General features: G+C 36.9%; 2 protein-coding genes across 2 annotated transcripts in view; one reads left to right on the forward strand and one right to left on the reverse strand.

Moving 5' to 3' along the window:
• Positions 1–1738: 1738 nt before the first annotated feature.
• Positions 1739–50059, forward strand: TMC1 (transmembrane channel like 1). The gene is made up of 20 exons (XM_057372112.1): positions 1739–1772; positions 10002–10067; positions 10203–10557; positions 15623–15763; positions 27315–27405; positions 28115–28196; positions 29136–29242; positions 30099–30197; positions 33840–33982; positions 36111–36255; positions 38304–38498; positions 39845–40024; positions 40243–40395; positions 41708–41836; positions 43690–43757; positions 45350–45589; positions 47674–47799; positions 48683–48761; positions 48857–48968; positions 49830–50059. The coding sequence occupies exons 1-20, from the start codon at positions 1739–1741 to the stop codon at positions 50057–50059; spliced, it is 2775 nt and encodes a 924-aa protein (XP_057228095.1).
• A 17612-nt stretch (positions 50060–67671) lies between these two features.
• ALDH1A1 (aldehyde dehydrogenase 1 family member A1) overlaps positions 67672–72089 on the reverse strand; it is a 32203-nt gene continuing 27785 nt past the window's right edge. The window contains exons 11-13 of the mRNA XM_057372620.1: positions 72018–72089; positions 70434–70508; positions 67672–68285 (exon numbers count right to left, since the gene is read on the reverse strand). The exon at positions 72018–72089 is cut by the window's right edge and continues 86 nt beyond it. Of these exons, the coding sequence (XP_057228603.1) occupies positions 68213–68285; positions 70434–70508; positions 72018–72089 (220 nt within the window). The 3' untranslated portion in view covers positions 67672–68212. The remainder of the gene's footprint in view (positions 68286–70433; positions 70509–72017) is intronic.

Consider the following 72089-nt stretch of genomic DNA (forward strand, 5'->3'; position numbering starts at 1 on the left):
TCACCCACAGGCTACACAGAGACCACGTATATGACTTTAATAATTTTATTTCAGTAYCTTTTAAAATACTTCCTTTGCATCTCTGATTTCATGTTTTGTCATTTTTCAGGGTAAGATTAGTAAGCCAGCACTCAATATATGTCCCTTTCCTTTTCATATATCCAGTAAGATATTTTCGAGTGTGGCTAGTAGATGTAAGTGAGGTATTACAAACTTTAAATTCTGAAGAAGGCTTATAGGACCAGTGCCATTTTGACTGCAACTAAAAATATTGTCAGAATTTTTTGATGGCTGCTTTTTGCAAATGTTTGTAGAACTATTAACTTCAATTCCATGCTCATCATTCTTCCCAGGATGTTCTCTCTATTATGAAAGAAGTACAGGAGTCTACCAAATGAATTTTAAGAAAATGATTATTGCCTTTCTGAATACTTGAAACTTAGTCTAACTATATTCAGAGATTATTTGAATGTTTTCCTAAATTTCTGGATTTGCATTAGAATTCTTTCCCAAGTATATAAAGATACAGGATCTAGGATGTTATGCAATGACTAAAATGAGAATGAAGCAAAAGGAAATAAGAGTTCAGAAAAAAAAAAAATCCAAAAAACAACTTATAGCGAAGGCACAGGAACCTTAATTGTGAAGGCAAGCTTAATCTCCTTGGTAATATTTCAAATATTAGTGCTAGTGTTCTAGAAATAACAGCAACCCAAGCCCAATGCTAAAGCAGGAAAATGAAAAGGTAATGTAGCCAGTATCACTGGATTAATTTCCAGATGAACTTCCTTCAGACACCTGAATGACAGCTCCAAAGAAAAAAAATKGCTTTCATAGCCGTGTGTGTGTAAGAGGATCCAGAAACCACTCAGGAATATCTGAGAAGGTAGGCTATTCTGCAGATGCTCACACTCTTTTTCAGCTGGGTCATGCTGAAAGAATTTCAGATGAGGATTTATGAGGAAATTTCTAGTTAAATGCAAATTCTTAATGCAAAAATTGCATTTCGTGTGTGTAACATATTCTTTCAAATCTTTTTGACTGACTTGACTTGTAAACTACATGTTTGCTTTCTTTACTGCTAATTTAGATAAAAGGCTCATCAGGGTACAACTGGTAAACTTAGGGTGTAGTATCTGGATAAAGGCAGAAACAAGAGTCTGAATAAAACTGCAAGGTGRTGCAAATGTAAACCAGCAGATATATCAGCAACTGGCTCATTTTTCTAAGATTTTTAAAATGAGTGTCAGGATGCTCTGTTAAAGCTATGCAATTTTAGCATGGATAAGGTACAAGCTGACTTTCCTGACAGAAAAATAATCTATGTAATTCCTCCACATGCAGAACTGTAGATCTGTATACTGCACCAGAGCATGCTCATGTGGTCATTGTGCAAGATCCTTCCTCAGTAAGCACTTAAACATTCATGGTGGCCATAAATAAGTACATTGCAGAAGAGTTTTTGTTATTTTCAGTGACAATAAAAAAGAAGGTGAATAACTTATTTGATATTTTTAATCCTAGAATGCCAAACCTAAATGGTAAACTAAACATTCATGAAAGATTTATCACTTACGAAATTAGTATCTTCTTATATTTCAGTGAGTGAAACTTCACCAGCGCCATCCGTTCAGTGACAGGCAGGATGATATTGTGGCATGCTTCATCTTGAACCTCTCAGCCTCCAGACACTCTCCTGTGCAGGCAGCACCTGCAGCAGCCCTGTGAAACAGTCACGATGCCTAAACAGGGTAAGTCAACAGAAGGAAATGGTAATTACAAACATAATTATGCAACTTAAGAGCACCTTCACTTCCTGCATGTAGCTCAACAGTGTGCAACTTTTGTTCTCTTCTACTCCTGTTTAATATAAAATCTTTTTTTTTTCATCATCTCTTGTTCAGAAATATGTTTTATTTTGGAGGTTGCCTGATTGGAGGATGGTAGTGTGGCTTTCCACTGATTAGTAGACTGACTGATTGCTCCCACAGCCCTGTGTACTTGTTGAACATTTGTATGTCCTCTGTAGGAAAGAATAAGAAAAAAGGGCCATTTTGTAAGGGGTACAAAAACCACACCTCCTTTTCTTACTATGAAATATGTATGAAATATTAAACATTCTTCACAGAAAGATAAATAACATTTCTATACTGACACTACTCTGTTCTGTATCTAAGAAAGATTTTTTTTAGGGTAATAATGCCTAGCGGCTTTTTCTGGAAATGGGCAAGACAAGTCTAATATGAGAAGTGTTCCTAGTTCTCATGAGCAGTGCTATTCTTTCTAAAACAAGGATCTCTGTTGTATGCAACAAGCATGATATTTCTTGTCTTCAGCATGGGACCTTATTTTTCAGGTCTTGCTAAGTACCAGGGCTGGTATTATCAAACAGGGCTTTCTARATTTTTAATCCATAATTGTAACACTAAGTAGTGATAAAATATGTCCTACTTCTATAAAAAATATCAGGAGGGACTGCTGAGCATTTTGACTGAATATAACATGAAGTTCATTTTACAAGTCCATCCTATTTTCTCTGCTTTTATTGTCTGAGCTCTTCTGTTACTTTTCTTCATCTCATTTTTTTTTTTTATTTTTTGCTACAAGGCCCTTTACTGACCAATTTAATTTTTCAAGCAATATATGCTGATGGAACTAATTTTAGCACAAGAGATTAACAGAATTTAATCAGCACAGGCAAAATACTCAATATTTTTTAGTCTCCATAAGAAACAGTGATCATGGCAATAGAATCTATACATGTTTATAAACATTGATAAATTCTAAGAATAACAAGGTTCTACATTTGCCATAAACAYCTGCCTTTTACTTGCAAATATGTGACCAAATTGACTTGTCTTCTGATTCAGAGGCTTTATTATTCATTTGAATTGTAGAGGATATCTGTATTCCCATGGTGAGTACATTTTTTACGTGGAGAAGGTAAAGATTCTTGCTGCATAATCATGATCATTCCATGACACATTTTTTTCCCTGAAAATCTATCCTGTATATATAGTTGACAATAAAATCTAACAATCTTAATGACAGTTATGTGTGCATTTGGAGATGAGACCTTGTGAATAAACTTAKGACAGCATTATGATTTCAGAACACTTGGAAAGCTGGAGCTCCATTACAAGTAACTATGAGACACTTTCAGAATGTAGTTCTTAATCCATTTCTAACTTAAAAAGACCCAAGGGCTGGGCTTATACAGCACAGAGCTCAGCAACCAATCTAGTTGCAGTTTCTTTACAGGGTGTTTCATTTAATCACTGCTGACAGTCCTGAGGAATATTCTTACAACAATTTCAAACGCATTTTTTGCTTTTTGATATCTTTATCTCTAGTAAGGACATCCTTGGTTTGGTGACTCTTCTTATTTCATAGCATCTGCTYCAAAGCCTGTAGTAGTAGATGTTATGTTCATTATGCTGAGTTCGTGAATGCAGATTCATTGTTCCTGGTGTTTCATACGGGAAAAGGCAGCCTCGGGAAAAATCTGCAGAGTGGGTTTTTAAAAGGGAGCAGTTGGAAAGTGCCTATTACACTCTAAACAGAGTAAAAAGAATATATGATGAGCTGGGCAGCTCTAGTTTTCAACCTTAAAAGAGCTTTCTTCTCATGATAKAGTAAAAAATACAATTGACTCCAGATCCACTAAGAAGACTACGTTCTTATGTGAGTTTATGTTCACATAAACTCTTCTCCATTTTATCACTTGTTTTTAGCATTTAAACAGCATTATTAGTGAATGACTATAAGTTGAGTAAATTCTATTTCAGAGCCTGAAACAGTCAGATTGGTATGATTTGCTGCAGTATCAGGCTTCTCAGAGTGCATTGAACATTTAATATTCTGATCCTAATTATTGTAGTGAACACTGCAACAAACATGAACAATTGCCCACCACCACAGCATCGTGGAATCAAGACAAAATGTAACTTGATGAGTCCTGCAAGCTTGTCTGCTCTCCAGCCTTAGATAAGGCAAAACAATCCATGGTTAGATGTCTCCATGGTGAAGCATGGGTAGRGAAACACAGGTGTATCCACAGAGTTGGGTACACAGAGACCTGGAACCTCTTATGCAAGTTTCTCTAAAGGRGCTGAAATGATGAGAGGCTTCTCGCTGGATTGTTTTCTTTCTCTGCCTTTTCTAAAAGTAAAATCAAATTTGGCCTAAAGTCCTTGCTCTGCAATCACGCAGTAAACAACTTATGTGTCCCTGAAGAGAAGGTTTGCCTACAAGATGTTCTGACCCCCAAGCTGAGAGATAGCTCTCAAGCCTTGCCATGTGTAAGTACAGCCCAGAAGGAGACAAGAAAGAGGAGAGAGTAATCAGATGATGCCTCCCACGCTAGTTACAGGTCAACATGGCCTATGTGAGCTCAGTCTCTTTCATTCTAGCAGAAAATCAGTAATTTTTTCTTACCAGTAGAGAAGAAATGAGCTATTTGTGGATGTGAATTGAATGAATTCCATTTGCTCCCTGTGGTGCTCAGCTGCAATTTTCAAATTTTAATTGAGTTACAATTAGTTGGGCAAATTTTGTTTACTGCAGAGAGGGAAGACTCAGTGTCCCTGAGAAACTTCTGGAAACTCTTCAGGCATATTGGTCTGCAGCATAGTTTGTGCACTAAGACTAGTAAGTCTTCCAAGACCCGGACATCCTAATGACATTGTAGCATACATATTCTGTCTACTTTTTATGATATTGACAATTAGATGGGGAAAATAAGCAATATGTTTACCAGTTTTTGTATAACTGAACAGGAATTATTATTTTCTTTATTTATTTGTAGCTATTGCTGGTCAGGATATGTTTTTTGAGTTGAGTGGCTTYTGTTTTTGTTCATTGGAAGTAGAAATTGTAACACTAACTGGAAAAAACAGAGGAAAAWTAAAGCATGGTCTCAAATACTGAGCTATATGGTAGCTCTATAAATGTAATTTTTATTTGAAATTTCTGTGTTTCAAGCTGTCTTCTCTTGTGCCGAAAGTGGGCCATGGTGTTCCTCCCAAAATATGGAAAGAGAACAAAAGGATAGGGTCTCTAGTGTTAAGGGTTCAAATCTGGGATGTTGAAGTCTTCTCTAATTCACTCTTGCAATAAACTTTCTGTGATATCTTGGTGTATTATTTCTGGTATATTTCACAGCTGTTACTTCTAGTGATATTCTTACAGAAGTGTTGTGAGACAGTCTCATATTTCYTTGATCAGAACGAATATTATGGAAATGTATGTAATATATAGAACTGAATAYTACGCAACTCTTCCCTCTTTTTGCCTAGTACCTGACAGATATTTATTTCTAATGCAATCTTTCATCGGTAACACTTCCTCATGTTGGTTATTCTGTTATCTGTCTAGGCTGATGTCTTTCCAGCACTGAAAAGACATGGTCCAGTTCAGAGGAAAATTGTAATTTTTTACTGCAATTGCTTACAAAGCTCTGTTGGTAGATAACTCGTTTCATTGTCTTGACAATTAACTAATGAAGTAGAAATAGACTTTATAACATATACTAAATGTCTGCCAGTATTTTTTGAAATACAGGTTACTTTGCATTCCACTGATTTTTTTTTTTTTTTAACACCAAGAAGCAGAATTGCTTAGCAGCAGTCAGTTTTACACAGTAGTAGTGGGAGCACAGATATTACATGAGTGGGCTATGTTGTATGAGCTAGTTTCAAGAATTATTATTCCTCTCACAGTGAAAGATCCAGAAAGCAGCATCAATATAAAATAAGTAAAAAAATAATCAAAACATGAGATCTGGGTAGTAGCTTCTGAMAGAAGGTTAGAAACAACTTGGGGAAGCAATGTAAGGATAAAACATCCWTAGGAGCTGCAAAATCTGCTAAGACATCTCTTTGAGCAAAGAGTAAGGTGTTGTGCCTTTTTTTCTTTCTGTCTCTAATTTCCTCAACAGTCCACAGGTCAATGTTTGGAGCTCTCTCCTGAGCTGTCTGATGTTCTGTCTTGTGGCTGTGACTTGCAGGTTAGTCTGAGCCCATATTCAGGACACCTTCTTTAAGTCTTGCAGTCTCATTTATGGCTATAGTCTAAATAAGACTTCAGGTAAAACGATAGCTTACTTAGATTACCCTATCACTGCCTTTAATCTAGAAAGAGGAGAAAGTTTCCCTGAAACTACTGCAGAAAAAAAAAAAAGAAAATTATTGCATTCCATAGAGTAAAAGAAGTTATGGACTATATCTTTAAACACATTTAATGACATATATGCAAATATATGGTCATTAGGACAAGATGATGCATCCTGGAAGATGTAGCGCTTGAGCTTTTGCTCTGGGTCATAGTAATTCAAGTTAGCTGAGTCAAAGGCTGCTGTTAGCCCGATGAATATTAACACTGTGAAGATAAGGGCTTCTATTAACCCTTTTCTGGAAAAATCAGTAATTCAAGACAGTGCTTTTGTGAGACTTAGTTRCTTTTACAGGAGGATTCACTGAATTTTGATAAGTAGGATCACATGAAAATCTGTTTAAAAATTCCCGTGGCCAGTATAGGGATTTCCCTTACATTAAAGATTCTTTTTTTTTTGCAACAAATACTACAATTTAACTGTAACAAACCAAAGCATAAAAGAATGCTCTTCAGSTTTCCATAGGAGGCTAATACAGTACCTGAGGAACACATTCCAGTGTTTCTCCATGCTGTGGTTTACAGCAGAACATTTAAATTAAGCACTAAACTGCATTTAGATATAATGTCACAGCAAWGTGTAACTTTGTGCATTGCTGAAATGTTTCTTTGGTAATTCATTAGGACAGGCTTTTACTCAAGCACCTGAGCTGCATTGTGAGCTACATAGACTCTTCTTTTCCTCTTTGAAAAGTATCACAGTGTTTACCACCTGAAATAGAATAATTATTATAGTAATAATAGTAATAATAATAATAGCAATAATAGTAATAATGATGTTAGATTCAATAATGTTTATCTCTTATTGTTCAAATACCCAGCTAATTGTCAACACTGGTCTTTTTTTGCACTARTAAGTGCAAAATCATCAGACACAAAAGAGAGCTGTTAATACAGCTTGTCTGAAATACAAGTCACCAGGGGTAGCTGCAGTGTGGGTGGAGTGAGGGGTGGTTGTGTAGCTTACAGGAACCCGTGCATGTATGTGGTTCAGGACAGTTCTCTGGGGTGCTAAAACTCTTCCATTCCCTCTCCTCAGTGATTTTTTTTCTCTTCTAAACAACATGAGCTGCTATCATAGCTGTCACAAGTCAATAACTTTGAGTTCTACCTTGAGCTTCAGCAAAATKCTCTCTGCATGCATCCACATCATACCCAAAGATCTGGCGAGGTCTCTGATTTTGTGGATACAGCAGAATGAGAAGGACACATCTCTAACACTCCTCATATTAATACATGTTATATGAAGTTCAGTTTGGAGATGAAAATTTAAACCTTGGCAGACATACATTTTAAAGCTGCACTTATGCTTGTTGGGCATGACTATGGTACCCACTTCTAGCTGCATGATTCCATGTCATCACTGGTCATGCTTTCTAGGTTTGTTTTGTGGCAATATGTATTTCTGTTGGATTTTAAGCTCTCCCTTAATTTCTTTTTTTTTTTTTTTTTAAAATTTTTTTTTTTTTTTTTTTTTTTTTTTTTTTTTTTTTTTTTTTTTTTTTTTTAAAATTTCTTTTCTTAATTTTCTTGATTTTTTTAGTAGTTGCTTATCACTCATGTGTCTTGTAAGTTACATGAAAAAAGCCTATTAACACACAGAACTTAATATTCAGATACATTCCCCCATAGTTTTCCCAATACTTTCTTCAAGCAGTCTGAAACCTGTAAACTAGCGAAGAATTTTATTTTATCTCAAATTTTCAGTGTAGTGAGTTTGTTATCCTTATGCTACCAGAATTAAACAGACTCCAACAACTGTCTTCTTCCTTCTTCAACTCTCTGTGTCRCACAGTCCCTTGTCACTGTCAGTCTTATGTCAATATGATGTCAACTCAGGCTTAGTACACTTCAGTGCTAATGCATGTTTCAGTGCTTATGATAAACTTCAATTTTTTTTTTCTTGTTTGGGCCCGTCAGACTGCACTGAGGCCAATCTCTAACAACTAAAGTGCTTTTCTGGGAATTTCTGTTTGGCCAGAAGAGACCAGCAAAAGCTTTTATTTYGATGAGGCAGTGCCCCACTGCTGCATGTGAAGCATCTTCAGAGGTGTCTGTCTCCATCTGAGCAAGCTTTCAGCAGCAGCACAATGGTCTTTATCATGAGAGATCCTGTTACTGTCAGCTGCAGAAGGCATGTGTCCAGGCAGAACAAAGCAGCACTTACTGTCCCATCACAGTGGTGATATCAAATGACAATATTTTTRCATAGCCTTAAAAAATTATGGTGCAGATGCTGTAGAGGTGGTAGAAAGTGTTAATTAGAATTAAATATTTTTGTGGAGACCCAGTTTTAATGTGCCAGTTAAATTCTTGCTAATAACTATTTTCCTGTTATCACATAGTGAAACAAGACCTTGGATGCCTTCTTGTTTGCARCATTACATATTTAACTTCTTTTCTTCGATGCTAGGTAAAACCAAGAACTTGTGCTTCATAGTTAGCTAGAGCAGTCTGTGAATAAATCAATTTGTATATAAATTTTCAGTGAGTAAATCATGACTAAAATTCATAAAAGAGGCTGGGCAACTCGGGAATGAGTGAAGAAAGAGCAAAAAGAAAATTTGAAACTGTTATAGATTAATGAAAAAAGGAAGATACCTGCACTTTCTTGCCTGAAAAAGGCAACTATAGAGATCATTACCTGTTACCTGTCATGTTTGTACAAAGGGGAAACTGGACAACATACACGTGGAACATGCAGATTGTATAGGAGTGGAATGACTGCTACCTACTTCTACAATTTCATGGTAATCTCTCTCAGTCTTCTCATTAATTTCCTACTACCATCTGTTTGTATAAATTCCACTGATGTGTCTAAAGTGTTTTCCCACAGGTACAAGCTCAAAGACACCTCAAGAGAATTCATTAGCCCGTGACTTCTCAGCTATAGCTTCTGAAGAAATATTTCTAGGGAGTATGAACAGCAGTTTCAGAATCAACCTCTTAAGCAATATGTTTATACCAACATATTCAAATAACACATTAATTAGATATTAATTAGATATTATGATCCATATAAGCATGAGAGTAATTTATTCTCTATATATCCATGACCATAGTTTTAAAGTGTAGCAGACAAATGAAGTGAATACTTTTCTGCTTATTGATGGGAAATGCAGACATTGTCTGTTATTGAACTCATTGAGAATGAAAAAATTAAGCAAGAGATCCACYGCAAATTCAAAGATGTTTCTATGGGAAACACCACAATCTTTTGAAAATAGGGCATCTCTCTAAAGCCTTCAACATTAAAAACAACTAATGTGGTAGAACGGTAGGATTGTGGTGGAGCATACAAGTGGAGCTGGACCAAGTTTTGTCTCTATCTCAGAGATTTGGTTGCTGGAACTGACACAAGGTCTCTTTCCTCTGGGACAGCACTCTGCTATGCTGCAGCTCTGAAACTTCATACCCTCCAGTCAGTCAAATCAGAAATTTTTCGTTTTACTATCTTTTAATCTCAGCCAGTGATTTATCTYTCATATTTAAGAAGATAACAGAGGGTTGTCTAAGAATAATTTTCCTCCTTGTTCTTCAAATTTTAGGGTATTTTTAGTATTCTCCTTTCTTATGTATTTCTTCTGTTACTAAGAGTACCTCATAGCATTGCTTTGAGACTTATTTATTTGAGTGCGGAAAGAAAGTGTAGCTGTTTTTTCAGTTTTCACCTTACCTCTTGAAAACTGTCTGCCACGTTCCAAAAAGGTGGGTTCATAAAATGTTGCAAAGAAGTACAAAGCAATAATTTCCAAGAATTTCTTGAATCCCCTGCATTCCTAATTGCTGATCCACTCTCCACATTCAATGAGCTTTTTTTCACTTCACAGGTGGCAGTGATGTTGAAAATGAGGACGGCAGTGCAGTTGAGAATGGAGAAAATGCCAAAGGAGCAGGTCAGTAATGCTGATTATTTTGAGGCCAGACRCAGATGCTGTTTGATTATTGGTGAGAATGGAGGAGGAGGAAAGAGCTCCTTCTAACATAGTGACATTCTCTCATGTGTTTGTACATTTTTTAATCATTCACACATAAAGGGAGGAAAAGAGCAGCACCAAGACCCAGAAGGGCACATCCCAGACGGAGAGACAGGAATGGTGATGAGGAAGATGAGGATGATGAAGAAGCGACAAGGAAGTATCGCAAGAACAGAAACCGTAGACGAGGACGAGCAGCTGAAAATGAGGGCGGTGATTCTGATATGGAACCTGCAAAAGCCAAGAAGAATCAGGCAAATCAAAAATCCAAGGAAGGTGATGAAGAAGAGGAAGAAGAGAATGGGGGTAAAAGCAGTAAAGGTAAAAATGAGAAGAAAGACAAAAAGACTGACAAAAAAGGGAAAAAAGACAAGGCCAACAAGAAGAAAAAAAAGAAATCAGGATCAGGGTAATTCAGTGATTTTTTTCTTATAATGAAACTTTAATTTATCTTTTATATAACCTGCTTTCATTTATAGCTGTGAAAATCAATATGATATATGTCAAGAATCAATATGATTCCCTTACTTATAACAGCAAAATTAGAGCTGGACAGATTTTTTTTTTTTTTTTTTCTGGAGTAAGAAAATGCTGGCTGAGTGAAATGGAATCTTTCCACAGAGACATCTAGTTCAGCAGAATGATGCCAGGGGTGTGTCACAAATCCAGGGTGGAACCTCAGGAAATGGCCAGCCAGACCTGTCTGAGACTGCCAATACCCCGAGGATTTGTTCAAATCTCACCAGCGAGAATGGGGACTCAAGCCAGGGTCACCCTTATAGCAGCTAAATAGTCTAAGTTTATGAGCTGTTTGCTAGAGAAAGGCAGTGAATATGACAGAGGAGAAGAGAAAGTGGTAGAGGCAGGTAATAACAGGTGAGATCTGCCCTGCTTTTACTTTCTGCAAAACTAAAATCCCCCAAACCCCACGACGATAACCCTCCAAGACAGCCAAATTTTATTTCCAGTACAGAACTAAAATCTTGGTGCTTCTCACAAGATCACATTCTTGTTTYCCTGGCAGCTTTGAGTCAGCTCTTTATAAAAGATCAGTGACAAAATTTCAAGAATCCAAAACCAAAAATGGAGATGGGATAAATTTGCCTCTCACTCCATTCCTCTGAAATGTCCCTTTTCAACTTTCCAAAGAGTCTAATGCAACCTGGGGTCTTTGGAAGACTCCAGTAACAAGGAGCACTTCAGAAAATTATTTCTATCTCTCTGCCATCCTAGCATTCCTTTGCTCCTTGAACATWGGAAAGGAAGTAACCCCTGTGAGTGATGTATAAGGGAGCAAATGGAGCTAGGCACATTTATCTCAATAGAGAGGGAGAGAAAATCCCATCTCTCCTTCAGCACTCATTACAAATRTTTCTGCTCCCAGACACATCACCTGACAGCACAGCAAGAGTAAAAGGCAAGAAAAAAATACAGGGAGATATACTGTAGTATTAATTTTCTGTGATCCCATTTCTATATGCTTCTACCTCATTTCCCTTCCCCATGAGAATGCCTAAAATCATTATTTGTGCTGCCTCTTCACTATGGTAGCAATTAAACTCCTGTGTGAAGTTTCCTATACTCACAGAGCAACAGTCCTGAATGTGCAAACCAATGTTCGTTTTCTAATTGCTGTCTTCATTGTAAACACTTAGTATTAATTAAAAAGGCCACTGAAAATATAAAATGGAACAAGGGCACAATTTTTTCATTGTCTTCCAAAGTTCTTAATATTAAAATACCTAWTTTTGGGTTAAGTAACTAGAAATTATTACCCAGGGCAAGACTTTATTCTGAAAGTAGTAAACCAAACAACATTTGAGGAAAACCTGAGGACATCCTGGAAGATAATTCAAGAGCATTATGGTTTTAGATGTTTATATGGTTTGGTGAAAAGATTGCAGAATAATAAGAATATTTTAAAATATTTTCAAAAGAGAAACAAAAATAATGTTAGAATGAAGCATAGCAGGCTGGTGATCTGTTTGACTGTGACTGAGATTAAGGATTTGCAAAGCTTCAGGATGGAAAAGAAGGCTGGCAGTATAGAAATATAGTGGTAGTTCTTTACTGCYTTGTTTCATTTTGTCTGATTGATTTTCGAAACTCTGTGCAGTCATATGAGAAAACAAAATTAGAAATGGGATTATATTCTTCCTACTACATAGCTTTATCTGTGAGTAAATAAACTGAATTTAATTAGGTTCACTTGAGAGTATAATACTTACATAAGAGCCTAGAGGTATATTGAAGCTTAAGGCAGCACAGCACTGCTTCTCTTTGCTAACTGAATGACACTAACACACAGGCAATGTTCCAGACATTATCCATAAAATAGAATTTATACAAAAACCTACAAAGAAAGATTTCAAATTTGGTCAAATTTGATTAATTGTCATGCTATACTTTCTAAGTCATACCAGACTGATCCTGTAACATCCAAGCTCAAAGGAAACATTTTCATCTTAATTTTTACTGCTGTAAACAAAATGGGAAAAATAGATTACATCCATGAAGAGGAGATGAAACTAAAATGAAAATACAGATATACAATAAGGYCTTAAAACCAAATTACAGAAACAGAATGAACAGTTCTTTATGTGTATAAATTGGATAACCACTTGATTTCAAGAGCTCTATTGGCTTTGCATGATGTGTATTGAATTGGAGCCAAGGAAGATGGGGGCTTAATGTCAAGTTATTTACTGACCCTCTATGCTTTGTGTTAGCCTGCAGGTCACAGTGAATCCTTCTGGCCTTCAAATGTATGAATCAAAACCTTTTATAAATGGCTAAGGCTTGTAGTTGCAGAAGACAGAGTTTTGATTTCCTGACTCAAGTGTTCCACCACTCGAGCTAAAGGAAAACTGCTGCCACTGCACCAAGTTTGTCTGCATAGTATAAACACACTAGAAAAAAAAAAAAAGAAAAAAAATTATATATACTGGTATCTGAAAGAAACTCTAAAATTTTGATTTTTAAATATTTTTTTTGGTTTCAAAAGAAAGTAAAGAATGGAAGAACGTGTTTTTACTGACAAATAGAGCAGTAGTCAGCAATGGGCACAAAAGTCCATATTATCCCTTCTTGACCTTTTGTRTTCTGTTAAGCTTCCTTTCCTCAGTAAGCTCACAGCATTAGCACAGAGCACCCATATTTCCCACCCTCTCACTGCAGTGCTATAAAYCTGCATATTACAACTTTGCAAACCCAGCAATCTTCCATCAAAGAAAATCTTCAGTATGGGGCATGTCACTCTGCTGTGTAAAATGCAAAACAGCTTACTGCAACAGTGGATTCTGAGCTCTCCCAAAACCAGGTTCTTTTAATCCTTCCGTTCTGTGCAAGGACATGACACTCTTTGCATTCTGCCTCAAAATTTTATGCACAAATCACTTTGTTTTTCTTTATCCATTTGACTTCAGTTTTCCTACAGTTCTAGCACCTCACAATACGGGGATAACAATATATAGATCTGATGCTCTGTAGCAGTTTTTCTTTCTGTAGGTTTAACTTTTCTGTGATGCTGGTTTTTTATCATATGAAGCCTGAAATTGTAAGGCTGATGGGTTCAGCTTTCTTAAGCGACACTCTATTCGGTACGTTCAGAGGGTTGGAGCACCTCTCCTACAGGACAGGCTGAGAGAATTGGAATTGTTCAGCCTGGAGAAGAGAAAGTTCCAGGGAGATCTCACTGTGGCCTTTCAGAGTCTTAAGGTGGCTTATGAAATGGASAAAGACATTTCATATGGACAGATGKGGACAGAACGAAGGGCAAAGGTTTTACACTGAAAGAAAACAGGTTTAGATTAGAAGTTAGSAAGAAATTCTTTATTCAGAGTGTAGCACTGCAACAGGTTGCTCAGAGAAGATGTGGTTGCTCCACAACTGGGGAGTGCTCAAGGCCCAGCTGGATGGGGCCCTGAGCAGCCTGATACRGTGAGTGGCATCCTTGCACATGGTAGGGAGAGTTGGAGAGAAATGATTTTAAGGTCCCGTCCAACCCAAACCTTCTATGATTCTATGGTTCTCTGATAGCATTTTAGCCTTTAATAGCAGGGCCACACATAGCTATGAGAGTCTCTTTCTTTGCTTTGTTAACTTCTGTGTGTCTGAAAGTTTTAAGCTCATCTCCTCATCTTTTGCTATAATTAAGTCTATTTTATGAAGACTATGGGTAGATGACTAATGAGAAATTAATATTTTTCTGTGTTTCAGAAAGTATTTTCCTTTTMTTTTATTTGTTTGTTTTGAATCTTATAAATCTTCTTGCTGGTAAACCCTCWTGTCATTTATGTCATTTAAATATTTGACAATACTGTTTTGGTAGAAGAAAAAGTTTAGAATTTTAAAATTATCCAGAAGATAGAGCCTACACATTAGGAAWTTAATCATTCAGCTCTGATATCAGATTTTGAATATCAAACTCTTAGAAAGCTGAAGTATAAGCAAAAGTCTGAAAACTACTTGCTTGATAAAATCTGAATGAATTGTTCCCCAATCAGGCCAGAAAAATATTAAAAAACCCCAAACCAACCTGCAGCACAGTTTTAAACATTCAGAAAACAAACAAATAAAAGAAGCTAAAGAAAAYACAGCAAGAAGAGATAGAAACTGCATTAAACTGCCATTACCAAGGGTTCACTTAGTGTTGATTGTCACTGTTAGATTTTTAGGGCAGAAAGTCAGAGTCTAATGATTTCCTTTTTATAATTTTCCTGTTTACAGAGCAAACACCTGTTTCTAATGAATTGCTGTACACCATTATATGAGATGGAAGATTTCCAATGGAAAAAGTGTATCTATGCAGATTTTAGGAAAGTGAATATTGCTTTAATCTGCAATTCTTTGCAAAGAYACTGCAAACTAATGTAGGGTTAATAAGTTCAAACCACAGACACAACAGGCCATTACAATTGCATCAGCTTTCTTTGAGAGCTTGCTGCTTTCTCATGGTCCTGCTGCTATACAGCTTTGAGTGTTTTCCATCTGTGAAATGTTATTGCCTTAGTAAGTGCATGGGCTGTCATTTGGTGTTTAAATTTGTCTTACCTGTGGCTGTGCTAYCCCTTCTCTCTATCATGACCCATTAAAGTGAAGGAGTTCCCTTCTATGGCTGCAGTTATAACATCCTCACTGACCATTGTGAGTTTGGGTTGGACTTTTAGAAGGTTTATTATGGCTGCAGGAACAATCAATGCCTGTCAGATGCTGCCCCAAAAATGCTGCCCAATGTCCATGAAATGCTGAAAGTGTAGTGCTGGTTCACCTGCAGCTCTGTGCTGTGTGCACAGGCTTYGTYTTTCACATTAAAATGAATAAAAAGTCTAAATGAAGTGTGTCCACCCTTCTGTGCAAGTGAGAAGGCATTTATCTAGTCTCAAACTGAAATTAACACAGAGTATGTATTTCTGTGGAAACGTCTGTCCTGCCAGAGTTTTGGTGATGTTTTTTGTTCCTGCTTTTGTTTGAAGCTCTGATTCTGAATCTGAGGAGGAGCCAATGACAGAGGAGGAACTGGCCAAGCTGAAAGAAGAGGTAGAAGAAAAAAAGAAACTCATTGCCACACTACGAAACAAGCCATGGAAGATGAAAAAGAAGTTGTCTGTCCTGAAGTATGGTTTGATTTATGTGATGAGTATCTGCTATCCTGCTTTGCACTGTTTTTCTCAATTTTCACTTTATTTCTGGACCTATTCACAAAATTCAAACCATCTCTAATTTCTCTTCCCTGGGATGTGTTGTCACAATAAGTGGAGATAAATGGTGCAGCAGGTCAGTGCTTTTTTTTCCCTATAGAGATGAAATCAAATCAATCTATTTTCAACCAATATCTTTCAGTCAATATATTTTCAACCAATATATTTTTCTTTCTGGAATTTCCATTACAGCAAAGTGCAAAATCTTTTTCTTTTCTTCAATTAAGTTGRTGTTGGTAAATATTTCCATTGGTAAGATTAATATCTCATTAATATGTCTCAGAAAAAAAATGATGCAATTTCAGGATTACCTCAAGATTACTGTGGAGAGAAGGGAGGATTTATCTCCGTAGTCTGACTTAGGGAAAAAAAAAAACACCCTTTTAACTTATGACTAAAGCAAACTGATTGGAAACAGAACTTGTATTTTCATGCATTTTTAGGCACAGAAAACTGTATTTTGCCCTAGCAAACCTACTGCTACATTTCTGTGAAAGCAAAAAATTAAGTATTCATTTACAGTTAGATTTCCACCAAGCACAGGAACTGTGTAAATAGAGAGAATTCTGTTCTTTTGACAAAACTCTTATGCTGCCCCTGTTTTGGATAATCCATTCCCTGCAGCAGTACTCAAAGACCAACAAAACATACTTAGCAGAGAAAAGATAAGCTTTCCTGCAGGGACTTTTWAATATGAACACAGAAAAGCCATATGAAATACAATGTGGAAGGTTCTACAGATTTGTACTTCAAGAAGGTAAGGTAATTTTGGAAAAGGTAAACTTGTAAAGAGCTAATGGAATGAATCAAATGAGGTAAAAGTGGACAGTATCTAGGAGATGTAAAGTAGAAGCATTGTGAAGATAAGAGAAATTTCAGAAAATGTAAATAAGTAGATTGGATTAGATTAGTAGATTAGATTTTTGAATAGCTAAAGGATCTCCATGTACATACATTTAATATTTGCCATATTTCTATGGAAAAAGTTTCCATTTTTATAGCCATTGGTTTATCCCATAATTCCTAGCAATTCCTAGGAAACTCACTAACTTGRTACATCCCTTGGACTGATGTCAGCTGACAAATGGTGTCACTCAGGGGTCTGTATTGGCACCAGTTCAATTTAATGTCTTCACCAATGATAGAGATGGAGGGCTTGAGTGCACCCCTAGTAAAATTGGAGATGGCACCAAGCTGAGKGGTGCAGTTGTCAATCCTGAAGGATGAGGTGCCATCCAGAARGACCCAGACAAGCTCGAGAAGTGGCACATGGGAACATCATGAGGTTTAATAAGAACAAGTGCTGCAACTTTGTCGGGGCAGCCCCCAATATCAATACAGKCTGGCGGATGAACAGGTTGAGAGCAGATCTGTGGGGAAGAGCTTGGGGGTGCTGGTGGATGGGAAGTCAAAGAAAAGCCTCCAGTGTGGGTTTGCAGCCCAGCAAGCCAATCGTGTCCTGGGCTGTGTCCAAAGCAATGTGAGCAGTAGGACAAGGGAGGGGATTCTGCTCCTCTAATCTGCTCTGGTGAGACCCCACCTGCAGCTCTGCATCCTCAGCACAGGAAAGATGAACCTGCTCGAGCAGGTCCAAGGAAGGGCCACAGAAATGGTCTGAAGCCTGGAACAGCTTTCCTGTGGAGACAGGCTCTGAGAGGCGGGTTGTCCAGCCTGGGGAAGAGTAGGCTCTGGAGACACCTTTTAGCAGCCTTTCAAGACTTAAAGGGGGCTTTTAAGGAAGATGGGGAAAGATATTTACAAGAGGATGCAGTGATTAGAAAAGTAGTAACAGTTTTACACTTAAAGAATGTAGATTCAGCCTATATATAGGAAAGAGGCGAGGGTAGAGAGGCACTGGGTGAAGGTGCTCCGAAAAGTTGTGGATGCCTCATCCTGGGAAGTGTCCAAGGCCAAGCTGGATGGGGTTCTGAGCAGCCTGGCCCGGTAAGAGGTGTCCCTGTCCATGGCAGAGTGTCTGGAAATAGGTGATCTATACGGTCCTTTCCAACCTAAATCATTTAATGATTTTCTGATTCCAAGACATACACACCAAAATGCAATTATAGAGCAGAACCATGCTTTTGTAATTGTTTCTTTGAAGCCTAAGTTCCACTGAGTTGCAAGGCAAGACCTGGTGTTTTTGTGCTACTTAAAGTAAAAATATTGTCTTATAAATGGGCACTGTATTGTGATTGCAGTTATGATAGTATCAGCATATTTCAGGGTATTTATGTTCTGTATTTTAGTAAGTTATTTTAGATTTATAATAGAGTCATTAGTCTGACAGATTGGCATTAGTGGCATTATTCTTGTACATATGAAAAATGGACACATGCTGGCTTTAAGTGCCTTAAACTTGTATGTCAATAATGTGACTTTTGAATAAGCTTGTATTAGCATATCTGGCACTTGAAACTCTTGAAACTTGAAACAATTGATGAACAATTGATATTAGCAAGTMTTCCCCTATTTCATCTGCTTCATTCACTCCTTGTGCAGGATTCAGAGTATCATGGGATGTGTGGTGAAAAAGAACCAAAACGATCTTCTTGTAGGTAGAAGAGCAAMTAGCCCTTTCTTTGTCTTGTAGCTCTTACAATGCAGAGATATTTCATTGGAGATTTCTTCTCAGCTCTATGATAAATGTTACATAGTATAAGCCAGCACCCACTTCCATGTTTATTCTGTATTAGCATCTTTTATTTCCAAGAACAAAAAAAAGTGCTATCCAAAGATATTCAACTATACCTGACAAAATAAGACAAAAAATTATTTTCATATTATTTTAAACAGCTAATGTTAACATATTTTAGGGCTTTTTATTTTAAATATTATTTTATTAAAAGAAGTGTTGTCAGAACAATTTATTTTTGAGGAAAGATTTAATTTCCACTATAATTTCTATTTTTAAAAAAAAACAAAACTAAATTGTGTTTAAATAGTTGAAACATTTTGTTTAAGTATTTTCAAAGGAAAATTTTGTCATGGCCTAAACAGCATAGGGTGCGAAAACTGGTTTGTACTTAGCTCTAATGACTACTTCGTAAAATGATAAATATTTTCCTTCCTTCTTCAGAACATGCATGAATGAACAATAACTTTAGAACTCAGATGTAGGACTCGTTAATCTGCAGAAAGTGCCTTCTGTCAAAACACGGCCGAGAGCTCATTGTGGAAATGGCATTCTTAATTGAGCAGCAATGGCAATTTWAAAAAAAAACACCCTGTTATTTCAAATTGACAGCCTTGTGTCTAAAGAGATGCATTTGAAATGGGCCATGACTGCTCTCTGCAGAACCGTATCTTGATGAGGATGCTGCTCTGATGCAGAGTGCCCCTCTGCATTTTGGAGTTGAACTGTGCCAATACAGTCAGACAAAACTCACCTTGAGGTATCATGGTCAGATATTCACAGGTCAGGAGATGTGAACAAAAGTGAGTAAGAAGGCATGGAATGGGATGAAAAGGTGTAACAGCATCACCAGTCTCCTAGGCCCTGAGAAATAGACTGGCTAGGCTGGGGACTTAGCTGTCTGTGCTGCAGGGACTGTGATTGTGTCCAGAGACCAACCTTTGTATCATTTCCAAGAGAAATAGTCTCCTTCAGAAGAGTTTTGTTGTTCTAGTAATTTGCCTTCTGCTGGTTTACATGGTTTGTGAGTGACATGTTCTGCCTTTTCTATGGCAGATGAGAACTGGGGAACAATTCTTCTGGCCACTGCCTACTCAGGTCAGCACAAAATTACCTGAAGAGCCATCAGGTGAAAATGACCATCAATTATTACTTGGAAGACTGAGATTTAGAGGGAGGGGTGAATTGATTGATTGATTGACAGAGACCCTTGGGAGTCAGTCCTGAAGGATGAACCAATCCAAGAAGGCTGGATGTGCTTTAAAAAGGAAATAGTTAAATATTCAGGAATGGGCTGCCCCCACAAAAAATTGTTAGGGAAAAAGACCAGCCCTGCTAAGAGGAGACGTTAGGTTTGATCTTAGGAAAAAAAGACAGAATCTTTCATTTCTGGAAGGAGGGACAGGTAACTTGGGAGGACTACCAGGATGTCACAAGGCCATGCAGGAAGAAGTTTAGCGTGGCCAAAGTCCTGCAAGAACCTGACTGGGCTCTACATTAAAAGACAATAAAAAAGTATCTACAAACATATTTGCAGTACAAGGACTGTGTCCATCATTTGTTGAATGAGGAGGGCAGTGTAGTGACAGGCAAGGAGGGCAAGGCAGAGGTGCCTGATGCCTTCTCTGTCTCAGTCACTGATATCAAGACCAGTTGTCCTCAGGAGAGCCTTGAGCAGAAGTTGGTGATTGCGAGGTGAGAGAAGCCCCCACAACCCAGGAGGTTGTTGGTGTCCTCCTGTGCCAGTGAGAGATGCACAGGAGTGTTGGTGCTGGTGGGATCCACCGCATGGGAATAAGGGTGGTGAAAGGACCAAACCACTCCCCATTGTCTGCCAGCAGTCCTGGTTAACTGGAGAAGTTCCAGCTAGCTAGAAATTAGCACATGGAACTCTCATCTGAAAGAAGGGTCAGAAGGATGATCTGGGGAACTAGAGACCTGCCAGTCTAACTTCAGCTCTGGACAARGTTATGGAAAGTATTATCCTGAGTGCCATCATGCACAGGGCAGCTGGAGGGTCGAGCCCAGCCGACATGGATTTAAGAAAGGCAGGTTGTGCTTGGACAACTTGATCACCTTCTATGAACAGCTTAGCACATGAAGGGAAGGCTGTGGATGCCATCTGTTGAGACTTCAGCAAAGCATTTGACACAGTCACTCAAAGCATCCTTTAGATAATCTGCTTGGATGAGTGCACTCTTCAGTGGATAAAAACCAGCTATTTTTCCAGGCCCAGAGAGGGGCTGTGAAGGAGCTAAATCCCATTGATGGCCAGTCGCTAGCGGCGTTCACCACAGCTCAGTTTTGGAACTGGCACTGTCGAATGCTTTCACTGATGATCTGGGCATGGGAATTGAGTGCAACCTCATTACAAGCTGGGTGAGAGTGCTGGTCTGCTCGAGGGTAGGAAGGCTCTGCAGAGGGACAGATTTGATCAGTGGGCTGAGGACAATTGCAGGGGGTCCAACAAGGTCAGGTTCTGCATCCTGCAGCAGCACTGTGCAGGCTTGGGTTGCTGTGGCTTGAGGCTTGTGGTGAGGTGGTTTGAGAGCTGTTTGGTGGAAGGGAGCTTGCTGTTTAACCATGAGCCAGCCAGGTGGCCAAGAAGGCCAATGGCACCCTGGCCTGTATCAAGGCCAGTGTGGCCAGCAGGAGCAGGGCAGTGGTCACACCCCTGTACTGGGCACTGCTGAGGCCACAGCTGCAGTCCGTGCTCAGTGCGGGTCCCTCACTGTAAAAAGGACACGGAGGGGCTGAGCGTGGCAGCCAAGGGCAGTGAGGCTCATAAGAGGAGCACACAATATCTCCCCAGGGGACARCTGGGGGTGCTCAGCCTYCAGAACAGGAGGCTCAGGGGGGACCTCATCGCTTTCKGCACTCCCTGAAAGGAGCTGTGGTGAGGTGGGGCCGCTCTCTGTGCTGTGCCTGCAGYGAGAGGACAAGAGGAGATGGCCTTAAGCTGGGGCAGGGGAGATTCAGATCAGATATCAGAAAAGGCTTTTTCACTGTCAGGGTGCTCATGCACCAGAATGGGCTGCCCTGGGAGGTGGTGGGGTCACCATCCATAGACATGTTCAAGAGACATCTGGATCTGGCATTGGGGGATGTGGTTTAGTGTTTTTGGGGTTACAGTGATAGTGCTGGGTGGATGATTGCATGTAAGATCTCTTAAAGGTCTCTCGCAACGTTGACAGTTCTATGATTCAATGACTTTTGGATTAGAAGAAGGTACAAAAAAGTAAAACTAATGGGCCAAAGCTTTAGCTGTTGAAAATTGGAAAACCTTCAGGAAAGCTATACCTGATTGAATCTGAGGGTTGGGTTTTGGGAATGGCAAAATGCTTGGGTTTTGCACCAATATGAAGAAAATGGAAGGGTTTAAATGCTGTGCTACTGTGTTTGTCTTTGGTATACTCATCTTGTTCCTCTTAATAGTGCTCATAACACTTTAGATAGACAAAATTTTTTGCTATAAAACCAAAATCTCTTAGTAACTGAGTAGTTTATATCACAGCAGTGATATAAACAGCAGTGCTTGCTGTGGTACCATGTAATTAGAGAGCTGCACACAAGGGTCCAGAGATGTGCCAAAAGTATTTTTTAAAGTTGTACCAAAAGGCAGTTAGTACACCATCAAAATAAGAGAAATAACAAGAGATATAAAAAAAGACAGTAAAATGCCAATCTTAGGCTTTTTGAAGGACATCAAAACCCACACTGTAAAGAGAAATGTGACAACTTTCTTTTTCTCCTAGGAAAATCAGAGCAGTGCAGAGTCTGCTCTTCACATAGAATGATAGAATGGTTTGGGTTGGAAGGGACCTTGAAAATCATCTTATTCCAACCCACCTGTCATGGGAAGGGGACCCTTTCACTAGACTAGGTTGCTCTGAGTCCCATCCAGCCTGGCCTTGAGCAATTCCAGGGATGGAGCATCCACAACTTCTCTGGGCACACTGTGCCAGCATTTCACCACCTTCGCAATAAAAACTTCTTCCTAATATCTAACACAAACATACTCTATTTCAGTTGGAAGCTATTCCCCCATGTCCTGCCACTACATCTTATCCTAAAAAGTACCTTCCCTTTCCTGCAGGCCCCCTTCCTGTACTGGAGGGCTGCAATTAGGCCATGAAACTTTCTCTTTTCCAGACTGAGCAAATCCAGTTCTTTGAGGCTTTCATCATAGGAGACTGGCTTCATCCCTCTAACCAATGTGGTGGCTCTCCTTCGGGCTAGCTCCAGCAGGTTGATGTCCTTCAAGTGCTCAAATTTCCTTCCCTTTTCCTACACTGCTGTAGTCACTCCATCATAGCAGATGACATGCTAGGGACAGAATATATTTATGGCGATTTTTCAATATTTGTGTAGCATAGTTCATTTTATTGCAGGATTCTCCATCAAGACAAATGATTTGGAGACAGGATATTTTGTAAGTATACAGACCCAAAGATATAGAAGGTGCATGTACAAGATGCTGGAAATTTCGTATCTTTTGTTGCATTCTTTGTACTCCCATCAATCAGTATTTCAATCTCTCTTAGTTTGGGCATACTGGCAGTCCTGGAGGCCACACTTGTCATCTTGGAAGCCAGCTGGGTATTAAATAACACTATAATTTGCCCACTATTATTGTTGAACTTCTTTTGAAGCGAGCTGTGCCTGACAATAGCTGAAGTCTGTTTTCAGTCAGTCTTCTAAGCCTCGCAAAATTCCTGGGTGACATTTCCTTTTATTGAGTTTTTAGTTCCTAGAGTCTGCAACCTTCCTGAACTGTTACTGAAAAATGTGATCAATCCACCTGAATCCTATTCATTAGCAACAAGCTCCAAGAGCTGTAATGCATCCTCGCTGTGCAGCACAGAAGTGCCTGTGGTACCGTACACCTAGCACTTTGGGAGCTGTAACTCCACACCTTGGATTAATAATTAACTCAGGCTCCTCTGCGACAATAATGCCTGGCCCCATCAAACTTTTATCAGTTCTTGCATCTGTAATTCAATTAATAAGCTTTCTCTAAAGCTTCTTTAAATTCACAGTTAGCTAGCGGGGCACACTTTGGCCTATCTTGTGATATAGATAATTTACCTGTAACACTTGATACCAGTGATTACAAAGCTTGGTTTTGTTGGTCTGCGTTGTTTTTGACACATCCTCGTGTTTGTGAAGTCTCATTAATTCCAAGTGGGCATGAATATGTATATATGAACTTCTGGTTTTTGTTGTGCTTTTAAAGTAGCTCTAAGACTACTTTCTATTGCTTGATCATTCCTCCGTTCTCACATTTTATTTGTAGCACAAAAGAAATGGAGGAAACGACAAAGTCTGACAGAACTTTKTCAGGGGTGTACAAAGAGAGGTCTTTCATTTAGATAGTTTAGACATCAAGGTAGAAACCTTAATTAAGTAATCTGTTGAACTATGTTTCAAGAAAAGAGCATGTGTCACAGAATAGGAAAGGACATGGCAAGTGTGGACCCTGACTGAATGATGCCAGGTTGATGCTGACATTTTCAGGCCATGAGGTTTAAGTAACTTACAAACCATAGAGGTCAAGGGTAACTAGTCAGTGGAGTAATTAGTCAGTGGGACTAATCTGTGCAGAGCTGATGGGGGAAGAAAAGCCAAGGAGAAGAATGAATACATGCTCTGGTGGCTCCAGCATCATGAGCAATATGAAAATGTTATTTAGAATGTTATTAGTAAAATCTACCAAATGTATGTTATGCCTGTAGAACATCAAAACTTGATTGCTTTTATTCCAACAGTGGAAGAAGATTTACACTAATGTTCCACAAAGTAGTAACTTCTTAAAAAAAAAGAATTTCYTCCAGTTGAATAACAGCAATAGAAAAACAATTTAGGTTAGAAAAGACCCTTATGATCATCAAGTCCAACCATTAGCACTGTCAAGTCCATCATGACATTCATGACCCTCATCATGACATTTACACATCTTTTCAAAACCTCCAGCCATGGTGATTCAACCATTTCTCGGGGCAGCCTGTTCCAGTGCTTGAAAACTTTTTGGTGATGAAATTTTTTCAAATACCCAATCTAAACCTCCCTTGACAGAAACCAAGGCTATTACTTCTTGTTCTGTTGCTTGTAGCTGGAAGGAGGCATTGATTACCTCTTCACTACAACCTGCTTTCAAGAATCAAACTCACTGAGAGCACCCTCAATCCTGTCCTCAGGCTCATCAGTAAAGCAGGGCTGTCCTCAGCACTGAGCCCTGGGGAACACCACTGTGGATTCTGGATGGAATTAACTCCATACACCACCACTCTGGGCCACTCTTGTGCTACTCTTTTATTATTTATATGGTGATTATTAACTATGTGATGATTTTGACTATGTTATTCGTGGCTGAAAACAAGTTTTCTACTTTGAATRTTTTGATTTCAGAATTTTTTCATGAACAAACCTGAACAATGTAGTGATAGAAATGGTAGTAGAATATTGTATACTGCTCTGGGAGATTGATAAGTGCGCAGTTTATTGAGTCTGCCTGCTTTTACAGCACTGTTCCATCACTGACTGCTGAATTTAGGACGAAGCTGCCATCTGCTGTCAGGACTGCCTTATATCKCTTGACAGTGCAACAAGATTTTAAATCCTGCAACTCGGATTTAAAGAGGACTCTTGGACACTGGTTTCCTGAAGCTGAATAAATCTGTTTTCTCTGCCTTACCTGGGAGGCTGAAATTTAAGTGTAGTTTTTAAAATTTTTTTCCTTTTTTTTTTAATTTTTTTTTTTTTTTTTTTTTTTTTTTTTTTTTTTTTTTTTGTGAATCAAAAGGAAAAGAATTATATGTGAGCAGTAAACTGTAAGATCTCTGGAAGACTCAGAGTGGCTTAGAAAATAAAGAACACTCAGTCAATGTCAATGTTAGCTAAATACAGAAAGATCAGACTTCAAAATCCAGAATACCAATGTGATCCAGAGGCACAGAATTGGAAATTAAGGATCTAGGCCCTTGAAAGGACACTGATTTGATCCTCAAGGAACACTTTTGAAATGAGTAGGCAGACTCTGTGGCTGTGGGGGTAGCTGGGTATTTTTTTCTTTTTAAGTCTGAAATTGTACTATAGAGAGAAAAAAAGACAGTGATTAGATTAGCATTCATAATTTCAAATTTTGGGAAAAGACRTTCTGAAAAACCCGAGGCGATCCGGAGAACTTGCACTAGCCCTGATGTTTCACCAGACGGGTTTAGGTGTGAGCACTTGGAACGAGAAAGTGCTGAGAGGTCTCTCAAACAGGCAAACCTCTCAAGCACTGAAAATTAAATTCAGTAACTCAATTTTTCACTTATTTGTGCTTGTTTGGATCCTCGGTACTGCAAGCTAAAGCAATTGTACTGGGYGTTTAAGTTTTGAAAGGCTTTGATTGATCTTCAAAATGAAGAGAACCCTAAGCATTTGCAGTTGCTAAAAACCCACAGTTACTTTTATAGATGTTGAGATTTTTAACTATGAGTGCAGAAAAGTTATGACATTGCTAATGGCCGCCTTCCCACATAATTTTAATTCTCCTTTATCTCAACTGCCCTGCTATACTGCCATTAACATCGCCAGATTTTGCAGTTTAACACTATCTTTTTCCTTCCTTGTATAAAATACATGAGCAGAAGATAAAAACATGTTAATGAATTCCACTTAGTAAACCTACCTGTAGCASTTGTGGAAAGACAAGAGGTGTGCATCACAATTAATATTTTCCCAATAGTCTACCTTTTCCCAAGTGCTTTGTGCAGCACCAAGCATAACATCCAGTGCTTTGCAGTTAACCAGGGTGATGACAAAACACTTTACAGTAATGTGCATGTACTGACAGCTAAGAATCCTGGGTCTRTTTGCCAGTGGTTTAGGACAACTGTTTAGAGAACTGTGTTTCAAGAGAGACATAATGGAAAATCATCAGTGGAAATTGGATTAAATGGAGGAAACACAAGTATGCACTTGATCTCATCTCCTTATTGTTTTAATCCATGGAGAGTATGCATTTTAAAAAGAGTCTAAAATCTTTCTTTCATATTCATATTATTTAACATACATTATTTAACATAAATAAACAAAATTTTAGMCTTTTGGGGAGCAGTAAAGCTGTATGTCAAAGAAATTACTCTGGGAATGGTAGAGCTAGAGAAGATAGATGCAAAAATTCCGAAGAGCTAAATTAAATGTAGTATTGAGAAGGGTAGACTCAAGAGAATCAAAGCTCCAGTGTATATGGATCTCCCCCAACCTGGGCACACCTCCTAAGCTATGAACACACAGGAGGATGGTTTGAATTTATCCAGAGCAAGATWAAGAGGTCAAATGTTGGTAAYCGAAATGATAATTCACTTTTATTCACTATTAAGGAAGAGAGCAAGGGAGAAATTCGAAAATTAGAGAAAAGCAAGGAATTACAGAATGCAAGAAATATAATCACCACCAAGAATCCACAGCATTGTGCAAAGATCCCTCTTTCTTCTCTTGGAATAACTGTGCATCACACAATGGGCAGTAGCTAGCTGCAAAAGTCACTGTGACCAAAAATATTTGATAGCATTGACTGGATGTAGGCAGATCTCAGATTACAAATATGTTTATATTAAAGCAGGTGACTGAAATTTCTTGTATTTTTGCATTGCATACACATTAAGTATGAATTCTTCTGCAAAATACAAAATCTCAGACCTTTCCTTTCCAGATTTTACTAAGGAAACAAGGTTTTACAAAACTCTACGAGAAGCTGGAACATAAAAAAGTTACATTAATATGATAGAGACAATATGAAATGTACTGTATCATCATCTATATCTCTCTTTTGCACTCATTTTCCAGGGAAGCTCAGATTTTTGTTGACAAGTTTGAAGGTGCTCTTGGAAAAGGAAAAGGAAAAAAATTCTATGCATACAAAGTGATGATGATGAAGGTAAATTGATTGTTTCACTAACTTCCTGTAAAGTTAATGGAAAGCTTTCTGGAGATTATTACCATGGGTACTTATCTTCCCCAATAGAATTCCTTGTCTTTCTTTCAGTTTTAAAAGTTTTATTTCCACTTCCCTAGCATCAAAATACTTCTAACAAAAGCTTATGTTTTGATTTTTAAAATTTGTCATCAAAACAAAAATCGTCTGTYTTACAAGGGTTTGCAAGAGTTTAATATTTTGTGAAAATTAATTTCTCTTGGTGTTGATTGGGTTATTAGTGTCGACTGAATCCACAGTTCAGTCTTTCCCCTGAGGAAGCCCACTGTGAAGGATGAAAAAGAGAAAGGAAAAGGAAAAGAAAGAGAAAAAGAAAAAGAAAAAAAAAGTAAAAGAAAAAAAAAACAAAAAGAGAAAGAAAGAAAGAAAGAGGAAAAGGTAAGAAGAAAAAGTAAAAAAAGATTGGCATGAAAGGCAGTGATTAGTTAATCATTCTTTTTGTGGAAGTAATAGGAACTTCACACAAAGCCACTGCAAGACATGTACAGAACAAACAAAAGGAGGTGGCTCCTCACAAGCAATTCCCCTGTGGACTCTGCCAATGGATATTGTGGAAAATTAAGGGGTTACATTAGCTCAAGGAGGGACTGAGCATCTGGGCACTGAGATGATGGTGTGGTTTTTGTATTTTCTTTTCTGTGACTCTTTTCAGAAATGGATGAAATTTCAAAGAGATTTTGAAAATTTTAAGACAGCCTGCATACCCTGGGAAATGAAAATTAAGGAGATTGAAAGTAAGTAAGACTAGGATCTAGTATCATGTTTGTGATGTCTGCCAATATGTTAAATTTCTTTAGAACATGTTCCTGTATTCAATGCGTGGTTTAAAATCAATAAGTATTTATTTTTTCATTAATATTTGTTGAGCTTGATATTATACCTAGTTGAAAAATTTCTTCAGAAAGCATAATTTTACAGAAAAAAATCCTCATTATACAAGTAGCAGTTCTCAGTGCTTCTCCTGCAGCCTCTTATCTGTACACAGGTCAGAGGGTGGAGTGTGTGGGGTCAAATCTAGCGATGGGACTGCCTGCAGAGMGAGCACATGAGCAGAAAAGCAAGGGAAAGAAAGGGTGCAAATATATGCAGATAACTGATTTCTTTTGTTTCTTGTGAAAAAGTCTGGTGAGCACTCTGATAGTGGCACTGACAAGTGTTTTATCACCTTGGGAAAGCTTTCCCCACTGGCTAATTCTGCACTGCTTCCTATTAAAACCGGGCTGGCTCTGGCTTAGCATGCCAAGAATGCTTAAAATCCATGTCAGACAGAAAAAGTACAGAAAGAATTGAAACATACTTCTAGCTATTACTTAATAATATTGAGGATAAAAGAGGATATTTAATAAGTATCACAGCTTTTATATGACCCTGAATACTCTATTGAACTAATACTCTTATATTTTTGTTTCTTTTTTCTCAGCCAGCTCAATGCATACTAGTAAGCAATATGCAAAAACATTCTTAGAATTATGGAAATAAAAATAAATAAAAATTAAAATTAATTAAATATAGAAATTATATTTTGAAATTAATTAACATTTAACTCAATTAAATGTGTAATTAAAAGCTTCTCCTGATTTTATTTATTTTAAATAAATGTTGTGCATCTTTAGATAAAATAAGATCAAAGGACTAACTTGTCTGCTCTTTTATCACATCTCATGTTTTCACAGGTCATTTTGGCTCATCAGTAGCATCTTATTTCATATTCTTGCGTTGGATGTATGGAGTAAACATGATTCTCTTTGGTCTGACCTTTGGTCTAATAATGTTGCCGGAGGTGGGAATCTTTTAAATTTTCTTTGATAATTGCCATGTGAATTTCTGTCTTTGCAATGAGATTTCACAGGACTGGGGCTTTAAACAAGTTTTTAGTCTCTCTATGCTCCATTTGAAAGTGTTAAACTGTACTAAGGCTGTAAAGATGTCCTTCATGGATTTCTACAGAGAGAAATCTTGAGACAGACATGACAGAAAAATATAAAATATACCTGGCATTGTCTTCTGTTTTCTATATCTGGAATGACACAGATGTGGAGTGTGGGTTTGCTTGTTTGTTTGTTTTTGGTGGTTCTGGGTGGAACTAAATAGAGAACTGAGATTAAGGAGAAGCAAGGTGGAAAGGTGGAGTACCTTGACTAAGTGTCTGGAAAGACCCCCTTGGGGAGATATACTGTGCCTGAGCAAGCATCTTGCCAGCAGCAGGGGAACAGTCAGATTCCCAATACTTATTCCTTGCCATCTTCCTATAAATTACGATTGAAATATCCCATAATGCAAGAAATCCATAATGCAAGAAAAATGAACATTTTGGTCTTTGTCAGGTGAAACCTACTCATTAGAGACATATGGACAGACTTGTGTGTTGTGTTTGAATGTAAGAGGCACAGCCTGGCAATCCATTGGTACTATTGTGGAACTTTAAATTTAGAACATACCACTGAATGCACATGCTGAACACAGCTTCCGTCTGTGATGTGAGGAGTGGTGAAAGGAGTTGTAGAAGTAGGTMATTTTCACTAAGGAGTTTAGGACCATAAAACAAGTCTCTCCAAGAAGAGATAGATCACTCTCCCTTTATTTCCTTTGTTGCTATTTTGCTTTAAAATATAAATCACTCTCATTTTTGGTTTCAGGCTTTGATGGGCAAGCCATATGGCTCTTTGCCTAGAAAAACTGTCCCAAGGGCTGAAGAAGCAACTGCTATGAATTTTGCTACTCTCTGGGATTTTAGTGTAAGTGCATAATATTGGAATGCTGCATATCCGCATGACTTCATTATTTGATGTTCAGTTATTTAATGTGAAGCATTTTGGGAGATAATTTGCAATAGAATTAATCTACATATTCTTTTCACAAACTATTCTTGTCACAAACTGTCTTCATAAACTTTTCACAAAATTAAATATAGATATTTAATTCAGACAAAACTCATAATGAAGCTCAATATTCACAAGCACATCTTAGTGTATGCAGCAATCYAAAGACACATGGGGAAATATCTCAAAGCTGGTTTGCCATTCCAGGGTACTGGATTTCCATTTCTTATGTGTGAATTCAGTCTTCTGCTTTTATATGATTAAGATTCTGAATACTAAAATGCAGCATGAATTAGGAAAAAAAAATATAAGAAAATAAATTAAAAATAACAGTGAGTTCCATACTTTTTGTCCCTTTCCTTACATACAATGCCAGTCAAGGATTCTCCTTGGATAGAAAAAGGACAGGAAGATCTTTCTAAAAAGCTGTGTGCGTAACATTTTGCAGTGACTTCTTCATGGAATGACAATGCATCTAGTACATAAGAAGTTGTATACTTGAGTGACAGTAAGAATAAATCTAGATGGAACTGGGAAGTTAGATTATGATAATGAAATTTTAAAGTAAGAAACAAAACCAGCAGGAAAATAGTGGAGAATAAAAGGAATTACAGTAACTTGGAGAGTTTGTAAAGAATTTAGACACTAGAAGAGCTTTATACAGACAATCAGAACAAAGTTTGTAAAATAAATGTATTTGAGAAAAGATGGATGGAAAGACAGGAGCAGTTTATAATAACTATCAGAAACAGAACCTGACAGGTCTGAGGAAGAAAGTGTAATAAATAACAAAGGAGCAGTTAACACAAGGAGCAAATGCAAACATAGTAAACATAGAATAAGACAATGAAAGAGATGGATTCCCTGAAATATTGAGGGAAATTTTTTTCTTGAGGCATGTCAGATTGACAAATAGTCCCTGAAGACAATGACATCTTTGTTTAAACAGCACAGGAGATAGTACCTATATCTATATATATAATAGAAGGAACACTTGTATATTACAAGGTAAGTTAGAAATAAATGATCACACATCACCAAGCACTATTTTATTCTAAACTAAAGCTCAACAAAAACCAAAGAATGCCAAGCCTCAGATAAGAACTTGGAAAATGCTGCTGACTGTCTCAAAACACAGTCCAGCTAAGATAAGCCACCATAASAGAAGCACAGATAAGCACAACAGGAAGGAGTTAATTCCAGGCCCAACAGAGGTGAAGGCTTGGTTAGCAACTGAATAAAAATTCCCACTGTGGCAAGTGTGAGAAAAGAAGCATTTAAACACATGCCAAACCAAGTTATGGAACACTGTGGATACCTGAAACTTGGAGAGTGTAAAGGTGATGGCCCAGAAGAATATCTTGGAACCCAACCAGTGAGAAGATTGGGGTGAAGGAAGACTGGCAGGATGCCACAGGAATCCATGTGGTGGTTTCTGCTTCATTTCTTTCTGCTTAATTTCTCTCTCTTGCTCTATCTCTCTATCTCTTACATGGCCCCCCTTCCCATTTCTCTCTGTCTCTCTGTCTCTCTCCCCCCTTTACATTTACTGTAATAAAATCTTTACTCTTGACTTTGGGGTTGGTCTCCTGTGGTCACCTTGCTTGGGCAGAGGCATCTCTTCACAAAAGGATCAAAACACCCCACAACTGTCCAAGGAAGCAAGCAAGGAAAAATGAGCTCAGATGGTCTATTGTGCTTTTTTTTTTTTAATGCTTGAAATTGTATTCACATTACTGACATGGCAAAGGCAAACATACTTGGATTTTGGTATATTCTGCTTGGAATTCAGTTTTAWCACATGTTTTTCAGATTATAATCCAAACATAACATATCCGACTCTCAAGGTTTACTACAGTAACACATTTGATCAGCAGGCTTTTATCTTAGACTTTATCTTTTRTCTTTTCTGAAAGGAGTAAAAGAGATCTTCCATGCATACCTACTTTTACAGAGATGAAGTTATTTCTTACCTTGTGATTAAATGTTGTGGTTGTTACATACTTGATGATACACAGTGAAGGAATTATCTCTGACTTGCAGAACACAGAGCCAAAAAAGGTATTTTAATAATTTTGAGGACTCAAAGCCCCCAAAAAGGTTCTCCAGAGAACCTCTCTCCAAAGAGACTTTCCCAGAGAGCCAAAAGGCTCTTCACAGCTGCACTAGGCTGTACTGAAACCTGGGCTAAAATGGAATTACAGGATGCCTTAGTCACTAAAAAGATGCAATGCATGTACTATTCAATTTGAATTGATGTAGATATTTTCCCAGAAATGAACCAGAAATATGAGCTAGTAGAATACTTGCCTTATTAGAGATAAACTTATTTTTATCTATTATGTATAGGCACACATCTCAAAGCTAGTCAGAGATGAAGAAAAATGAACTATGTTGATCAAGATATTTTGAATAATATTTATGTTTACCACATATCAGTATTTGATTTCCAGGTCAGAATTGTGAATTAAGTTTCTCAAGTAACATTGTGACTCATTTTCTGTACAGTAAAGCTCTAATACATTATGSGCATGTTTTGAAAAAATAAACAAAAAATGTTACTAATTTTAAGGAAAATGGGTGACTGAAAAAAAAGAACGTAGCAAATGGTTTTTTTAATTTGCCAGCCCTTCATCTTACTGTATTACTGTCAAAATTATGCATGGTCTATCCTCCAATTACATGGTCAAATATTACAAATTGCACTTGAAATTTTTACACCCAGCTGGAGATTTACCACTGCTGTGCATGCACTGAGCTGTCCTTGTAAAGGCTCCTAGGCCACTCACCTAGCAGGTGAGTGCTTGCACTAATCYGAGAATTTTACCACGAAGTTTTAGCTCTTTGATCCATGTAGATACCAGTAATTTCTTGCAGTTTATAAGGCACTAGTAAATTATTTAGGAAAGTCATCAGTATGACTTTTAGAAGAGAGGGTAATTCATATGAAGATATCTAGAAAAGAAGATAGACTTTGAATTTCTGACAATGACAGCACATTTATATCGCATTTTCGTAGCCTCGGAGTAAAGTCTAAGTGTGTAAAATCTCTTTGTATGGAATAATCACCCATGAAATGCACCCACATATTGATTATCATGCATATTGAATGACCACCCAATGAACAGCAGAAAACTGTTGTTAGACAAGGAAAGCATATGGAATTTTCGTGTCAAACTTATGCAAATAAATTTTAGAAACACAAAAAATAAGTTAAAATCTGGCATCTTATCTGCGACTAATCTGAAAAACAAATTTTGTAAAAMATTATGTTTCTTTCTTTACAAGAAGTATGTAAATGAAGAAGTTTTGACTCACTAAATTAGACAGATTGTTCATGAGAGTTTTAAAGAGAAAAGATTTTGAAGTTGCTATGAAATATTCTATGTCTTTTTAAATAAAGAATCACATTTCCTGTCCTGTGAGATTTATTATAGTGATGCTTGAAACTGATTTGAATTCATTGAAATGGAAGTTTTAATACATTGCTCTTGACACRATTACTGATAATGTGTATAATTAAGAAAAGTAACAATATAATTTTTCCTGACTTTTCAGGGCTTAGCACAGTATTCTGTGCTCTTTTATGGTTATTACAATAACCAGAGGACAATCGGGTGGCTCAAGTTCAGGATGCCTCTTTCATATTTCCTTGTTGGAGTTGGGTGCATTGGCTACAGCTTTATGATTGTCACTCGAACGTAAGTTTTCCTTGTCTCTGGAAAAAAGTACATTCAGGCAGGTAATTTGATTCCTCTATTGACTCCTGAGACTGTTTTTAAAAGATTCAGTAATTCTGARGACAGGATAATGAAAGATCAAGTGCAAGGTCCAAGGTAGGTAAAATTCCTTCAACTTGTATTTATCTGTCTGTTGCTCTGCACCAGAAGTTGCGTTACAGTATTGTGAAAGTGGGAATACATCTTTACTGAAATAACAAAACATTGCTCTCCTGAATTTCAAAATGAAAAATAAATGCATGAGCTGAGAAAGAGCTCTGTCAGCCCATGTTTAATTATACTTGGCATCTAGTAGATTTTTCAGCTGAAATACTGGAAATTCAATGATTCCACCTTTAGTGATACTTCATGGGAGTTAAACACTTCTATGAAGGAAGAACACATGAAAGAAGCATATGGCAAATAATTCTGCATGTAGCTTACAGTCCACTGTAAATGCTGCCAGTTAATGTAATCTTTAATACCCCAGGTTCAAGCAAGATGACCACCCAACACAGCTGTACAGCCAGCTCTACCAGAGGTTTTAAAAAAAAAAACCTATAGTGGAAAAAGAAAGAGCATTGCAGGTCAAGACTCAAGGACTCTTGTAAATATAGACAAAAAATGCTGTTTGTGTGTTTCCATTGCTTTGTTCTGAAGCCTGTAGTTTCCCGTTGCTTGAGCACTAGAGTAATTCATGTTCTATTTTCAAATTGGCTTCCTGCATAGGGCAAGAAGCATTTCAGAAAAAAAAAAAAATCAGTCACATATATGTATTTTTTGGAAAGGAACAAAACTACTACAATAAAAAAGGAATTGGTTTAGCTCAAAAATATATTTTAAAATATTTTTGATAAAGCATTTGCCAAGATTAGAAAAGTCTTAATCCCCAACAGTTCTATTTCAATGACTATCAGTCAGACAAAAGAAGTATTCCTTATGGCAGGAAAACCTTGTAGCCCAAATAAAGGCATGTCCTTGTGGAAAAAATACACTCTTAGCACTAATTTTCCATCTGGCCRTGACACTAATAATAACCAAAGTTTACATAATCAAATGAGAGTTCTTGCAGTTTTCTGCTCTTTTCTGTTTCACAGAAAGAAGCACAGTGAGCACAGAAACTAAAAGCAGTGTAAGAGGAGGTGCTATCTTTTTTCTGCTGTTGACTGAGAACTGGGAAAGGTCTAGATGAAAGGGGTAGTGAGGATTATGAGCAGTATTACTTTATTTAGGGGAAATATTTAGATTTAGGTCTCCTGTCTTCAAATCTTACCGTGTATAACATGAAATTAAAACATTTCTGATCTCAAAGAAATTACATTCTACCTAAAAGACATTAGAAACCCTTGAGAAAGAAACATCCCACATCAATACAATCTATCCTTATGCGTAATAATTTGAATTAGGAGATAAAGTTGCAGAAGTAACCACTGTTATTACATGAATAAAACCCCTTTAAATAGAAAATYTTGTAGAAAAGTAGTCTAATCTGAAGAAATATATCTGTGAAGAAATACTCTTTTATTTCTGGATACTGTTATAAATCTTTTTGCTATGTGCATAGGAGATAYAAGGAAGATAGCAGTATGAGTGTAAGTTTATATCTTACAACCAAATTTTCTTCTGTCTTGTTATTTTAGACTATTTATTATATCATTTATTATATTTATTTTGTATTTATTTACTTATTTAGTTAGTTAATGGCTATTTTAGAATATTTTAMTTAGATTTTTTCCTTCTTTTTCTATTTGTGAAGTCTCTAATAAAATGGATTGCAGTTCAGGACAACCCGCAGCTTTCTATTTCAGAGATCTTCTCAGTATTGTTTTTCTATTGAGCTTCTTATCCAGCAGATTTTCTCTGAGTGGTTAATGAAATACATTAATTCTCTCTCATAAAAATGTATGTTGTGAGCTTATAAATTGTCTAAATATGAAAATTTCCACCATTCACACCTGTTTCAGGAAAAAAAGTTAGTACATCTCACAGCATGATATAGGGTTCTTTTCAGAAAAAAGTTAGAACTTAGGAACAATTGAAAAGTCATGATCACAAAGCAGAACTAATGCTAACGAGGTCTTCCTGTGTCTTTCTGGTTTTTTTTTTGTAGGATGGCAAAGAATGCAAATGATGATGGTGGTGGGGATGACACTAGTTTTAATTTCAGCTGGAAAATGTTCACAAGCTGGGACTACCTGATWGGCAATCCTGAGACAGCTGACAATAAGTTTGCCTCCATCACAACAAGCTTTAAGGTAAAACAGAGCTCACTAAGGAGAGGAAAAACACGATTTGGCTTTCACATGGGTGGGAATCAGATGGAATTAAGGTTTGCTGAGCCTGCAAACRTATATAAATTGACATCTCTACACCCTTCCAGGTCTTTATATCTTGCCATAGGATTTTTTTTTTCTTTTTAATTTGGAAGAAATAACTTCAGCATGCTTTTTTGTCSTCTGTGCTGGCTGTACGAGTTTTAGAAAACTGATTCCACTGTAAAAATATTTCCTTTTTGTCATCTCTAATGGCTTCCAGTTTCTATGGTGCTTGTCTGAAGAACTATTTTAAAATGTTGCTTCCATTTTGCCAATCTCACATTATCAACTTCCCTTATTAGAGAGAAGAGATATCATAAGACAAAGCAATAGAATAAACTATAGAATAGAATAAACCTTTAATCATGTCAGAAGAGCTGACCTCAGAATTTTGAGTTTATACTTGCAATTCAGTAAAAATGAAGGTCACTTGCCATGCATACTATAATGTTTTTAGTTTCAAACTAATTMCAAAATATAGCCCAGTTTGCAAGAAAATGTTCTTAGGCTCTTTCCAGTCTTCATGGTATGCTGATTTCAAGAGYAATTGTGTAAAGAATCTGGGGAAAGTTGTGAGATACAGGGCTGTGAAAGTAATGAAGGGGATATATTCTATATGTTGAATGTTAAAATACGTGCTTCTTCACTAGGGTGACTGGCACAYGCCAGTGTAGCACGTAAAGGAAAATTTAAATTTTCAACGTAATGATGCACAAAATGTACACAGGCAAAGTGTTGTGAGACAATAAAGAAGATGCCAGGCTTGTGGTCACACTGAGAAGCGTGACACCACAGTAGTGATACAGCCAATATCTCTATATATCTATCTCTATATCTCTATGTATGTATCTCTGTGTATCTCATCTCTATATCTCTATCTATATGTCTATATCTATCTCTATATCATCTATCTATATGTCTATAGGTACAGATGTACCTATATCATCGATATCCATATACCACCTCACCCTGGCTGCAGGCATAACAGAGAGCTGCACTCCAGTGTAAGTCATCAAGAGAAGATTCCAAAAAACCAAATAGTGGAGAAATACTGGCTGAAACCACCGAGTCTATGAGCTTTCCCTCCCGGCCTACTAAGATCCATGTTGGAAGCTATTTGGGAAATCAGCTGGACACAGGCTTACTTTTGAGAAATAAACTCATGAAGCTTTTGCAAACAAGATAGGAACCTCAGAGAGGAAGGGTGAAGTCTTGGCTTGTGTGAAGTAGTGTGAGTTTTGCTCAAAAGCTGCTGAAAACTCCTGTCATTTATGTGACAAACACATGCTGCAAAAGGCACAGAGCCATGCAAGGCAATTATTGCAATGCTGCTCRGCTGCCCCTCAGGGCAACTTATCTCTAAACCAGTCAGAAGCTGTAAACAAACTTCCTTTCKTAAGGATACTCCAGAGCAAAAGCTCTTTCAAGCTGGCAAAAGCAGGAACTGGCGATTACAGTTGCCTCTGAGATTTAATATTTGTCAGTCATGATCAAGGGGAAGTGTGGGGCAAATATTTTGTTCTGCAGTCTGAAGCTCTGCACCATCCAATTTTTTTTTTTTTTTTGGATTCTTACATCCCAACTGTCTTTCCATTCTTCTGAGCTGATGAATTTCAGAACAAAACTTTTTCCTCTTTTCTCACAAATGCACATTTTTAGAGTGTGACATTTCCTTTTCTGACCAACAATCATATGTTTATCAAGCTGTGTCATACTCAGTCTCATATCACCTTGCAGAGTGAAAGAAGGTGCTGAGTCACTGGGGACTGAGAAGGGGCAAAGGAAACCCTGGGGAGCCAAAACCCCAGGATCTGCCAGGACCTAAGCAAGATTTTATGAGATCATACACATTTATCTCAAAGCATGAAGCCCAGATGTGCATTTGCATCTTTGTAGTTTATTTAATTGGCTTCTAACAATTAAGGAAGCAATGTGGGGTCTTGACCGATGAAGTATTCATAATATTCTTTTCCTTCTAACAAGTGCAGGAAGCAATCGTGGAGGAGCAGGAGAGCAGAAAAGAGGAAAATATTCATTTGACTCGATTCCTAAGGGTCCTTGCTAACTTCTTAGCCCTATGCACACTTGCTGGAAGTGGCTACCTCATCTTTTTTGTTGTCAGAAGATCTCAACAATTTGCCTTGGAAGGTCTGGAGAACTACGGGTGGTGGGAAAGAAATGAAGTTCGTGCTAGYGCATTTCTATGATAGATGTGGTTTGAAACTGTGTTCCTCTGCTTTGCATGTTGCCTTTTTTCCTGGTAATTTGAGTATGATRAGTGCGGGTGGTAAATGTAAAGCAAAAGAATTGTTTTTGTCCCTCTGCATCCTACTTCATCAAATCYCTTCTTTGCTTCTTTCAAATATCCCATAGTATTTAGCTTGCATTTGAGGCCTTTACATTTCCTCCCCTGTGCCCTTAGGATTGCTTCCTAGACACTCTATGGATTCACAAGATCAAGGAATCCACTATCTTGTTGTTTGTCTCCTGGCCCAAGCAAATGGATCTCACAGATGCAATTCTGCAGTGTAGCAGCAAGTTGAAACTCATGTTTTACAGTTCCACCTGGAAATGTCCAAGAGTCCTATGCCATTTTTTTGGTGCCTAATCTGTGCCTGATGCTTTCCTCTAAAGCAGAGGCAGCCTGCCTGACAGAAATGTATAGTGATGGTGATGACTGCGTTTGCTATGACAGTGGKCAGCATGCACCTGAAGTAAGTGTGCTGTATTAAAACTTGGAAAGGTTTTACTTTCTGAGAAAAAATGCTACTGTGCACATCGTAAAACTAGTTGGTTACTTCAYGCTTGTCTTTTGAGCTGGGGTGTAAAATACACACCTGACTTAAGGGCAGGCAAAAAGTTGCTAGCCTCACAAAGCTGATGAGATGGGCGGTGATGGAACAAGGACAATCAATCCAGAATTTTCAATACCAAAACCTGACTGAGAAAAAAATATTAAAATATCGAGTAATTCACCTTTGGAATCCAGAGAATTAGGGCTGTTGAGAGTGGATTAAATTATGTGTTAACACGTTTTAGTTTGATAGGAAAGAAAASATTGCGTACAAACTTCTTGATTTAAAGCATCTGTTTACATTCAATTGTGGTGTCCATGGAGCAATCCAGGGTAAATACATTTTTTGTCATCTGTACCTGAAGTTCACAGAGTAATAAAGTGCTGCTGATGACTTTGTGGGAAAAATCTTTTTGTCTCTGGCTCTCCTTCCCTCTCATAATGTAGGTTTTTTATCTCCCTCWCCATATCAGCAGTACCTAGTTTTGTCAGAACACAGTTCAGATACAATTGTCTCGTGTGTCATGGAGAGGAAGAAATTAGTGGAAATAGGCAGGCTGGGACTGTGTGTGGATTTTATGAACTTGTGATACTCAGAGTGGATTTTGGTTTTTATTACATCAAAAACTAAATAAAAAGTAGTAATGGAAATATATTTTTTCACCCAAATCAATAATAATAATAGAAGAGTTTATTTCTAACATTTCACTGTCAACTTTTTTGCCCCCTCCCCAGGTGAACATGGTTATGTCACTTTTAGGAATGTTCTGTCCAACTTTATTTGATGTAATCAGTTCTCTGGAAAATTACCACCCTCGCATAGCTCTAAGATGGCAACTGGGAAGAATCTTTGCTCTTTTTCTTGGCAACCTCTACACTTTCATTATTGCCCTGATGGATGAAATCAACCTCAAGGCAAGATATTTACTTCCCTTCACTGTGTTTGACATGTATCTGGGCAATGTTGGGAACCTCCAGTCAGTCACAGACATGTTGGTGAAAGACATTCTTTTCCTTCTGTACTGCAAATTACATCCATGCCTGAGCTAGCAGTGGAATTTTGGAATAGAAAGCTTGAGAGTTGGTAACAAGCTCATATTGTTTTTTTTYCCCCAATTTATTTCCTTCCTTAGTTGGAAGAAGAAAAGATAGTCAAATACAACATGACAATATGGGAAGCCAGTCTGTACAATGGTACAATTCCAGAAAATTCCACTGCTCCTCCAATACTGGTGGATCCTGCTGATGTCCCCAGGGGGCCATGCTGGGAAACAATGGTGGGACAGGTAATGCAGCTGCTTTGAGTTAATATTTGAAAATAGGCTCTTGAAAGATGTGATATCCTCTTCATTTCTGCTAACAAGTGTCGTTTAGATGMGAAAATGTGAGGAGAAGCAGATGTGTGCCTTTCTCTTGAACTAAAAGTTTTTTAAAAAAATATTTTATTTTCTTTGACTCCTGTCTAAAGGGAAATTCTTTATTCTGTTAGTTGACAGAATTGAAAACATTTCTCTTTTCCCCTTCCTTTTCATTATCCCCTTAATTTATTTTCCTCTTCCTGATACCACCTTTGCCTTACAAATCTGGTCTAGCAATTCTGAAAATAAAAAGAGTAGCTSAAAAGGAACATGTGTGTAAGACACCTCTCACAGCAGGGTGCTTTTGAGAAGGCATCTGTCTTTAGCCAAGCAACATAATGCAGAAGAAAAATAGAAGTTTAGTGGGAAATCTGCTTAAATATTTTATTTGATTCAGCTGAACATTTATTCTTATTGACCCATCAGTGTAAAGTGTGGTTTCCAAACAATTTTCTAACMTTTGCTTTCCCTCTATTTGAACATACTTCACTATTGTTGATTTGACCACAACAAGAAGCTCAATATTGAATCCCTTTTGCTGTTGCAATGTCACTCGGCCGGTCTGTCCTCCTGAATGAAGAAATCACCAGCAGGGATCATATAGGCAGAAAAATCAGCCCCTCTCTTTTTCTCAGTGATGCTGAATAAAAAGCTAAGAACACCAAGAACTCATCTCTGAACTAATTTTACCCTTAATTTCAGATCAGGGAGAGTAACCRCTTTCTGGGCTATTGGGATAAGGCCTGTTACACCAGGCTTTAGTGAAAAATTCTAAAATAACAGTAGAGGCATGAGGATTTGCATTAGGATTTTCTTCTTCTCCCTATTCACTAGACATTTGAATTCCTTGAGAAATAAGCCATTCACCTTTTTTTTTTTTTTTTTTTTTTTTTTTTTTTTTTTGTAATTTTAAATAAACTTCTCAAAGTCAGAGGGATTAAAAGAAGTTTAAGGTATCAGCTCAGATTTCTGTTGTAGCAGCGATCTTGGCTGGGAGTCAAGTTTAATCATACTCTGGAAATCTCATAATATGAGCACAAAYTAGAGCAAAAGATCTCTCCAAGAAAAAGAGGGGTAGTTGTTCTGGCATATTACAGAATAAGTGACTGTAGAGGAGGATAAGAGTTTTATCCATGTTGGAGCAAGATAAGCACAATTACTGATCTAGTAAGGTATTTCGTTATTATTGCAACTATTAATTGCTTAAATATATTCTTAAARGAGGATATTGCTCTTACAGGAATTTGTGCGCCTGACAGTCTCTGACATGATGACAACATACATCACAATTCTAATTGGTGATTTTTTGAGAGCTGTCTTTGTTAGGTTTTTCAATTACTGCTGGTGCTGGGACCTGGAGTATGGATTTGTAAGTATCTTATTTTAAATGTTTTTGCTATCTAACATCTTACAATTAAGTGAAAAACTTCATTCTCCTTTCAATCCTACAGAGTTAATTTTGGTTAGCCATCTTCAAAATCGCTGTGTTAGTTTTTCTCATAATTTGCTTATGATTTTATATTTGTCTTCTTCTTTAGACTTTGGTAACTTTAGGACTTCTTTAATTTATATGATTTTGCAAGAACACCGAGTACACTTTTTTCACACATTTACAGTCTGAACACCCATTCTCTGCTCCACAGAATACAATCTCATTGATATGACAGGATCTTCTARGACACAGTTTTTGTGGAGAAAAATATGACAGATCTTGTTCTAGAACTATATATATGATAAATGTATACATTTAATTAGAATTAGTTTGGCTGATGTAAAATGAGTAAGGCACATAGCAGAAGCAGGCATAGAACACAGCTCTTCCCTTGGGAGTTGAGACGTTCTTCTTGCACTGACCTGATCCAGGTTAAATTTGCCAGCTACCTATGCTGTCAGATCTGCTACTGTTTTTCATCTTTTAAGTAGTAGCCATGGTGTATCAAAGCCTGTGAAGCTCCTGAAGTATCTTTTGTACTTACTGAGAAGCACAGAAAAGAGTTAAGTAATTTAAAGCTATCAAAGGTACCCCTGTATAAGCAGTCATCATAGCTATTCCACCATATTTTGTCCTTCTTTCCTCAGAATTTTGTCTTCATACATGTAAAAATTTCTTGTGTTGCTAAAATCTGTAACTTGAGAAATCCCAGTTTTCTAGAGGAAGAGAAAGTTTTCATCATTTCTATTAAAAACCTCAGGCTTCTGGTACAGCAATCTCATTGTTACTTGCTGGCTCCTGTGAAATTTCAGCATTATTTCAAGGTTTAGTGTTCTGTCTCAGGCAGAACTGGTGTAGGGCTGGAGACAAAGACTAYGAGCCAGTCAAACAGGTAATAACTGTTCCAATGTCAAAATCAAAYGAGGATTTTGAATATACATGAGCAGAAAAATTTCCAATGACACAGCTACTTGTAGGGGATTCTGAAACCAATGTTTGCAGTTGGAAATATTCAAAAATTAGAAATTAATGATCAGGATAAAAGAAGAACAGGTAAGTGATTAAAGATTTGAAAAACCAGAATAAAGAGTCAAATTAATAGTTCAGAAATAAAAGACTAAACAATTTTTGTGGTATTTGTGTCTACATAGGGAATAAAAATGTATGACACAGGAAACAGGGCTTTCTTCAGCACAAAAAACAATAATGAGTCTCCATGGAGTTTTTAAAGTTCTGAATCTTAAAGGAATAACTACTATCAAACACTCAAATTAAAAATGAGACATTCATATTGAAAAAAAAGGCAACTTYTATCAATGTTAAAAGGAATATCTCCAAAAGTAAAACAGCTAAGATATGAAAAAAAGAGGAAAAATTGTGTTGGAGTTCAATCAGGTATTAAATCAATTAAGTCACATTCATCACATTAAGTCTCACTGCTGCTGTACTGAATGACACATTACTTTGACAATCAGCAGCCATGCCAWTGGAAATTTTCTGAATTGTTGCTTTAAAATTTAACCAGTACTCATAAAAATATTTTTTATTCTCCATTAGCACCATCATCTGTACAAATGTCAGAAGGTTTTCAGGAAAATACTGCAAACTGTCTTTAAGGTTACCTTGTGGCATTGAATTATATCACTTATTTCACAATTCACTGRTAAAATGCAACAAGAGGCTTCACATGATGTCAGTGTGCTGCTGCTGTTGGAAGTGAGTTTTAATCTACCGTAACTCATAAATCCTTTGTGCAAACCTAATGAAAACATCTCTGTGATTTCTTTCAGCCATCATATTCTGAGTTTGATATAAGTGGAAATGTTCTGGGACTGATCTTTAACCAAGGCATGATCTGGTAGGTGCGGCAAAGCACACTATCTGCAGGATGGCAGGATTCATTTGTATCTCTGAGGCGTTTTTCTGAAATCCTGATCAGTTTCTTTAGTTTGATGGAAGTGTTATGCAGCATATACCAAACTCTGGTAGGCTGCAATCRGAGGGAACACTTCAAAATTACTCCTAAGATTATTGTGCCAAACACATTAGGACTTTGCACTGAGTTGGTAAGACAAGTCAATAAAAAGCTGCAGAGATAAATCTTATACATAAGTTGACTGACTGCTTGGTCTAGTGTTTTGCTTTGAAATTCAGCTTTTCAACATACTTTACCACTCTTTTCCCATGTTCCTGTAAAAAAGGCCTTGAAAAAATGTATTAATACTTATCTGTGCATAACATGAATATGTAAACAAAGCAACTGCTGCAGCATTAGTCCTGATATGTAGAGGAGAAAAGATCTAGATTTTCATTCCATTTTAGGACTTTATGTGACAGGTAAGGAACTCCAGCACATGGAGTCTTCTTGCAAGATGCTCAGTCTTTCTCAGGGACTGTTCTCTGCAAGAACTGACTTCTCAGTTCTTGCCAAGGCCTAATTTTTCACACTTAATATGACTTTACTGATCAGGCTGTTCGTGTGGTGAAAGCCTTTACTTCTCTAAAACCCTTTATTTTTCATTAAAGATATATCAAACAAGGAAGAAGATAATAATACAGCCTGTCTGTGCTTCGAAGGTCTTTACAACCCTAATGTAAATGTATTTCCTAATGTAAATGTTTTTAAATGGAATGTCAGAGACACCCAGGGGCAAAGCAGCTTAGCTTGATCACTTKATCACCTGATCACATGGGCAAGGATTAAGGAAAAAGCAGATTCTTGATCTCTTACATTCTGTAAAATTTAGCCAGGAAAATGAATTTAGCAGCTCTCAGTCAGAATGACAGAAGAAGATACAAGGTGTGATAGAAATAGAAATAGAGATAGAAYAGATAGAGATAGATAGTGATAAAATAGATAGAAATGGTGCCAACAATTTCAGTGTCATACCATACAACTGTGTATAATAACAAAACATTTTTAACAGAATCAATAAACAGACTGATGGCATGAAGCCCTCAATGACCATGGAAACAGAAGTTAAAAAATATATAAATTAGGGAAAAATATCCTTCCTAAAAATGTGTTAATATATTAATAAGAATAATTAAGTATAAACTATATTATTTTGTTTATGTCTAGCTGTAGGAGTTGATGATACCTAGTTTTAGAGCTATCCTTTTTTACACAATACAAGTGAGATGCTTCCTGGACAAATTAAGAGTGAATAACATTTCATCAAGTGATCATTTAATTTGCAGAGGAAGATGAATTTGAAACAAAAAGTTCATACAAACAATTCCCTCTATATACTATAAGTTCTTAAAAAAAAAGAACAAAGAGGAAAGACCAGTAAACCGCCYCCCCCCCCCCCCCATAAAGTTGGTTATATGAATTTCTGAGCACATAGTGAGTATAGTTGCAAAGCTCATTGACAGAGGGAATGGAAGGCACACCTAGGAAGACAAAAGTAACAAAGTGGTTATTCTTAAAATTTTCTTCTCCTCTAGGATGGGATCTTTTTATGCTCCATGTCTCCCAGCAATCAACGTTTTCCGCCTCCACACATCGATGTACCTGCAGTGCTGGGCRGTGATGTGCTGCAATGTCCCCCAGGAAAGGGTGTTCAAGGCTTCCAGATCCAATAACTTCTACATGGCCATGCTGCTTTTCATCCTCTTTCTCTCCACACTGCCTGTTGTGTACACTGTTGTCTCCATCCCACCATCTTTTGACTGTGGTCCTTTCAGGTTCTTTGCATTCTATTTCCATTTTTTGCAGTTGTTGTAAGGAAATGATTCACCACATCACGGTAAATGATGCAATAATGAAAAAGTGCCTCTATAATAAGCATTAGCACCTGATATGCTGAATGTTTAATTGTGACTTATTTCTTGTGGACAATTCCTGAAGCTGAAATTCTGYAAAATGGAATAATTCTTTAGAATTTTTTTTTCTGAGGTGTAGAACAGAAAATCCTTTCTTTTTGTTAATTTTAATGTAAAAAAAAAAAAAAGTTGCTACTGCACTGAAGAAAAGTTATTCTTCAGGAGTAGAGCAGTGGCCTGTTGTGCTTGAAAGAGATGGCTTTAGTGTTTRTTTTTGAACAAAATATTAACAAAGCAAGAGTAGGAAAATAGGAAAAGAGACATTCTGCTTGCAATGAAAGGTTTAAATAATACATTACTCCTGTGAGTAAAATGACATCCGCATGCTCCCCAGAGCACTTTGTAAAGGAACAGAAGTCTTACCACATTAAATCTGGCCAAAGGCAAAATGACAATGATTGTCACTGCAACAGTAACAGGTACCTAAATGGGAGAATCACATGACATGACAAAAATTCTGATGAGACAGAAAATTTCTTGAACTTAGAGAAGAAATTATAATAAACAAAAGATACAAAGTAAGACTGTTTTTTTTTTTTTTATTTGAGTCATAGCAAAAAAATACTGTGGGAGATATTTGAGACCAAATCTGAGTAAAAGCAATTATTGGAATTGGATATTAATGAAATGGTGAGATTACTCTTCAAAATGAGAAGGATAATGCTTGCCACTTTTTCTCTGTCATGTGTAGAGATATGCAGTTCTTCATAAAAAAGTGAAACCTTCAATGTAACTTAATGGGGAGCCCCAGAAAGTGATGAAGGTTCCTTCATCCTCAGTATAGGTAATGCCACAGTAGAATAGGCAGTGAATAAATACTGGTAGTGCACTGCCCCGACATTTATAATAGAAAACATTTTCCCGTTGATAGCTCAGTGTCTCATCCTTTTTGAAATTCATGAATCTTTCTGGTTTAACTTTGTTTTTTTTTTTGTTTATTTCATTTTAGTCCATTTGTTGAAGCAACATATGCAACTCAACAGAGAACAGCCAAGAATAGGGAAGATCGAACAGAAATAGCAATATTGCAATAGAAAAAGAATATTGCATGCTGGGGAAAGATAAGTAGAGCAGAGAATTAAATTTCTCATCTACCTTGAGTGGACAGGGAAAGTAAAGAGAAAGAATGGGTCTGAAGAATTCTACCTGCAACATTTTTATATTAACTGAGATGGTATAAACGTCAAGAATGAGATAAGGAAAAGACCCATTTGTCAGAAAGTTCTTTACTAAAGTTGAAAAGCAGTGACAGGAGACTGCAATGACTGCCCAAGCAGGTGGCAATTTRGTGACAATTCCTGCAACCAAAAACTAGTGATTAGAATTGATACAGAGACCCTTTTTATCAATCTTGTCCACGTTAAAAATGTCAAACTCGATCGTGAGGTACAGACAAAGGTAAAATTCACAGTAAGGGACTTTCAGAACATCTATTGCTATCCTTCTGAAGAAAAATTTTCTAGGGAGAAAATACATGGCTTTCTAGATAAACCCGCCATGGAACAGCCTCTGACTTGTGTAGCACTGGTACACACTGAAAAGAGGAGATTCAGGCTCAACGAAAAAACAATTGCAAGCTTGTCAACCATAAAAAAAAGGGGATTTTAATTTTCCCCCAAGTCTTCACAAAGCACAAACAACACTTCACTCCTTGGCTGGTGGTATGGAGTTCACAACTCATATACTGACTCCCTGAGGCATAATCTGGATGGCAACTGTCAGCAAAATCTATCAGCATAAAATAAGAATTATTCCATCTACATTGCTCCTTAGAAGAAATAAATACTACATAAGACAATACTCCTGCCAGAGTGTAAAGTTTTAAATGAYGTTAACATGGAGTTTCTTGTTTTTTTCTCCAGGTTTGATGTGATGTGATTAGGTTATGTATCCATAATTGCTGTAATACTAATATGTGATAAAATGTCAACTTCTTTGTTTAACAGTGGGAAGACTAGAATGTATGACGTCATAGGAGAAACCCTGGAGCTCGACTTCCCTTCGTGGTTTGGGAAGGTGTTTGGTTATGCTTCTAACCCTGGAGTTATCCTGCCCTTTATATTGCTGATGGTGTATGTACAGAACATTAACTCAATGCTTACTTTATCTAGGGCCTGCTAAGTTTCTTCCACTCTCRATGTTCACTGCCTGAATATCTAATAAATGCAGTGCTGATTGTCCAGTGATGATTGAATTAAAGAATTAACCTTTCATTTGAGAGTACTCAATGTGCATTTGCAGAAAGGTTGATATGTCTTTTTTTGTTCAATGGCTTTCTTTTTTTTGGTACACTTATAGTTGCTCTTGCCACAAAAGTTACAARTTACTAAAATACAGGGAACTCATAGGCAATCTGAAGTGCTCTGACATTAGTCAGCTTTCATAACAGTTTTTTCTTATTAAATTAGGATGGTGAAAACTACTAATTTCATAGAGCTATMACAATAGTAATTCCATACACTAAAAAATGAAAATGTTCCTTTTTTTTTTTTAAGTAGAAGGAGACAATAATTAAAAAAACCCCAAACTAACAAACTATTGTTTTGGTTGTTTTCTTGGAAGTATTTCAGATTGCTTACTGTTATCAGAAGCTTTTATAAATATGATTTACTCATTATAAGGTATGTCATGCAACTTAACTTTTATAGGCTATGCTATAGAATTCACTTCATAGTTAAGCACTGYTTAATGAAACCTCTTTCTTAATTTCTATCAAATTGAATATAGAATATTAATAGACAGAATAGTTTCCTCTTTTTTTCTCTCCCYAAAATAACAGTGCCTTCTTCATAGTGTGAGGAAGCACATTGTTCATTGTCAAATACAGGCATTGATCAAGCACAACAAATGAGAAAAAGATAGAGACCTTATGTTATCACAACTGTAATTATTGCTATAAGAATGTTATGATTCTATATTTAAATCATTGTATAACAAGAAATTATTTCAATTTAGCCTGAGTCTTTATTATCTCAACGCAACGTCCAAATCGTACAAGGAAGCTAACTTGGAACTTAAAAAGAAGATACAAATGGTAAGAATAGAGCATTATTGATTTTTTGCATTTTACTAAATGTTAGGGAAGCTGTTCAGGTCACTGAAAGATGCCTTGTCTCTCCCTATCATTAGCAAGCAGAAGAAAATAAGAGAAGAAATAAACAAAGGGCACAAAAATCAAATGAGGAAAATCCATTTGAGACAGAACCGGCAAAGCCTAAAGATGAATCCACTCCAAACAAAGGTTTGAATGCCTGAGGATGAGGAATTCATGCATGTGAGATCCTAGTCTTCCTCACTGCCTTGACTGCTTCCTTTTCCATAATCTCCTGAAACACCTTCACAACACTGAATCACAAGTATTAGCCTAATCTCCACTTCACATTTCTTTCTTTGACTTTTAAAGAAATATTGCAACATTTTTCTTTACCCAGAAGCACCGAAGTAAAAAGCTGAACTACAATGCACTGAAGGTCCCGATACCACTGAAATAAAGCACTTAAAGCCTGGTCTAAGTGTTAGTGATCCCTCTTATCTATCACAAATCAGTAAAAATCTTAATGCCCTACCTTTCTGTTATGTTTTGTTGACCCAGAATTACTCAGAAAAGCCTTTGTCCTGTGTGCCAGGTTCACCTGGGGGAGGTGTAGTGAGAGTACAGTCTTTGAGCAGCCCTTGTCAGAAATCCTGGCTGGGGCAGGCGGGTGTCCKTCTGTCCTGAGAGATTTTGGTGACTGTTTCCTTTCCCTCATCATGGATGCAAGCCATACAAACACTAAACTGCCTCGAGCCTGGGAGGGAAGCCCAGGTTAGAGTTGGCAGTCTTTAGAAGAGCCATGTGTAATTTCTGCCTTCATCACCACTGAGATGATATCCAAGTACACCTTGAGAAAAATCCCCACCTGCCTCATGGGAGCCTTGCAGAAGGAACTGGATGGAAAATACAGCACAAAGGTCATGAAGGAGCACTACCCTGGGTTTTGGCAGGGGAGGAACAGACTTTCTACTGCATTCTAGGGTGGCCAGGCAGCTGCTGGATTTCCCTGTCAGGGAACTTCTGACTTGCGTGCTCATTTGTTAATTCTGTCCTCCAAACACATTTCAGATGGCAASAATGGCAGTGACTCAAAGAAGACACAAGAAGCCTCTCAGGCACAACCTGGCTCCGCCCTGAATGGCCACTGTCCCCCACAGGGCCGAGGAGGAAACCTTCCTCCACCATCCATAGCTGTGACAAGGCCACCRGGGCCCAGGATGCCGGGCTGCCCACCTGGAAATCCGGGCTTCCCGGGAATGCAGCCGGGAATGCCCAGGGGCCCTCCTGTGCACAGATAAGGAGCCTTAGGAACACTGTAATGTCTTGAAGGACACTGGAGGACAGAAAGGTGGCCCTAAATCCAAACACACACCTGCAAGTGCAGAGCCCCACTGTGTTTGATCTCCATGTGCATCGCAGTAATTCACGTGCTTCAGTGTTTTGCAGCGTGGGAGCTTTGGAAGAAAACACGGCATATGTCTTCTTGCATTTGAAGRCATTGTGAAAATGTGCTCTCTGTATCAAACATTTGCTAAAATTACAGAGTTTTATTGGGGATACTTGTTAGATAAGTAGAAAACAATTTGTATTCACCTGACTTGTCTTAAAAGCTTGAAACTCTGTCCCTAATAGCTTTTCCTGAGAATATTTCACTGAAAACACAGCTCTGTATAAGGTTTTTGAAAATCAGTTATATTTAAACCTGCACATATCTTGTCCTCTGCAGGTCAGATATGCTTAGCCAAAGATTTCAGATTGCACATGGGAAAACTAGGACCAAAACTAGGGAAACCTTCCATATAAAGTCTTTGTGGATCTACTCAGAAGGAAAAAGAAAAACAATATTTTACCTGTTGCTATGAAGAAAATTTAGCTCCTACTACAGTCCAGCCTTTAGCTASTATTAGCTTTATCACATTCTTCAAGACTAGAAATAAATTTTAAAAATAAAAGGGGTAAAAGTGTATCTTCTGTACAGGAAAGCATATTTGGGGAATAGAGATAATAMAGTTATTGATTAATTTCACCTAAATGCTGAAATGGCATACAAACACTTRACACTTCATAAGAATATGTACTGTATAATGTTCTCTGTGAATTCATGACAGGATACATGTATTGGTCTTTTTATAGTCCAGGGTGGAACAAATGTTTCTCTGACAAGTCTTGTGTTAGCAGAGAGATGCAAAGAGATGTGTTAGCAAAAGAGATGCAAGCCCAGGGGCAAGCTGTTGATACTTATTCCAATAAGACAGGTTGATTTTAATGTTCTGATCTTTCTTTTTTTCAGACCATTGGTCTTGATAATAATTTTAAGGCTTTCAAGTGTAGTAACAACAAAATCAGCCAACTGAAAGTCTTCTAAAGAATAAATGTGAATCCACTGAGGGCCTTCTGTATAMCAGAGGTTCATTTTGTATAATAGTATAGCATCATCTCTTAGTRTAAATATAAAGTCTGTGACATCACAAAACAACCTTCATCTAATTAAATTGTGGAACTTATTAAAAAGAGGCTTACAACTCCCCCAGGTCGTATGTCACCCTTTAAACCACAATGATCCACATACAACTTCCAGTTCAAGCACTCTTTAAATCAATTGCCAGAGCCTGGAATATCTAAGCTAGACATCTGCAACTGGGTTGCTGAGAGTCTTTAAAATTTTAAATGAGAGAAAATATAGATAAATGCACTGCAAGTTGTTTCATCTTTCTTCTCATCTATGGACTTCTGGAAAAAAAAATAAAATAATTCAAACTATTAATTTGAAATTTTCTAACAGGATTTGTTTTTAAACTGCATCTATCTCTAGCCCAGAAACATAAGATTGTTCCTAGTCTTATTGAAGYTAAGCATAGGACCCAGTATTCTAATCTTTTCATGATTTTAAGATAAACTTTTTTTCTACAAGCTGGGCTTGATCTATCCTGGAACATTTATTTGCACAGAGMTTTTAGGTAATTGTTTGTTAGCATTTCATGATAAGAAAACTCTGGGTATCACTTAAAAAATAGATGAATTTTTATAGAAAAGGTGAGGAAGCTGAGTTTAAAGATATTTTATAGCTTGGTGATTCTGCTGAGTTTTTCAAGAGCTGTTTTCAAAAGGTGTAAATTAGAGTTACAAAGTACTTTTAATGCAGTCTGGTTCCCTAAAAAGTAGAGGGATGTTTACACCACATACAGAGAACTCAATAAGGATTTCTTGTTCTGTCAGGGGAGAAATTTTTTGGTGGCTGTTAAAGGCTTTCTCATTGCTAATGGGTTTTGTATTTCATTCTRTGAGATTGCTTTACATCATGAATGGAGGAGAGACACAGCAAAGAATCTGCCAGCTGAAATTATTCTGGGGAGCTTTCTGTTAAATCTCTATGCTGTATTGGTTTTCAATARTCAGTGTGTTCTCATAGCACACCTGTATACACAGAGGTGAGCATGTAATAGCCAATATGCATAAAATTAACAAAGCTAAATGTTGTCATCAGGCTGCTGTGACTGAAAATGTGATATTTATTCATATTCTTTGGTATTTAAAAGTARAGGTATTTTATCACTCTATTTTGTGATGCAGTGATTTCAGTACAACATAGAAATGTTGCTAATATTAGGATGCAAAATCACTACCAGTGTCATAGTTGGGTATAAACATCCTCCATGGAATATTTGCTTGTATTTACATTATTAGAAGGTTTTAGGTTGGTGTAAAAAGCTGAAAGATGCTTGGCATTAATAATAATTTAAGGTATGAATAAATACAATCCCCCTGTGTGTCAGTGGAGTAGCTGAATGTACTGATCTGCACCTCAAGGGTTTGATTATTTTATTCTTCTTAGCATGATGATTTAGAGAAAGAAGCTAGTATATGACTTCAGAATATTTTGCTTTCTTTTGAGATATAACATCTCAGTCAGAGTGCATAGTCATAGAAAGTTARGAATCACATCTGTTGGGAGTGTTAATGAAGCAATAATGAAAAATAGTATTACACAATTTGAGGCTTTTTTTGGTCATCGACTTTTTATTGAAATGTTTTGTGCATTTTTTCATAATAGTCTGGTCTCCTAATGTCACAGGTATGTAAATTTTCAGAGTTATTGGTGACTTAGCTTYGAAATTGCGAAAGGAAAGAGAATTTGCAATACTAGTGATTGATTTTCTGCTTAGATCCATTCTTACATGGATGCATTGATATCATACACAACTAATGATGTGTTCAGCAAATAATGTTCATCACTTACCATTTGCCTCCTTTTTCTGTGTCCTTGCCAGGTCTCCACAGTTGTGGAGAACTTTTAATATTTCACATTCTTAATCCATTGTGAAGAACTTAATAAAAAGATAGAACCAGAACATGTTTTCCCTCTCTTTATTGAAAATAGACAAGAAAAAAGAAATCCATGATGTAATTGGCAGTAAATAAGTTATAACCAATTGTATCAAAATATTGGATGAGGAAGCATGACAGTTATARTGGAAATATTTAAATTGCATAATTCTCAGAACAAGTAGTTTTCAATCAATATCAATTTTACCCATCTAAAGTGTAATTTTAAAATATTGAACTTTCTGACTGCTAAATTTTACATGTAGTTATCTCAAGTGATTGATCCACTTTCACGCAATGAGCTSCTGAAAAGAGAGAGAATTGGCTAACAGAAGATTAGGAAAATTAATTTGCATCACTGATAGGGAATGAATCATGGCTTTTTAAGAACTGGAATAAAAATATTTAAGACCTGAAAAAAATAGTAGAAGAAAGATAAAAAGTGGTACCTGATAATCATAAGAAACACAATCTTCTAAAACAATTTAATGAATTCTTAAAGTATGAARGCAAAATAGTTATATAAAGTAACAATCTGATCCTTATAGTGTGAAAATATGTAGCAGAATTTCATTGTATTTAACACAAGATTAAATTCTTTCTAGTGAAAATAAATGTGATATATCTTTTTTAAAATCACCTAAAACCTCCTCTGYAGATAAAGCCATGTGTCAGATATCTTGGATAAAAGACAATTTTAGAAAGTCTGCAAATCACACTCACTTGTTTAAAGGAATCATATATAAAGCACTGAGGACATTTTCCCCCCAAACTGGTTAGTCTGGTAAGGTTGTTGTTATGATCTGTTTAGTGAGAGATGCCTCTGCCTRAATTAAAGTGCAAACAACATCATATGTTGAAGGAAATAATATCATAAGATCATTGAATCACGGAATAAACTCAGTATATGGATTTTATTTAACAGTAAATGTGAGGTAGAGACATAAAAAGAGATAGAAGAGAATTGATGGGGTTGGGCATGGAGAGAGAGAGATCAAGCTGCAGATTGCCACCACCCATGGATCCAGGGGCAATCCCATGGGCCCTTCTTCACCATGGGCTTCTCAGTGGTGGGGATCCATGAACTGTTCTTCTGGAGATACCACTAGTACATTCCAAGTTTCAGGAACCCATGGGATGGTAGCAGGTGTTGTTCCCATAACTTGGTGTGGTATGTGTTTGAGCAGATGATTCCTTTCCCACAGTTTGTTACACTGGGAATTTTTGTCYAGATCTTTTAACCATGATGTACTAACTACATGTCACTTCTCCAGGCCTGGATTAGTGCTTTCCTGTGGYAATTTTTTATCTCAAATTCCTGCTGCAGTGCTCTATCTTATGGCACATTCCTTCTGTGGGATGCAACTGTGCCCTTAAAGTCATGGATAAATAATAGCTAAAATTGAAAGTCTCGAAAACTCCTCGTATCATTTTAAAGGTGTATTCTTGCTGACAGTGTCCCACACAATTCTGGAACCTTCCAGTACCTCTGATGACCTCACACCACAATGACMCTGGAGAACCATAAATCAGCCATGTTCCAGCTACAATAAATTAAAAATACGGAAGTTTTTTTTTTCTGGTTTTTTTTTTTTTCCTACTGTCAAGATCGGCCTCAGTCCTACAATGCAAAAGCAGACTGACAATTCTGTCTGTGCCATTGCTGCTTCAAAAGGGCATTCTCAGTTTGTAAACTGTGCTCTCTAACATTTTCTGCCAAAATAAGCTCCTTGGCACTTGGTGTTTCCTATCCTCAAATGAACCTCACTGCAGAGTGAAAAGCAAATATTCTGTCGTTTCCACAAACAGAGGAAAGTGGCATAGCAYGCATTGGAAGTGAAATCCTCTGAGGCATGGTGACAACTTACTATAAATAACAAGTTTGCAGAGAATCTTAGTGCCCACCATCTGCCTGTATAACATCATGCTACTTTGATCACCAGGCAACACTAGGAGTAAATCTATTTATCTCTCTGTCTGTCTTTCTGTCTATCTCTCTATTGATCTCTCTGTCTCTCTCTCTCTATCTATCTATCTGTCTGTCTATCTATCAGCAGCTGATGTCCTAACTTCCAAAGAACATTATGTATTAATTTCTGTTCTCCTCTCCTGCTTCAGGATTGCCTCAGTTTTCTGAAAAACCAGTGATTCAGGCGCATTGTCCAGGCAGCTTCCTGCTGCCTGGAATAAAAAGAAAAACTTTCCAAACAGTATTAAAGTGGTAATATAAAGAGCAGTTTTTTGATGAAAGCATTCAGGTGAACAAAATATAGTTATATGCACACACTGTATTGGATTTCTACACGTTTTATGAGTTTAATGAATTAGTATATCTAGAAAATACTTCCAATAGGAGATTAGTTGTGCTTGTAGCCCACACTTGAATCCGCTCTACTGGAGAGATTCCAAGGGGTTCTTCACCCTGTATTTTCTTATGTCTCCTAAGTGCTGGTGCAAAAGCAGGATGCCCTTGTTTGAAATTCTTTTCTGGAAAATAGGATTAACAGAATTTCAGGAAGGTGACATTAATTCTGAGAGGATTTTAAAGTGTAAGAAAATGTTAGAAACTATACAGCTATATATATTAGAAATCTACAAAGATACAAATATATAAAAATATACATAAAAAAGAAAAAAAAATCCTTAAGCATCATCCCCTCTACCCCAGCTATTCCCTCCACATCAGGKTGCTGAAGACACTGGGAATCCTGGTCAACAACTTGTGGGTCCCCATCTTCTATAAATTCCCCTAAATCAAGGAGAGCTTGATATAGTATCTCTGACATGACTAATGTTTTCTAAAATGCACTCATTAACTCTTTGAATCCCACTTTAGCTTGTTTGTCTGCAAGTGCCTCTCACCTCAATTGAATTTGTCTGGTAAAAATCCTTTCTGTATTTTTATATTCCGGAGTGTTTGAACTAGGAAACAGTTTGTCTCAGTAGTTAATCAGTTTTAAGTGAGTAAGGACAAATACGTCACATTTTTCTTGTCAGTATCTGAACTCCATTAAATTGTCCCTTAGTTCTTTCTTGTCTTGCTCTCTCTGCTGAAATTTTGTTCTTTGCCTTTCTTCCATGCTAATTGTGGAGCTCGCTCTTGGTTTAGCCTCTACCTGATTGACTCTATCATTTCAAAATAAAGATATAATCCACAATTTATGTTGTAATTTAGTAAACAGTTCAYTGACTGCAGAAGGATGCCTAGTGTTCTCACTTTTAAAATTACTGAATTTAAGTTGAATTTAACTTTTTTAAAAAATTGATCTGCCTAACCACTTGTTTTTTCTTTTCTTTCCAACTATTTTACATTATGAAATTTGCTGACTACATGATGTTCTGAATCATATGTGAACATTTTGAGGTAGCTTAACTTTTTTTATCTGTTTGTGAAGTTCCCACAGCAAAGCTGCTCCAAATCTAAATAGGATCTTTGAGAGCTACTAATGAGTGAGCATTTAGGTGTAACCTAACCCTTTGTTTCACACTGGTGTGGGCCATCTGATATGTATTAATCTATTTCCCCTATGCATAATAAAAAATGGTTTTAAAGCTGAAGTGAAGTAAAAATTGCTTTTTTTCCTCTCACTTCTACTCGCCTCAAAAAAAGAAAAAGTTAAAAAAAAAAAAAAAAAAAAAAAAAAAGGAAAACTACATGCACCTTGGTCTTTTCTCCAGTAGAGGTCAGAACAACATAACATACTTCCCAATATCTGCATGAGCAATCGCCTTAGGTAAGAGTAAATCGTTACTTGGTCCTGTAAATGYTGACAGAACTAAAGCTGCTTATTGAGTTTCAGATCAACCGGGAATTCATGGAAGTGCCAGAAATCTGCTCATACGATGTTTCAGCTGATGCCAGTGGTACAAGTTTTTCTGTTCTGTGGCAATCTAAAAGAAACCAAGGGTTTAACAGGCCTTCTGAAAGAGTGCATGGGAAAATTCAAGGGAAAAAAACCCTTTCCCTTTCCTTTGTTTTTTAGAGACAGTAGCTGGTAGAGTAACTGCTTGGGAATCAAGCTTTTGGCTTGATTCCCAAGCAGTTTTTTTGGCTTCTGCTTTTAAAGCCTCATTGCTGAATCTTTTGATCSAACCTACAGGTATCTGGGAAACCAAACTATCCCCTCACTTAAAATATGAAATATTGTAATTTTTATTCAAAAAGCCATTTTTAAACATTATTTCTGAGTTTACAGAAAAGTCAAACTGCAAACTCATCAAAACAAATTTTCATTTCAGAAGGTTCTGTTTGGTGAAAAAAAATGCCCTCTGTCTTACACGTCTTGTTTAAAATAATTAAATATTGATTAAGTATTGATTTTCTTTTCCTTGGATAAATGCATAGATTTGCAGTAATATTCAGACAGGTAAGTCATATGCAGAATGATCTGAGAAATGTTTTTTGCACATCAAAGATGTTCAGATGAACTGTAAACTSTAGTTCCTTCAATAGGGGCAGCAAACAGCTCTGCAAATAATTTGTATTATATTGAATCTGTAATGATCCAGACATCACAAAAATGAGAGCAAAGATATTATTAAAGAATAATCCACAATCTTTATAAACTGTGGCAGAATAGGGCAACGTGATTGTCCCGTCCCACAAAAATAGCCCATGTAGGTAAACATAATACTGTTTTAAAAATCCAAGGCATACCTGTTTCTCTAGGTACATGCACGTATTCCTTCATTTTCCACATCATGATGGAAACAAGTTCAAGAATACTCCAGACTTTACATTTCCACTCCCTAACACTRGACAAGTATGAAAAGAATAGAACAGAATGGGTTCTATTCTCAGCTCAGTCTGAGGCAGAATAGTCAGGTTCCATGCATGACAATGGTRTATCCAATTCCCACTTTGGATTTCAGTTGAAATAAATAAATAAATAAATTTATCAACAAACAATACTCCCTTCAGGCAATTTCTCCATCAGAAAAAGCCCTGAATACGAGGAAGAACTTCTTCACCATGTGGGTGACTGAGTGGAACAGATTGCCCAGAGATTGTGGAGTCTTTCTCGCTGGACATCCTCCAGAAGCACCTGGACATGACTCTGTGTGAAGTGCTCTAGGATGACCCTGCTTGAGCAGGAGATTGGACCAGATGACCCACTGTGGTCCCKCCCAGCTTTACACATTAAGTACCAAAGATACCCAGCAGAATCACAGGTTTTACATTTCAAGGGATGGTACAATCTCTGCACATGTGATGAACTTTGGTTACATTCCAGCAAGGTTGCTCAGCCCTGCTCTTTTAGTTTGACTTCTCTTGCTCGAATTACTCTACAAACAAATACATGRCCATCCAAAGTGACCTAATTGAGACCTCTCTGTTGGTCAGAGAATTGGTGGRTATTTTTCCTGCATCAGCTCCACTTAGCTGAGAGACACAGCTGGGGTACAGTATCCAAATCCACCAAACACATATTTAACTTCAGTTTCCAGGGTTTGCATTCAGAATAACACAGAAAAAAATTTCCTCTTCTGGCTGCCTTGTCTGAAATTACCTGAAGTTTCTGTGAGCATGTATTCTTCCCAATAGCAAAGACATTCTGGTACCCACATGCCTCTCAGAATACTGCTAGACGTGTTTAAAACTTGATTATTTCAAGCTCCAAAAGCCAGGCTACCCAATATATGCCTAAAGCATATAAAGAGTAAAAAACTCATTTTCAGGCTGAAATGCTGTCAGCCACAAGCTTTGCAGAGCACAGTATGAGCAGTCAGGCTGGTGCTTCCATTTTTCTGTYCTAGGGTCCTGGTGGCAAGCACATTTTGTTGTGCCGGGCTCCATTGTCAAAGCTCTGACGCCAGATTTTTCTCAGTGCCTTTTGCCTCTCCAGGAAATACAGCAACCTGCTTTGCAGATGRCACTTTCTCCTTTTCTCCTGTTTCACTAGCAACAAAGGGTCCCTATGCCAGAGATTATGGGGGCTATTCCCTGAAAAAGCAGGAAAYTCTCTGGCAGCTTGTGTCCTACGTTTAGTTGCTTATCAAAGTTTTGCAACTGTTAGTTTGGTCATCAGCACACAAGAGTTTTCAGATTTGTTTTCAACATTCTTAGATTGCTCACTTGGATATTGAGAGCTCAGGGTACCTCCTGRAAACATTCATAGGTAGCTAGGATATGTTACAGGTAACATTTATGCTGTTTTGTTTGTCTCCCAGGTGTGTTCTAGGAGAGATTTCAACGAAAAGTAAAAAAAGAASAAAACAAAACAAATTCATTTGTACTGCATCTCTGCATGTAATTTATATGGGATTATGACATAAAATGTATGATTTTCTCCCAGGTAGATTATAAAATAAAGGCTATCTCAATCCTAGGTTAAAACAGCATCATTTTAGTTCTGCAGTAATTATATAATTTACATTCATGCGTTTCTTGTTGCCTTGAAMGTATTGTTGTGCCATCACCTCCTTGAGGCTAGGAACATTTCCATTCTGTAAATCCATTTGTATCCATCCACTCTTTTGACAAATTATTTTCCTTCATCTATAGATTTTTTGTTGATGTTGTTGAGGAAGTGTTTGCATTGCATTATGACAAAGGAAAAATTATTTACTGTGAAGAGAAAACAAGACCAATCTGTCACAAATGTCATAGCAGTAGAAAGAGATTTTACAGATGTTCAAAACATTCTTGAAATTCACATTAATAACTGTATCAAAGATTGAGCTGACTGAGCTGAACCACATCATACCCATTAGCAGGTTATCTGTGGATGACTCTGATCTTTTATGCATCTGTTTTACAAGTATTGGCAAGAAAGGAGAATATATAATAAAATAGCACATAAATAAACAATTTGCTCTACYTTGCTTCATGAGTTCACAAATTGATTTTTCTCCTTAGTTAGCTATGGAGTATCACTGTAAATATTACTGATATCTGTAGGCATTTCAACCTTATGGACTTGCCTTTCTTTTAAGTCTAATATTAAGCATGAATGCTCTAAATCTGTTCATTACGTCAAGTGTGCTCTATGCATTTTTTTTTTCTCAAATCTAAATTCTTCTTATGTATATACTGATCTCATCTCTTCCCAGAATTATACTCTTTAAGGAAATATATAAGGAAGAGCCATATATCTTAGGACCTGGACCTTTTAGGTGATAGTTTAAAAATGTCATGGGGATGGAATGTTTAATTTACTTTTRTTTTCAAATGTTGTAACCAAAAATGCATTCTTACAAATGCTGAAACTTCTGATCTGTCTGTTAAATAATATGAAACATTTTATTTCTCTCTCTGCAAAAGGCTCAGTACATTCTTCTGCCTAAAACCCCTATTGACAGCAAAACTTTTCTCTTGACATAGAAATATATTCTTTCTTCTCAGTAAGGAGTCTTGATTTATTTTATGTCTTTTCTCCTGATTTCTTTTTCAAGACTAGGTTTTTTCCCAGTCTGTAAAGTTTGGGAAGACAAAAATCTCATCTACATTCTTCCCTGGAGCACTTCTGCCTTCATCTGATTATTATGAGCAATTCAATTTTGGATTTTACCRGGTGATTGTAGTTCACTGTCACACACATTCACAGGTTTGTGCATCAGTACTTTAAAGAAACATGCTTTCTCACAGAGAACACAATGACAAAAAACGAAACAGATTTTTTTTTTGTTTAGTTAAGTAATGTGTTATTTATACAGTAAGAATTTTAGTTTTAAATATTTAACTTCTTTCTGGTTTCTCTAAACTGATGTGCTCATTTTTCTGTCCCCACAATTCTTTTACATTTCCCTGCCTGAATACCATTGTTACTAGTCTCATCTTTGAAATAACTTATTCCATGAACAGAAAGATTAGCTTTAAAGATGTACATTTACTTTAAGTATAAAAGAATTAAAGTGCATCTTTYATACAAAACCACGCTTTTAGAATTTAAAGCACTAAGGTCATGAAAGCAGGCCTGAGCCAGTAAAACACCAGGCTGCAATGAAGAACTTCTATAAAGTGCATATCAGTGCTCACAAGAGATCTTTGTCTGAATGACAGGGGTACCTGGAACCATCAAAATTAATGGTAATGACAGGTGATCTCCCTAAAAATACTCTGGTAAAAAAAAATCTCTTAATGAAATTTTTGCATAAGTTATGGAGGGTTCAGCCTGGTCTCTGTTATTGACAAAGCAGTGTCAGTCTGGACAATTCTGAGTATCAGATTTAACAGTGAAAAATACCACACTGTGACAGATTTGGTGGTCATGGAAATTTTGGACTCTAGGAATTAATCATTTTAATACAACTAGCTTCTCCCATACAGATCTTCACATGACATGAAGGAACTCCTAGTGAGCTGTGGATCTCTACAGATGCTTTCCAGCTGTATTAGTGTCATAAAACCACACAAAAATCTGCATCAAACTGACTCATCGCACTCTTCTCATTGGCAGCTGCTTGTGTGCTAGGGAAAAAAAGGTGCAGAAAGGGGCAATGAACCACCTTGTCCTGGGCAGGTATATTTGGTGAGAAGGAGAAGACATATGTCTCTTTCTTCCTATATGTCTAGTCTGTCAAAGTTTTAATTTTTATGATCTCCTTTTATGAAATAAAATGTTGCCATATTCTGTTTTTGTAAATGTACTTCATACTAGAATGACTTACACAGGACCTTATATATGTGCATCTGTTGCACAGGAATACTGCTAAAATGTAAGTTTTTCTGTCAGTAAAGTATAAACAGAAAAAAAAAAAAAAAACCCAATTAAATAAATAGCATGCACAATGACCACATCTCATAAAAATTTGTTCATTTGGGTAAAAAAAGTTTTAGAACTGTCTTCAGTGTCTGTAAAGCCACACACTTAGGAAGCCCAATTTTTAACACTAAAAAAGCCAGTGGAGGTTAGCTTTATAGCTAATATAATATATATATTCTCAGAGGTCAGGAAAAGTGAAAGACAAAATGCTGAAGGTTTTACAAGGACTGCTGTAATTAGTGGTGGCTGGTGCATCACATTACACATCACGCACACAGAAAAGGACACAACGTGGGCAGCTCCTAAAATAACATTTTGTCGGATATGATCTATTTTGTATCAGCGAATGCATGGATATTTTGCCTTTAGATTTGATTTTGTTAAGATAATGCAGATAATTAAGAGGTGTACAGTGCCACAGTGCAGAATGAGGAAAGCTATTGTAAGGAAAACACACATCCTTTTTTGCTGAGGGTAAGGTTTAGGSTCTAGGACATTTCCTCATAGAGCTGGACCACTCTTCAGTTAATAGCACCTTTTTTTTAAAGTAGAATAAAATCTTTGATGTTGGAAAAGACCTCTGAGATCATTGAGTTTAAATGTCTACTTCTGTTTGTTTGCTGAAGCCTRGAGAGAAACAATGAAACCAAACCTTTCCATCAGAAAATCAGCAAAATAGAAGATATGAAACAAGCTGTCAGACTGCAAGGAATCTTTAGCTCTTTAGAGGGGACTCTTTCCATAATAGGTAATTTGCATGGAAACAACTCGAAAATTGAATTTCTCAATCAAATTAAGGGGAAACTAACAAAAAAGCTACATGTTTGGGGTTTTTTTTTTCTTACTTGGCATTTGTTTATGTGGGCTTCTGTCCTCTACCTCCTTACTGTTACTTTGACCATGATTGCTCCTTCACAGGAACTAGTGCCTCTTAAAGATTTCCATCAACACAGTGATAATGAGGGTCAATAAGAGTCTTAGCTCTCCAACACACAGAGAGCTTAGCAAAGCACCACGTTAGCCCATAGAAKGAGTTTTAAGAAGTGCTGACATGTCTGTGCACAAGACATATTTATACACCAAAACGAAGATTCACATGACACTTTGGTTTCATGAGTCTCCTATAAAGTCTTCCTTGATCTTGAATATAGGCAATCGTGGAGAGTGTTTCTTGCTCTCTGYTGGATCACTTATTTGCCTGTCAGACATTTTTTCTCTTCTAAGGGCAATACATCTCTAATATTGCTCAAATTTTGCTGGTCTCATTCTTGCTGTCACCACAGCACACACAGGGTATTCCTTAGTCATAAGCATAGGCACTACTTATTATAARGAGAAATATTCAGAATGAATGTAGAATCCATATTACTGAAGTCACCAAGATGCAAGAACGCTATAGGTGACCCCTTGACAGTTTGTATGATTTGGCAAGGTTTGATCAAAGGCACTTGATTTGTGGCTGTTTTGTTTGATGCAGCAGGATTTGTGCTCTATGGCTCATGCTTTATTATCAAAGCTTCCGAACAGTACATTAAATTGTATACTTGTAAGGTATATGACAAGGGGATTTTTCTGTGCTGATAGTGAGAGGAAGGTGATGAGGTGCAGTGCTTTGTTTAATAACTTAAATGCTCATCAGAGTGTATTAAGTTGTTCTTTATGTCTAGAAGCATCTTTAATTTGTATTGATAATTTGTAATTCTCAAGCTATTATTTAGTCATAATCTTCCACACAGAACCATAAACAACAAGGGAATATAAAGTAGAATAATAAATCCTCTCAGAACAGCTATCTGTTCTAGCTTTCTTCCTTCTCAAAAATCCTCAGTATTAATAATTTTTCTTGGGAGAGATGGCTACTTCTATTCTTCTTCCATCTTCCTCCTGATAGAAGGACAACCTTATGGTATTTTGGTTAATACTTCTGTCAAATCTCTCTGCATTGCCTGCTAGTAGTGTGCAAAAGCAGCTGTGGTCTCTTCCTCTTGCATGGTTAGTTTATTACACTGTGTATGTATCATTGTTGCTGCTCTTTGAGGACTGTTAAATGAGCTGGATTTTCAACAGTCAAATCACCCAATACTCAGTTCTGTTTATTGGATCATTATGGATGTCCAATTTTTCATGCAACATTATCCTAAGTGRCTCAGTTTATGTTGTGCTTCCAGATTTTTTACTTTTGTTTCCAGAGCACTATATTAATCAAATCACTGATTTTCTCTCAGCATAACAAAGGTTATAATTCAGTCCTTAGACCCTCCTGCCAAATACACAGGGAGCTATTTCTTCCAAATTTTCAGAGATCTGGTTTTGTTACTTTATTTTATAGTGGACTTTTCATAAGGAGTTGTCTAAATCTCACTTTTCAGTAGGGGAATATATGGAAGACAACATTAGCATCAAGAGACTCATACCATGACTTGAATGAAAAGGGGAGAGCGGAAGGATCAGTCAGTTCAAAAACAATCTGACAGCAAAAGGATGAWGAAGGGGCTGGTGAAGAACACTTCATCTGTTAAAGTTCTTCATGTTCAATCTTGCAAAATGATAATGGATCTTACAGAGAGCTTTTTGAGAATCTCAGGGTGATCCTTATCTTCTCTTKCATTCCTCGTCAGACTCCTTATACTGCTGTTACTGCTCTCTTATTTTCTTCTTTTCACTTTTCTTTTCTACACTTACCTTGTGTGTCCCAGATGGAATATCCTACTCTTCTCCCCAGAAAACCTTTTGGCTGCCAAGTTCACATCTTTCAAATTCTTCCCTAAAACCTACTTCATCAGGGAATTTTTACTTTTTATCCAAGCCAGATGCCTTTCTTGCTCGGAGTACTTTTTCCATATCTTTTCTTGCCTGTCTTAAGACCTGCGTATCTGGTAGTCAAGGATTATCAGCAATTTTCTTTCTTGAAACAGAATGAGAATTCCTCACAAATTCASTGTTTTGACTGAAATAGCCTAAGGGTTCCTCTCTCCATCTGTTGACATTCAAAAGCTTCCCATCTCTTAAAAAAAAAAGTTTGTCAGAGGCAGGAAAGGGGGCAGGGATCAACTCACTGATGGTAAGACAATGGCTCTTAATACTCCAAGTTTCTAGAACTTACTTTTCTATGTGGTATAAAATTGCTTGAAACAGATAACTTTCCAACAAGACCACATCCTTGGTCACACTTCTGTGAATATTAAAGATATGCCTTCAATAGTGTTAAGGAAATAGAAATAGAGTTCACTAGAAAAAGAAATAATCCCACTTAAATCTGATGGAATGTTGCTCTACATTATTTATCTAGACAGCCACTGCCTTCAAGAACTATATGATAAATTGCTCCAAAAATAAAATAAAAATACAGTAAATGCTGCTGATGGCAACAGTCAATTTTCAGGGACCTTGAAAGGAAATGCAACAAGCTCACTTTTCTTGTTAAATTTCCTCTGCGAAATACTGACTAAAACTTCACTAACATTATAAGCAATATTTACATAAAGATCCACTAGTGCTTTTTTGATGTTTCATTTCAGTAAACTTCAACAGTGCTGCTTTGACATATAAAGGGAGTAATATGTTAATGATTCAATCCCAGAAAGAAAAGACTTTCTTAATTACCTATGTAATATTTGCATAATGTAAGTCCTCATTTATTCCTGTACAGATCACAAGTCACCACATCCATGTCCAGATGAAACTCAAAGATGCCATCAGATGGGGGCTCTAAAACGATGAACATAGTTACAAATAGACCTAATTTTGAAAGGACATATCTTTTATTCACAGAGTGATTCTATTATTACTGATGATGTGCATTGCTGAGAGAAATACACTCCTGACCTTGGCTTTTRGTCAGTAAACTGGAAGCTGAGGAACAAATGGGATCATATTTTTCTTTTTTTTCTCGYTTGGACGTTGTCATACACTCCAATCTAAGACAGGCTGGACTATGAAATTTATTGAACCCTTGTTTTCCTCCTTCAAACATATCTCAGGTGCCTAAGGGAAATACACACATATTGAATTTCTCAAACTTACTAGATGCCAAAAGGTSTATCTCTACATGTGTGTCTCTTGGGAGCAACTTCAGTGTGTCATCAGATTTATCCAAAGCTATTTGTGGCTCCAATGAAAACTTTGGGTGTTTAATCTTGGCTGAAKGACAATCTTTGCCTCTCTCCCTTTTCCTCTTCTCTGACTCCAGATATTTGAAATACAGGAACTTCAAATCACTACAAGATGTTAGATTTTGATCACATAAAAAAATTAAAATTGACAGAACAAGTGCATCATCAGCTTTCTTTTACCTGTCAAGACTGTCAAACAGTTTAGGGACTAAAATATATATTTACAATATTTTTGGGAARAGTGTTAAAATATTTTAGACATTCTAAGGAGAAAATATATATTTGCACACAAGGGTCAAGTTGCACTCCTGTTCCAAGACAAAATGTCAATATAAGCATAATGTAATTTGACTTATTTATCCTTCTTTGAGTCTTCTTCTGTTGAAGGCAAAAGCGGAACTTGGACAGYAGAGATTTTTGAAGACATGCTCTAACTCTATAAGTGGCTTTTCATGTCTTTTAAATTATAAAATCCCTAATTTTATCTCTGTTTTCACTAATTATGTTGACACTTTTAAAGACATTCAAGTCATTTATCCATCCTTTTCTTATCTGCATCTTATATTCAAAGGATTGCTTCTTTTAGCCAGTGTTTGGCATTTATTTTTATTTCTGTGCTTTCTTCCGTCTACTGTCCTCTGCAGAATAATCTCTGCTAATTATCTCACAGCACACTATTACTTTACATTCACTCTTCCTTTTYTTTTCTTTCTCTATTAGTCTGTTACTTGTTTCTGATATGGGACCAGGACTATGAAAACTATGTTTAATGAAGTTATTTTAGGTGCATAAGCATGGGATTTAGAATAGATACCTTTCAAGAATAGATAATGGAGAGATTGTGGAGAGAAATACCTGTGCTACATTTATGTTCAGTTCTTCATTGAAAAAGGCATCCCTAAGAAGAGACACAGGGTGAAAGTCTGATCTGGATTTTGTTTTAGCTATCTTATTAGAAAGAAAAAGTAATTAAAAAGTGACCAGTGCATCCAAATGAACTGAACCCTCTTTCCTTTCAATGCTGTGCAAATTCTTCATACCTGCTGCTTAGAAATTTGTGGTGTGTTATGTTCTTAATAATGGGCAAGTCTTGTACTGTGTTYAAGGTGGTTTTCAACGCTGAGCCTGTCTAACAAGAGTTAGATTGTGGCTCTGGATTCAGTCCTGAGTAAATATGAGCCTTTCAGTGGCTGACACATAGCCACTGTCCCAGAGGTTTTCTGGACTGGCTGCTGGGGCTGAGTGGCCATCAGAGGGTGCTGRCAGCTGAACTGCTGGACAATTGTGAAATGCCAGAGCTGAGGTTGTGGTCTGCCTGGTCCACACGTGCTTAAAGAGGGCCTTCATGAGAATAAACAGCTATAAGGAAAAATGAGGGAAAAGGCTGAAAKGAAACAACGGATTAGAGGAGGAAAGACAAGGGAGAAAACATGCAAGTTACATGCTGGTATGTAATTACAGAAAAAAGTAGCAGGTATAAATCACAAAGGAGATTGCCTTCCCTCTCCTCTGCTCCTCTTCTTTCTCYTCACTATTTCTTGCTTCTTGTCTGCTAAGATTTGTTATGCACTTATCACTGCAAAGCCGAGTGCTGGCTCTTTGCAAGTTGTCTGCTGTTCCGTGTGTTCACATTTTTCCAGTTATACAAGTGCCAAAATATTGGGGAGTTCAGCCYCCACATGGCAGATTTAAGGTAATTCTGATGACCTGAGCACGCTAGTGGTGCCTCTGTGCTTCATACTGCCCAGTGGTAAAGAGGTGTAATAGAAAAGACTAACAAAGAGAGAAGTCCTAGGTTTTGTAGGTGAATTTTAATATTTTTTAACATTATGCAGATTACATTCAYGTAACATGATGAACAACTTTAATAGTCTAAGAAATATATCTAGAGAAACATAGATAAGGGTACCTGCTAACTACTCATAAGTGCTTTTGTTAAGGCCACAAAGAAATGCAAGGAGAACTTGCCATCTAACACTTACAAGAGCACATAAATTCAAGCCATACTTTTAGAATATGTGGAAAAAGGGAAATTTTCATAGCACTACAGAAAACTRCAACTGCAAATAAGAATAGATATTTTGAACATGAATTTTAAAATGAGTTAGCTGTCAASCAGAYATTAAAGAGTTCATAATTAATCACWTTATTTTTTCTACACTATTCCATATATTGTTAATGTAAGAAGGTACTTCTTATACAGTCAGAAASCAGAAAGACTAATGAATCACTTGGACAATAAAACGTTTAAGAATTCAGATAACCTTTTCATATTMATTTGAAGATGTTGAATTCTGCACCTCAAACAGCATTACGAGTTCTTTTGAGGGATTTTGATTGTGACAGTCTTGACTTCTGTGTATTCATGAAGTCCATATTCTCCCCTAGATAAAAGAGAACCAAGAGCAATATTTATGCTAATGCTTTTTATATGAGTTTTTTTCTGGATGGGATTTTCAGTGGTACTGTGCAATTGGCCAGCTATATAAGAAGTACACTGGACATATTTGGAAGACAGCTGTGCAGCTAGACTGCTGCTGCAAACCTTTTGAAAAGCTACAGCAACAATCTCCTGAGAAAAATGGGAAAAAAGACTGATTTTGTTTCTGTGCAAAAGAATGGAGTTTAATTTAGAGAATTTCTAAACTGTATTTCTGAATAGCAGATCAGGAACATGTTAGGTTTTCGTGAGCATGCTCAGCAAGTTATTTCTAAAGGTCTTCTGATGTCAAGAGTCTTCTCCAGCATCAGAGAATAATGACCTCATCTCAAGTAAATGGGGGAGGAAAATAACCCATGATGAAAACTCCCAGACAGTGAAAAACAGTTAAAATCTTTMACATTTTATGAGCATGTTTCACCTTTATATTTTTAATGATGAGATGAAGTTTTCAATGATGAGSAAGCTGGTGTTCCTAGATATTTAACATCTGACACATTCAAACWATTAAGACACAACTGATAGCTCTACAGAGCAAGGGTTTGCTGCAGTACAATGTTTCACAGTTCTAACTGCTGTCTTATTAGGCAGATATGTAAGCAAAACAGAAATCGGTGTTCAGGACACTCGTGCTCGGTGAGAATGTCTGTTGACTCCCCTCGTTTTCGGAGAGGCATTTTGTTAGTATGTGMAATTCAATAGTTTAATTCATTTGGWATTATCACTCCAAGAATTATAGAGAGAATATTATTCTGGGGATCAAGGAATTCAGTGGTTTAACACAATTGCACCTTAATTTTTTCAGAGCATCTTTTGCTCACAGATTTCCACTTCTCTTAAAAATGATTGGCATATATTTACAAATGTTCTCATCTCTCTGGTGATCATTCTTTCCTTGTCCTTTGTTGGGAATATTTTTATTGGTCCGATAATTGTGACTTTGAACCCGAAAATTTTTTTAGCACAAGAGCTTAAGTCCTTCAAAACACACTGGTATAGAGAACATTTTTAATRGTCTCTTATTTCCAGCAAATAAATCTAAAAAACAAATTCTGAAGAAGGCTGTAATCCAGAATTGATTATCTCCCAATTTTTGGCACCCAGCAAAGGCAAAACAGTCTTTAATAATCCCAGCTACCCTACATTAAGGGGTTTCATTTTATAGTATTCCAAAGCTCTCAGCATTGGCTTGACTGTTTGCTTTGAAGCAGTGGGAGCTTTGCCATCAGAAGCAGATTGTGTCCAGTGAATGAGCAAGTATGAAAATGCTTATGTTTAACTCTGAAAAAACTGCATAAAAAGAAGCTCTGAAGCACCTCATCTACATGTATATTTTTTAATGTCTTTTGGGGTTCATTAGAAGTGTTATGTATTTATCTTAATAAGAAAGAAAGCTTACATGTAGTAATTTTTAGTCATTGCTTCAAAAATAATTGAAAATAATTTATATATATATATATATATATATATATATATGTTTTTTAAAAAAAAAACAAAAAAAAAAAAAATCAAGTCAGGCAGAATATGATTCAAGTTGAAACTGAATTCAAGTTGAAGCAAGATTAAAACTTAATTGGGTTATAATTTTTGTATGCTACTCTACTTCAAGTTTCAGGAAAAAACAAAGATCCAAAGTCTAGAGAGGATTATTTTCATCATAACTTTTGACCAAGTTGCCACATAGTGTGAGCATGTTATTGTCACAAACTTTCAAACTGAAAAATCTAGTTTAAACCAAGTATTTTGAAAAGTCTCGTGTTTTCAAAACATAGCATTTGAARGGGATTTCATAAACTATCCATGGATTTACCTTCATGAAAATGAGARTTTCTCTCATTATGCACAAACTGTAAGCCATAAATGCAATGGTCAGTTTTGGTTACCACTCCTGCAACATAAGTAGACTGCAAACTAGTCATTTTCAAAAAGTGTGCATCTAAATAATGTTCTCATTTATTTTGTAGAGAAATTGTAGGTTGACATTGCCTCTGATAATATGGTGCCTCTAGGCACTCTAGCATAATTAAGGTTGGAATTTGGAATTTAATATTGAATTTCCTGTGAATCTACAGTTTTAAAAGTATTTACTTACATTTCTCGTCCATTTCCTGACATCTTAAAACCTCCAAAGGGGCACTGAGCTGACAATGCACTATAGCAATTAACCCTGGAAGAAAACGAAAATTATTTTTGACAGCGTGAAACAACTTTATTCACTTCTGAAAAATCAGTTTTTTTTCTGTCACCTATGTAAAGCTGATGGTGATAGTCAAAAACTATATCTGAGGAATAAATTTATAAAAATACATGTATTTTGAAGTTCAGAGAAATTAAGCATTAAAAGCAACCACAGGTATTGGCAGGGTACTAACACTCAGCAAGGGTCTTAGAGCAGAGAGACAGGCATATCTTTCTCTGTTGCAATAAAATTCCTAACTTGTAAATAAACTCTCACACAAGACTAGCCATAGCTGTGTTCTGCAGGTACATTTCTAATAGATAAACTCAGGATAGGTTCACAATATATTTAGGTAGTTTTGTTTGGTTCTGCTCAGTTAAACATTATTCTGTATTGTGGTTGAGAACAAAGACACAATAATGAGTAAGAAAGGAATTTCACTGGCAAATTTTTAGGTATGAAGAATTGGCAGAATGTGCATCCTGCTTCCTAGCTGAGAAGTTCTTTTTGTCTTACAACCTTGTCAAATCAAATATTCTCTATTTTYATATCTTATAATCTATCCTCCTGCCAGTCTATTGGTTTCAACAAAAGAGATTCTGTTCATAGCTAAGGATTTCTAGGCTACGAGTCATGTAAGTGCAAAGCCCAAATACTCCATTTCTTTCCTAAACTTTCTTCCATATAAAGATTACCAACTCCTAAGTCAAGACTGCTAACTTATTTTTGGAAAGCATATGTTCTTAGATCACAGGACCTGGGCAGGAATTTATGCTGGTTGCAAGTGTTTTGAGATAAAATGTAAATTGGACACAGGTTTTGCGTTCAAGTCAAATTGATTGTGCTCCTTCTGATGCATTGAAATAACTGTTGGAAATGCAGGTCTTTCTCAGTGGTAGCCATTAGACTCTGCTATGCCTCCAAACTTTCACTCTTGCACCTCTTAGCTTTCTTTTCCACCTCCATGTGAGTTGCCTCTTCTTTTCCATTGCTAGAAATAGCTGGGCTTGTAGCAGTTCTCCCAGTTTGTATTTCCTTTCCTTTGTTCAATCACATTTTGTCAATCTTTGTCATTACAGGTGGGTGTTATGCCCAGGACAATGGACACGAACTTCAGATAATTGATTACACAATACCAAAACTGAACTCCATAAATCGTATCTTGGACTATCCCCAGATGCTGAAGCAAAGGAAAAAAAGCACTCTCACCACATTTTCTCTTKTTTCCTTTTCTTTTTAAGAAGTAGATTTCCTTCTTTTAGATAASTTTACAGGAAAATTGTGTGAAGATTTACTTACAAGAAGTATTTATTTAGCATCACATTAAATAGGGAAACGTGGAAAAGATAAACAGCAGATGATGTCAATGATCTACCTCTATAAAGATGATAAGAAATAAATATAAAAAAGACCACCCAAAGTACTCTGAATATGTCTTAATATTAGTGCCATTGACACCTGCAGATCTAAAGGAAGAATTTAAAAAACCTTACTTACCATACTGTTCCAGCCTGAAGAGCAGCTGCAAACGTCAATGCTTTATCAATGTCTTTGGTAAACACTGCTGCT

The sequence above is a fragment of the Malurus melanocephalus genome, unplaced genomic scaffold (assembly GCF_030028575.1).
Source record: "Malurus melanocephalus ecotype Western Australia unplaced genomic scaffold, MMel_1.1 scaffold_7, whole genome shotgun sequence".
Classification (NCBI taxonomy): domain Eukaryota; kingdom Metazoa; phylum Chordata; class Aves; order Passeriformes; family Maluridae; genus Malurus; species Malurus melanocephalus.